A 60,948-nucleotide genomic window follows, 5' to 3' on the forward strand; every position below is an offset into this window, starting at 1 on the left:
CTGACATCTTGCAAAAATCTGACGAAAGAAGATTGATTTACAGCTAATTATTGTTCATCAAGCTAAAGGTAGACTAGTGTCCTAGCGTTTTAAACTGAGGTCTACTGTAATAAAATTGAGACTGGACATCATGAATGTGTCAAAGAGACAACAACTCGACCAAAGCAGAAAACAACAGAAAGCCACCAAAAGGTCTTCAACACAGAGGGAACTATAAAGTCAACTTATCTCCTTAATTCAAATTTAATGGTAAAAAAAAACCCACTTCCATAAAAAAATGAAATTTAAGTTTGATTCTAAGTGGCGTATTTTTCTACCGAACTTCCGATTTGAGCCATTTTCATTTTATAAATGAAAATTATGACACCAATTATATGGTTTGGAAGCCTTACAAGTTCAATAAGTGTTTTGATAATTGAAACACGTAATAGGAATCGACGATTTAGATACTATGTTATCCCAATAACTTTAGTAATATTAATGTTTACATACTAAGTGGGTTAACTGTTGATCAGACAGCTATTCAACTTTAGAAGCAAAACGAAAAATACAAAAAAAATGCAAGAGGATATGATAAATACATGTAAACTGTTCAAAATAAAACAATCTATAAAAAATATAAGAATAGATTTAAGAAGGGCATTGACATTTATAATTGTAAGCAAGTGTTTTATACAAATGTTGAAACTATATTTGAGATTTAAATCATCAACATGCATTCAAAATCCTGTGCAAAGTCAAAGTAAGGTGTGACAAAATGAATTGAACGAAGAAACGATTTACCTGTATTGTAAGCTTAACGTATGATAGTTGTTTTTTATTACAAAAAAATCAGTAAACATTGAAAACCACAACTACTCCGTTACTCTGAGCCAATTAGAAACTCTTGATATATTTCTATACATAATTGGTACATCGCTTTTTATGACTTCTGTTATGAAGAGTCGTACTTTGTGAATAATTCCTCATTTGTTGATGTTTTTAACACATACCAAGTATATTTGTCCCATACTTGTCAATAGACAAGACGATAATGTATTGCCAGATGCATATCATCTGGCATAGTCAAGAAATATTTATAACAACCATTAAGTCTTGGTATGATATCATGTGGAAACATCTGGTATCAAACTTGTTTTCGCCCCAAAAGTGGCAGTTTTCACAACAGCAATTTTCGTATAATGATATTGTGTATATTACATCAAATATCACACCGTACATTTGTGTGAAAACCATTGAGTAAACGAACGCATTATACTCGAATATTTCAACTATTACTAAGGATTTTAATATTATTACTCTTGGATGAAACTATCACAAAGTATCTTCCAAAATTATATTATTAAAGCCAACAGTAGTATACCGCTGTTCGAAATTCATAAATCGGTAGAGAAAAAACAAATCCAAGTTACAAACAAAAACTGAGGGAAACGTATCAAATATAAGAGAACTACAAAAACCGAAATGTAACACACATAGAAACGAATTATAATGTAACAATGGCCATTTTCCTGACTTGTTACAGGGCATTTTATGAAAAAAATGGTGGGTTGAACCTGGTTTTGTGGCATGCCATACCTCCCTCTGTAATGGCAATGTCAATTATATAATTAAAATGACAACAGTACACGACAGGGCTACAATAAATAAATGGGAGAAAATATAGGACAGAGAAAAAAAAAAACGAATAATAGCCATCAAAAGGTTACAGGTTAACAAAAATTATACGCCAGACGCGCGCTACGTCCACACAAAACTATGCTCAGATGAGAAAAGTTTGAAAACCTTAACAATTACAAAGTTGAAGATCGCCGAGGACCAAAAATTCCAACAAGTTGTGAGGCCAGGGTTATCCGCCTGGGACAAAAACATCATTATTATCAAGAATAATACATAGTTTTGCAAACAGTTAATTTTATAAAAAGACTATATAATAGATATAAGTGAATAAACTGAAGTGGTGACTAGCTATACAATAAAAACGAATACATTACAAAATCACAGCCGTGTTAGCCAGTCATTGCAGCCCCAAAAGTGACAAACCCAACAAATTAATTTGGGATGGAAAAGTACCGTGCCACGTCTTAAAATAATACGAATTCACACTCAGCAAAACAGTCACATTCGTGAATAAGTCACGTTCGGTAATAAAAAGATCAGACGACGTAATGACAAACCACAATCTAACACGTGGTAAATATATTACACAGACGTTACATAAGCAAAACACATTTCCATACAATGCTTTATAACATTGCAACGTGACAATGACATTTCGTGCGAGAACGATAACACGAATACATTTATGGAAAAAATGAATAAAAGAGCGAGTCATAAAAACTAAAGGCGTGAACTCAGCTTTGAACAATGGAAATTTTGACATAACATTTGATTTTATAGTTAAAATGTATGTCAGAAAGAAATGCATGTATTTAGATTATTTATGCTAAGTGGAATGTAGATATATAATTCTAAAATATAATAAAATTTCATTTTGATATAATATTTTTGTGTAAACATAACATGTTTTACAGTTTTGCAGACTTTCAAGGACAGATAGACTTCGAAGTGAAAAAATCTGATTAACTTAAATTACAATAAATTTGCATAAAAATGCTGATCAATTATTTTGAGCAAACAACACATGTCATTGGTTAGTTATTATGATATGGCGGGCAGTGTAGTGATCCACATTTAGCTAATTCTTCGTAAAATAATTTGCATTTGACATTCCAGGAGGATCCCTCAATAACATATTCTGGTTTAATATTCACACAGATATATGAACTGGCACCCCGATTATTATAAGCATTTGTTGAGAGATAACCATAATATTCCATGTTCCATCCTGTATATCACCTGTTCGTCCCTGGTATCATTATAACACTGGATGCCTGTTTCACTCCACAGACAGCACATGGTATGGTCTTAGTATAACTATTTGTGCCAAAAAAGTAACTGTTAAATAGTGCTCCGTATATACGGACGTTGTCAGCACCACTGGTCTTATTAAAGTCAGGATCTAATGGAAGACAAACAGGTTCCGGAGGCGCCCCGTAATCATTATCAGATCCACCACCGGTATAACCTGAAATTGAATTGAAATAGATAATATAGTTAGCCTGGTTTTATGATGCCGGTGGAGGACTGTTTAATATTATAATTTTTATTATTATTATAATTACAGACAGACAGATAGCAGTAATTACAAACAACACACATCGTTCAAAAGTAATATATCCTAATAGAATTATAAAGACATAGTAACATGATCCTTTACCAATTATTTCAAATTTACTTATTTTGTATATACTAGTAAGTAAACATTTTACCTGAATATACAAGCTTCGTATTAGTTATGTCTGGACACTGCTTTCTTGACCATCTAACGTAAGTAGTACCACGTGCTAGAAGATATTAAAAGGACATCAATGAATACTTAAATTACTTGTATGTTTCATAACAATGCGTTATTTTGATAGTCTAACAGCAATCTTGCGTCATTCTGAAATTAAAATTCATTTCAAAATGAAATTTAACATTCATGATAGCACGAGCTTTTTTTATAATCATAGCAAGTATTGAAAGCTCCTTTATTGGTTTAATGGGGTTGTAAAAACATTGACCGTGCGTACATTTTTAGAATGAAGCACTTCCACGCTTCATTCCAAATGTACTTAGGTGAACCCTTTTGCACCCCAAAAAATTTACAAAAAGAAACACTCAATTCTTAAAATAATATATCTAGCAAGCCTTTTACGGATTCACTTATTTAATTCACGAAAAGCGTAGCTTTGAGTAAGGCGTGTCTATAGATATATTACATCAATGAGCTATGACACATGTCAAAGGTTTAACCCTGATCAATAAAACTTTACGGCACTTTTCGATATGTCAATCAAATAGTGGCGTGAAACAATATATAATTTCCAGAAAATTAACACATGAAGCAGATATGAGTTGGATTTCTATGTCCGATAAAGGTACGTTTAAGATTAAAATATTGTTGCCATGGAATTCATACTTGATAGCCATTTGTTTTATTGAATATGTTTTTTTCTAAAAAATTCTTGAAAAAAGGTAGTGTGGTTTGGAGAGAAAAAAAGGGGTTGAGGCGGGTTAATGCAAACTTTTATTCTATATATATCATGTTTATTTGCCCTCAAATCCGAAATAATACTTGTAATTTCAAAGGATGTTGTGATAAAAAGGAAACCTTTTCTTTTGAAGGTAATTCAAAATAATCTTTTATTCCCCAAAAAATTGGAAAAAATCGGTTAATTGATTGCAATGGTTGTGTGTTGAATGCGTGTAAGGTCCAGGGACACATGTTTGAGACATGATCAATACACGGAGTTCTATATTTTGTTTTATATTATTGTGAATTTCGACACAATAAAAGAGGAATTTAAGCAAAATAACTGAATGGAAATGTATAGTCATTTCTATTTAAGATGGTTTTAATCTTTCATTAACGAAGTGATCGTTAAACTTCAAAATGGGAGGGGGTTGGGTGGGGTAAACAAAAATGTTTTGATCACCAATTAGATTTTGAAAAATATAATGGTCAAGCATATGAGAAAAAAGAAATATTTTAAATCCAGATTTTCTCCTATAAATGTACCTTATAGTGTTAAATATTGAGAGAAAACAAAATATTGATAGCGTTGAAAAACTAAATAAAATCGATAGCGCTATGCGCTAAGAAAAGTTTTCGACAGAGACAAAAACAGTCACATTCTGTGCAAATATGAAAGTAAAATCAAGTGACAAGTTTTAGTGGGACTCGTTGCATGCTAGAAAAAACATATAAAACAACTCTCTGAGTAGTCCGTATGTTGATTATTGCATGAACAATTTACTGTTCATATGAAACTTATTTTTGCCTTGCAGTCACCCCTCCCCCCATCGACATAACATGCAGAAACTGCCGGATCGTATCGCATTAATTGTAATCGTGTTCTCCTCCGCAGCGTACATGCACAATTTGCCATGGGACATTAAGCAGCAATCAATCAAACTAAATATTTACTTAGTGTTACCGGTATATATTTAAAAATATTTTCAAATGAAAGCTGATGTTTTATCAGCTATAGTCAGAGGAGCGAATAAGGCGTCTGTGCAATGCTAAATGGTGTTGTAATAGAAGTTAGGAGTTGGCAGTACAGGTAAAGGAAATAAAAAAAAAATCCGATCTATTGTAACATTGTTACATTGTAGGTTGATTACATAGGCAATTTATAAATATTATAACACATAGTATTTTTGAATCATAAGAAAATCATCTTAATCATTCAAGGTATAATTCACAGTTGTCCCTACATAAAGCAGATATATGCATTATAAATTCTTAGTGATTATAATTATGCTTCTTAAGACAGAATAACTCCATGTAATTATAGTGAAGCGACGAGTACATGATCAATCCTATACACTTAAAAATCCTTTGTGTATTGAGTAAGATGTTCCTTACTAACACCTACAAGATGGTAACATCTCCAGAAACGAAAGCTGATATTTTATCATCTATGATTAGAGGAGGGGATAAGACATTGCACAGTGTTCGATGGTATTTTATCAGTTAGAAGCAAAAATTAAAGGTTCCAGCCCCACTCGGGAGTACAGAATGCGATATACTCGCACATTGTCAGGTTGAGTTTCTATATTTGCAATAAAACCTGTTGACAGAGAATGTTAATCATAACGGAAAAATACTTCTCCGATTTTCAAAGCCAGGGCCGTGAAATTTTAATGATAGAATGTTCAGGTTCTCAAACATTCATTTGAATTGACTGGTAATACTACTATATTCCAAAACCCAAACCCCCTCCCTACACACTTACGATTATTCTACTAATGTGAAGGTAGTCGTCGATTACAACTATCATTAATGCTCGAAAGCAAGATTAGATAATGTATACTATTGAAGTCCAGATATATGCATATTAACACCGGCTAGCTTCACATAAACAATGAATCTGTATTATACGAACCGTTACTTTCGTCATCGACTTGTCGTCAAATAACGTGTATTTCGTCATTTAGCATTTTCTTTATCTGGCTGTTGCTTTGAGTCACTGTTAGGTTAGAAAGTTAAAAATCTGTGTACATGTTAACAATAAAGCTTGTATAACAAGTGATGTTTTATATAAGAAACGTTAGAATAAAGCTACTTGTAATCATATTAGTCGTATCTAATAAATATTGGCTCGAATGGTATGAGTTAGAAGCTTCAATTGAGATCCAATGTGAAGTTTGCGGTGGCCATTAACATTAAACATTGAAAAAATGGAAACACAGAGAAGCAAACCCATATCGCTGATGCCTCCAATTATTTTCTGAAGGCCGGCATGGTAGATGCTCTAAAAGTAGAGGTGGGGAATTGCCAAAAAGACCTAAAAGTGTAAGCCCTGGAAAAGAGCATCTTACCTCTGTTCGGAGGATAACAGTTAAAGGCAAACATTGGAATTGTATTTCAAATTTTATTATATTTGATTAATATTTAATTTCCAGGGAAGCGCTCTCAACCAGCATATTTTAGTTGAAGCTAAAGAAAGCAATATTTTAACAGGAATCCGTTAAGTCGAGTATCATTTTGGTAATCGGTACTCGGTACTACCGAGCGATATTTGAGTGTTCGAGTATTCGTGTACATACCTTTTTTTATAGATATACATCATTATGTTAAATGACTGCGAACCTACAAAGAAAGAATCGAAACCACTGATTTATCCTTGTGTTCTCTTTTTAACGATGTCCGCGTATGCAATAATTGTTAACATGAACAACGCTCAGCCTTAAGTATTATAATCTGTGGTGCTTAAAATAGTATGAAGTGTATGTAAATGGTAATATCCCGCTATCTTTTTTTTCTTACATTTGTAATAAATTATAAGTGCAATTATTATCAAAATCTTACCGTTGTCTGCTATTTGCTGATTAAAACATGCATCGTCCTATTCATGTTGCTAATCAACTGATGGGAAGTTTTATTCTCCGAAAAATACAAATTATTATATATGTCGGTCATCAGATTTAAATAAGATGTATTAAAGAAACTAGTAGTGTCTCAAAGATCACATCTAGTGCACGCAAATTGACTGACGTTTTGCAAAATTGATTTTTGACTTCTTTACCTTTTAAATTCGTGAGACATACAACTAACCGTTCTTATGAATTCGCCAAAACGTGTAAAAATGTATAAAAAGGTTTTGTTGTATTTCTAATCAAGAACACTTTGACTGGTACATACCAACACACCAAAGTATGTGATCCTCTTACTTTCTTATTCGTGTATCAACAACCAACAATTTTGAAGCGAAATCTTTTAATTTGTTTTTTGATATTTCGTGATTTTAAGACAAATTTCAGAAAGATTTTTTTCCACATGTTATATGTATCTACTTTACAGATTATCATTTTATTTGAAAAGATTCATTCAATAGTATTTTGGAGAAAAAATAAATAAATGCATTTCTTAAGATTAGTTTTCAGATATAGTTAACATGTCACAATAGACGCAAATTTTGTCTGTGACATTACCCCATTAAACATTCATCACCTAACTTGGAGAAACTGGAACAAAGTTCAATATTTTGGGGTTCCCAATAGGTTCACTTTGTGCTTGTTTGGCTCTATAAATATTTTGATCTGAGCGTCACTGATGAGTCTTATGTAGACAAAACGCGCATCTGGCGTACTAAATTATAATCATGGTACCTTTGATAACTGTTTAGTCATAGAAGAAGGTTTATACTTAGTAATATATGTTTTATATTTTATAGTGCTATATGTTAATAACCGTTATTGTATACGATATCCATTGTATCTTTATATCAAGATTTTTTTTTGACAATTTAAGAATAAATTACTTACCGTTTTGAAGTTATTTACTCTATAACTTTCTGTTTACATCATTGTCATCGTATACATTCTTATGTTGACAATATATCGTTTTTACATTGTCAACATTGTATAGATGTTGTGAACCAGGTCTTAACCTTTGTGTTTACATCGTTCACATCGTATACATCGTAATGTTGACAATATCGTGTCAACATCGTGTTTATTTTGAATATAGAGTCCATACCTTTCTGTTTACATCGTTCACATCGTATACATCGTGATGTTGACAATATCGTTTTTACATCGTCAGCATCGTATAGATGTTAGGAACCAAGTCTTTACCTTCGTGTTTACATTGTTCACATCGTATACATCGCAATGTTGACAATATCGTGTCAACATCGTGTTTTTGTTGTGTTTCGATTCTATTGCAACTTTCTGTTTACATCGTTAACATCGTTTACATCGTGAAGTTGACAATATCGTTTATACATCATTTACATCGTGAACATCGTATAAATAATGTGTACCACGTCTATACCTTTGTATTTACATCGTTTACATTGTGATGTTGACAATATTCAAAAAAATGTTTTTTTATTCATTGATATTCAACAAAATTTGTGGATAACATGTATACATTTTGGATTTTTATGTTTTTTTTAACAACAAATCTTTTAAAAAAATGTGATGTTATAGCTCTAATTTGACACAAAATAGTGTCAACATAGTTTACTGATGAGTCTTATGTAGACGAAATGCGCGTCTGGCGTACTAAATTATAATCCTGGTACTTTTGATAACTATTATATGGCGAAGTAAACATTGTTAACATAAAATCTTTTTAACATTGTATACATCACGATGTTTACGATGTCAACGAGGTGTAAACCATATATCAGAGTTCAGACAATGTAAATGATGTTGACACAACATCGTCTTAACATTGTATACATCACGATATTAACGATGTCAACGATGTAAACAATATTTAAGGGTTCAAACAAAGTATACGATGTTGACACAACATCATGTTAACATTGTATACATCGCGATGTTAGCGATATCAACGATGTAAACAATATATAAGGGTTCAAACAATGTATACGATGTCACAACATTGTATTAACATTGTATGCATCACGATGTTAACGATGTAAACGATGTAAACAATATATAAGGGTTCAAACAAATTATACGATGTTGACACAACATCGTGTTAACATTGTATACATCGCGATGTTAACGATGTCAACGATGTAAACAATATATAAGGGTTTAAACAATGTAAACAATGTTGACACAATATCGTGTTAACATTGTAGATATTGCGATGTCTACAATATTGATTAATCATCGTGCACTGGACATGAATGAAACCGTTTAATCCCACTGCATATGTTTGCACCGGTCCTAATTAGGTCCGGAATCTGATATGTAGTGGTTATCATCTGTTTATGTGGTTCATAAGTGTTTCTCCTTGCTCGTTTTTATATAGATTATACCGTCGGTTTTCTATTTCCATACCACATTTTAGTATATTTATCAGAGAGGATATCTAGAGAGTCTATATTTTTGTCTGAGCAATATGCTTTTGTTTGATAATATGAAATAAATGAAACATTGCTTTAGTTGTACGGTTGTAACAATGTTGTCACGTCATTGACTTATATGTTTATTATACAAGTATTCCAGACAATTAAATAATAAGAAAATATACATATTACCAAAAACAAGGTATAGTAACAAACCAAATAGATTTGTAACATCTTCTTATTTATAACTATATAATGGACAATTACTAAAAACAGTTACGATTCATAGAAAACAATACAGTAGGGGTACCAAAGTAATTCTAGTACTTTTGTGGTATGCCCTACCTAGTTCTTTGGTTTGCCCCTTCCTACCTTTTATAGTCCTATATAAGGCACCTTATATGTATCACAAATCTCTATTTTACAGAGCATTTGTCCTCACACAGAATTGAAGACATAACCTCCAGAAAAATATAGATACAAGTTAACCATATGTTCATACTTTCTCGCTTGTGTATTAAAAATATAACATGTATAATGCAAAAACAATAGTAGACCCATTTATATGACTGATCTTGCTATGTCTGCATTTTTTTTTAAAATCGGACAGCATATAAAGACAAACAGAAATAGACGAAAGATATACCACAATACAAATAACAGTACACATTAATTAATTATAAACATTAAACAGGAATAAAAGCAGGAAAGCATGCTTTTGTCATAAGTAATATATTTGAAATAATAAATTTATACTTAAGAGACTGATCGTGTAGTTTTATTCCTGAACAGTGTTATATATTCATATTTATTTGACAAATGGATGGATATCATATTTCCAACTGGACCTACATATGCAACATTTCTATACATTAAGCGTTTGAGCTACTTTTTACCTCAAATTCAAAGAGCATACGAGTGTATATTATTACAAGAACGTTGCATTTAGCATGTTTAATTAAATCAAATTTGAAAATGTCTTGTTTTTATCATGACTTAAAAAAAGCACTGTTAATCTGTTGTGTTTTGAATTGAAGAAGTTAAACGTTGCATATACGATTAGTTAAATAAAGACGATTGTATACATCTGCATGTTAATGTTTAATGTTTAATGATTTTAACTTATGTACATGTGATAGCCAAAAAGTGTCCGAACTAATGAATTTATGCTAGAAATATTTTGCCCTAGTGTCCATATGACATAAAAGAGGGACAAAAGATACCAGAGGGACAGTCAAACTCATAAATCGAAAATAAACTGACAACGCCATGGCTACAATTGAAAAAGTGATCTCCGAAAGGGTAGGCAGATCCTGCTCCACATATGGCACCCGTCGTGTTGCTCATGATATAGCAAATTCGGTAAATAGTCTAATTCGGGAGGTCACATTCAATAAAGGGATAGTGCTCTAAGTACATAAGATATAGGTCACAGCAAGCAAACTAATGTTAAGACTTTAATTCTATTTTATTTGTTAGTTTCGATATTGTTGATAGAAGAGGGACGAAAGATACCAAAGTGACAGTCAAACTCATAAATCTAAAACAAACTGACAACGCCATGGCTAAAAATGAAAAAGACAAACAGAAAAACAATAGTACACATGACACAACATAGAAAACTAAAGAATAAACAACAAGAACCCACCAAAAACTAGGGGTGATTTCAGGTGCTCCGGAAGGGTAAGCAGATCCTGCTCCACATGAGGCACCCGTCGTGTTGCTTATGTGATTACAAATCTGGTAAATAGTCGGTAGGTCACATTCATGAAAGGGATAGATGTTCTTTGTGTTTTCTTGTTAAATATTTATTTGTTTTGAGATTGTGACACAATAATGGCGGATATACCCATATCATGACTATTTTGTTTATTATGTCTGTTTTATTCGCACATCGTTGTAAAAATTATGAAATTTGATCCGACTAACATACAAGTGAAAGGTTTAGCGCTACAAAACCAGGTTCATCCACCATTTTCTACATTTGTAAATGCCAGTACCAAGTCATGGATTATGACAGTTGTTGTCCATTCGTTTGATGTGTTGTATCGTTTGATAACAAATCGCCTTCTATCATATCCTGCAATAATTGGAGAAAAATTCGTAAATTTTACGGACGCCATCACGATTTGGTTAACCGTTTCACAAATGATATCGGATATGTTCCTTATGTCGTAACTACAATTCCTCCCCTTCTTGAATGTGACCTACCGAATTAGACTATTTACCGGATTTGTTATTACATAAGCAACACGACGGGTGCCACATGTGGAGCAAGATCGGCTTACCCTTTCGGAGAACCTTAGATTACCCCTAGTTTTTACGTGGGGTTCGTGTTGCTTATTCTTTAGTTTTCTATTTTGTGTCGTGTGTACTATCATTTGTCTGTTTGTCTTTTTAATTTTTTGCCATGTCGTTGTCAGTATATTTTCGATTTATGAGTTTGATTGTCCCTCTGGTATCTTTCGTTCCTCTTATATAGTCATTTATTGTTTATCAAACTTAGTTAAAGTAAACTATTGTTATAACTTTTTTTAACGGGCTCTACTGTGAGCTTTTGTCAAAGGATATCAAGTTCGTTCGCCCTGATTACATTTTCGCCCTGGGGCCGTTCCCCATGAGCTCGTTCGCCTATAGCGTCTGTTCGAACTGGATTTGTTCTACTTCAAAAAAAAAATATATATTACTGTTATTCAAGTTTAATAATTTTTTTCAGATATTTATACGGTTTAAATTCTTGACATTAATGAACATACATTGAAAGTATTTGAAACATTCGTTCTTTATAATAATAATTCTCACTGATTGTTGTAATAATTATAATAATTGTATTTAATCATGTTAATTGTTTGTGAATATTTTGATAAACTGGTCAGCTTGGAATTGAAGCAGCTGTCTTGCACATTTAAGCAACACCTATCATTGATGAAACTTCGATAAATTTGCGGGTTTTTTTTTTTTTTGCTCCCTTTTTTGACTATCTTGTTAAGACATAACTATGCATTTATACAAAAAATACAGCTTCTCAAAACCTAACTCACATATTAAAACTGATCATTCATTTAGTTTCTGGCGCCCTTCATAAAAAACACAACAATTAGTAGTTCGCCTTGGAAATATTGGTTAAGATATAAACACTTTAAAAATCCACACAAAAAGCTTTAAGTTCATTTCCAAAACTGAAAAACCAAGTATTCAGAAGATTGAATAGACACATGCCACTTTATTACTTTTAAAACTATGACATCTAAAGTTCAAGATGGATGTCACCGATTAACACAGATCAACTCAATATCCTATTTGAAAGACATTTGAAAGCTCAAACAACATCACGCAGGAGTACCATAATGCATAAATATATGGTCATACATACTAACACTATAAAATCCATTACTATCCATACAGGTTGTTCACATTTGATTCACTTACACAAACCTCCCAAAAAAACAAAAACAAAAATAAAATAGCATGAACCCTTACATTATGTATCGATCAATTAATCAAAGTTTTTAGAATCGAATACATATTAACGACTAAGGTTTTGACTGTTACTGTAAATAATTGGAACCATAATGATATGGTTTTTGGACGATTTTTATTTATCCTTTGATACATGTCATTTTGTTTCTCTTTTTTAAGGATCTTGATAGCTGAGCTTCTTTTATCATTAACAATTGCTTATATAAGACAAGGCTTCCACACTTTCGCAGTTTAGTATTTATCATTAAGCGGTCCATAACATTATTAACATTATTTAATGTGTTTTGTTTTATCCTATACAAATGAATAGTGGCGTGAATGACAATGAACAAACTGTTAACCAGATATCAAATGACATATAGTGAACATCTATGGATAACTGTACGGCCTTCAACAATGAACAAATTTCATAATTCGTAGTCACTTATAAAAGGCAACGACATTGGAACTGTAAAAAAAATAAAAAAAAAATAACAGCCTGATGTATGAACAAAAAGATCAGATAACTTTGTGTATTTTTGTGATTTTACTTTTGAATGTCTATCTATTATAATTGAAAGGTTTAAATGATTGATAGTCATATGCTAGATTTAGTCATGCATATGAAATAGTTTTCTTTCAATTTATACAAATATCAATAGTTGTTCGTTTGAAGGTCATTCCTTAATTATATAAATTGCTGAAATTTTGATACATAGATTAAGTTCAAAAGGGAAAAATCAGATAAACTAACACTACACATAATTTTAAATAATTGTTCTGTTCAATTATTTTGAGCAAACAACACATGTCATTGGATAGTTATCATGATAAGGTGGACAGTGTAGTGATCCACATTTAGCTAACACTTCGTAAAACTGCTGGCCATCGTAATTCACTGATGATCCTCCAGTAACATATTCTGGTTTTATATCCACACAAATATATGAGCTAGCACCATTATTACCACGAGAAGATGATGAAAGATAACCATAATATTCCATGTTCCATCCTTTATAACACCTGTTCTTCCCTGGTATCATTATAACACTGGATGCCTTTTTGGCTCTACATACCGAACACGGTACATCTTGATTCAAACTATTTGAAGCAAAGAAATTGGTCAGGAATTCTGCTCCGTGCATACGACCGTAGTCTTCTCCGCTGATTTTGCCAAAGTTAGGATCTAAAGGAAGACATACTGGTTCTGGAGGCGCCCCTACATCCCCTGCATATCCACCACCGGTATAACCTGAAATAAAATTAGATTCTTATATGACGTTCCCAAAATGTTTTTTTGGAAACACCCGTGGTAAAATACGAATATCCGCCATAATTATCCATTTCTTAATTTGTAAAATGCAATAGTCCATTTTCATATACATTTCCCTTTCCGTAGTCGGTTCCGTCTTTTATTATCTTAAGTCACGTGATACCCGACATCAGCACCAAGACAACTAAGTAAACAATATGGATTGCGCGTCAATGAAAGTTACCGATTTGAAAGAATATTTGAGATTAAGGGGGATAGGTGTAACCAACATGAAAAGGAATGAATTAGTGAGGTTGTGCACTGCTGTTGAAGGGCTAAATCTACCACTTGACCCAGATATGTGTACGGACCGGGTCACAAACACTGTAGCAGAATTGCTGAAAAGCAACGGGATTGACAACATGTCTTCTCTACAAGGATTCACCAAGGACCTTTCCAATATTCCGAATGTGTCACTGTATGATGTTTTTAACTATCTGCTGTATAACACTTCAAACTATGATCGTAGAAAGTTGAAGGCCTACAAATCTTCTGAAGATTACCGTTTGTATTTCGATGGTTATGTAGAGAGTCTTGAAATGACCGAGTTGAACAGTTTATTTATATTTTTGGCTGCCATCAAACCTACACAGAAAGACAAAACATATCTTAATACCTCCACATATGATGCCTGGATCGTAATGGACAATGCTGGTGATGTGAAGGCAGCATATTGTACATGCATAGGAGGGTAAGTACATGTAACAAGCATCCAATTTTTTCACCTATAAATCACTGAATTAAAAAGGTGCATTAAACTTTCTTGATAGCCGTTATAAATCAATTTTGTCACGGATACACATATATTAAATCACTTGAGGAAAATAGCTTAAGAAGTGTTACATTGAATGAAAATTTAGACTGCATTGTATCTGTTTGAATATGTGGTCCATACCAATATTGGCTTTAATACAACTGTTTGTACTTTTTAAATACATGTATGTACATGTACACCATAGTCCATCTTTATGATGATTTTCAAGGCTGTCCATGCATCAAAAATAAAATAAAAACACTGCTGAAAATATAATTACATGTATTATAAAGTTCTGTTTTCTTTTAATTACATAATATCAGCTTCTATTAAATAACTTATGTGAAAGTTATTTATGTTAGTTGTTTAGAGATACATACATGTAGAATACTAGATCACCCGTACTTCATGTAGCGTTGTAGCAATACACCAATATACATGTATGATTAATGTGTGTGCGTGTTGATTGAAACAGTTTCTTATAATTTTGAGAAAATTTACAACAAAATCAACCAGTCATGTTTAAGTTGCAGACTAACAAAAATTTCTATATACATGTAGAAATGTATTGCATGAATCCTACATGTACATTTTGTATGAAATATATTTTCCTTCTTTCATGTGTAGTCTAACTAATTTTGTATTTGTGTTTTTCAGTGCTGATGGTGGTTGTCGACACATAGGTGCAACACTGTATGAAATTGAAGGATTTGAGGCAAAATCAGTTACTGATGGTGACAATTTATGGTTGAAAAGAGCAAGGCAGCATGATTGTCCAGTTCCAATTAAAAAGTTGAAAATTATGAAAGCAAGGTATACTAGCTACATGTAAATATAATTAACAGTATAAATTTATTAACATTTCATATTTTTAAAAAAGATTTTGTTCATTACAACAGTAAATGTTTTATTACATGTAATTATAATAAAGAAGATGTGGTATAATAGCCATTGAGACATATCTCCACTGTGGCACAAGCAACCAACTAACACAGACATTTACAAAATATAGTCAGATTCGAGAAAAGTATATAAAAAAGTATTATTGTAGAAATCCTTCTACATTCAAACTGAGCCAGTTGTTATCTGTCAGAAATATTAAAGAATTGAATAACTTGGGTATATTTCTAAAATCTGCAGAAAAACTTAGAATTTAATTGGAGTAAATAATATTTTTGTTCTCACTTTATTTAAGTATTATATCCTTCTCCGCTCGTATTTTGTATTATGTATTATATGTTCTTTCATGCACACCTTATATTTATATATATTATATATCTCTTGTGAAATTCTTATATTGGTGTAAAATTATGTATATGTATCCTATAAGCTGTGTTGCTTTCGGAATAAAGTATTATTGACAACTATAGGTCACTGAACCACCTTCAAAAATGAACAAAGCTAATTCCTAACAGTCAGCTATCACAGGCCCAGAAAATTGCCTGATTGATGACAAAATAACGATCAATTTCATTTGAGTGAAAGCAACACCACTTGCATTGAGAAACTCTTATACGACCTTACAAGAATATATATTCATATTAAACTAAAATTGAGAAATAAAAAAAATAAATTAGTTTACTTTGACATCATTAGAAACAACTGATGGCTTGGAATAGGCACACAACAGAATTTGTGTGTCACAAGATTTTATCTTTCTGTAAATTTGAGCTAAAAGCATGAAATATAAACAAAGCATTTTAAGTATTGTCTTTTTTTCAGGTATTCAACTGCTGATCAAGCTGACAATGGAATGCAAGATGGTGCCCATGATTTTGACCCGCGGTCTTCAGACAACAGAGATGATTATGGAGCTGAACAAATGTTAAACATTGCTAGGCAGTTAAAAGCAGTAAGTTTGAATTAGATTTTCTAAACTGTAATATATTTACCATATTTCACATGGTATTGGGAGCATCTTAATTTAACTGCTCATAAGATAGAAACAAACAATTTCATTTATATAATATTTGATAACTTTACAATTTTTCAGTGATTATTTGATTACTTTAATTCAAACATAACACATATTTCATAGATGTTTAATTATCTTAGAATATTTTTCTGATTAATAATTGATTACCCAATTTATTTCAGTAATTATTATAATACTACATGTACATGTATGTGATTAAATTTACATAAAAATTTTCATAATGTAAATAATAGATTACCTAGACCCTAATGAGATGTCTCCTGTAATAAGTTAGAGAGTAAAAAAGTGAGAATGGAAATGGGGAATGTGTCAAAAAGAAAACAACCTGATCAAAAAGCAAATAACAACCAAAGGACACCAATGGGTCTTCAATGCATTGAGAAAATGCTGTACTCACAGACGTCCTTCAGCAGGCCCCTAAACAATAATATATACATTTACTAGTTTAGTGATATTGGATGTCATACTTATCTCCAAAATTTATTAAAAAACAATACAAGACGAGTAAAGGGCAGAGGATCCTGATTTGGACAGGCACAAACATATTTCAGTATAAATTTTTAAAAAAATATTGCAATAATTTCTATAAAGCTGGAAAAATTATATAAACAGTATCTGTGTTACAGACAATACTTTTATGACCATGCAATTTTTAAAATAGGTAAGTCTACACCAACTAAACTTAGTATATATGTATATATAGTGAATTGCCATGGTGCATTTGCAGTTGCATAATTAATATTTTCATCTTTTCTTTTTCAAGATATCACCAGAACTGCAGGCTTTAGATTTGTTAGAGGACTCATCAGAATTGGATGAAGAGGCGGATTTCGTAGCATGTGATAGATGTGAAAGTTGGTCGATGATGTCAGCAGCTGTTAATGCTAATGCTACTCCAGAAACCCTGTCAACTATTCTGATAGAACGAGATGAAGTGTTGCACGTTGAACGTTGTACTGTTTATCAGTCAGATAACGCTACTTGGTTTAAGTTGAGGAAAGGTAGAATAACTGCGTCAAATTTTTTTAAAGTCTGTAGAGCTGTTGACAATTTGAAATGCCCTCCTTCGTTAATGAAAAGTCTACTAGGGGAATATGATTTATCTCATTCTGAAGTACCATCTCTTGAATGGGGGAAGAGGAAAGAGAAAGCTGCATTAGACCTTTACATACGTGTAAACAGACATAAACACAAAGGCTGTATGTTAGAGAAAAAGGGACTTCGTATCTACACAAGGTTGCCTTATGTTGGATGTTCTGTCGATGGTCTGTTCTCATGTAAGTGTCATGGTGAGAATCTAGTGGAAGTTAAATGTCCGTTTGCTGACAAGAACTTGAATCCTAAGGAAGTTGCCATTAAAAAGGGATGTGTGCTAGATTCAAGTGGTGAACTTCAAGTAACTGACAAATGCGAATATTACCATCAAATTCAAGGACAAATGGGTATATATGGAATCCACAAATCAGACTTGGTTGTATTCACAAAGAAAGGAATTGCTGTTGCTAGTGCTACATTTGATCCTCTGTTTTTTGAAAGAATGTGTAATAAGTTTCAGCTTTTCTTCCTAAATCATTTGGCTAATGCAATTATATCTTGTCAATGAATTTTGTCATAAAATGTACATGTTACTTATTAATAATTAACATCATATCAATTTGATGAGTAAATCTTTTTTAAACAGGTTTTACAGTGTGTCTCTTTCATTTTGTATTCCAGTTTATTATTTGTTTTACACTGGTTATCTTTTGGGCCCTTTATAGATTGTTAATAAAGGTGAGCCTAAGCTCTGTGTTGAAGGTTGTACTGTCTCCTATAATTGCTTAGTACTTTAACTACAATAAAATGTCTCTTGTATGGATACTTGTCTGAATGTTGTGATTCAATGGCAGTCATACCACATCTTCTATTTTATATTCAATTTTGAATGGACTTAACTTTAACATAAATAGGGTTTTAGTTTTCTCATTTGATTTTTTACATTGTCATTTCAGAATCTTTTATAGCCGACTATGCGGTTAAGACTTTGCTCAATGTTAAAGTCTGTTATGTGACATATAGTTGTTATTTTCTGTGTCATTTTGGTCTCTTGTGGAGAGTTCATTGGTATTCATCATACCATATCATCTTTGTTTTTAAACTTGACCTAACAAAATTTTTTGGTCAACATCTTATTTATCATGTCTATGTATGTACATGTATTTGTTTATACATGTAATTTAAAGAAATGGAATAAAAAGTCAACAATAAGTTATATATTATTTAACCAACTGACTGTCCAGATTGCACAAAATGGCACACACTTTTACAACTTGATTAAATGTATGTTTCATTCTCAGTGGAATAGTTCTCTGTAAAAGTGTAAAGTTCTTCAGTCTTCCTATTGCCCTTTCCACATGAATTCTTGCACGTGCAATTCTGCGTGTCTTTGTAGTTGCATTTGCACACATCTGCTTTCCCATTGAGAAAGGGGGGATATTTAAAGTTGCCCCTTTAAGCGCTAAGTCACCTCGAATAAGGAAGCCTCTATCTGCCATTATATCATCACCATACTCAACTTTCTGTAGGAAGCCAGAATCTTGTACAATTTTACGATCAGATATGCTACCAGTAAATAAGTCGGATATAAAACTAAATGAACCTCTGGGTGTGATTCCAACAAGACACTTAAAAGTGTTGTGATGTTTGTAACTAGAATATGTAATTCGCTGAGCTGATGGCAGACTAGGTTTTTGTACAAAAAATTCTGTGCAATCAATAATACATTTTGTTTTCTTAAAGTGTTTGAAACATTTTGGCATTTTTTTAAGAACTTGTTCTCTTGAAGGCCATCTGACCAAAAACTTCAAATCATGATACATTAGATTTAGCCAAGTAGTAAATATTCTACACACAGAGCTTTCTGATATATCAAACATGTCCCCAAGAGTTTTGGTATCGAATCCTCTTCTTAGTCTTAACAAAGTGAGTGCTAATTCCTCCTTTATGTCTAATATTCTTCTCGGTCCTTTGCGAGGTGTCTGAAATAAATAAATGATGATGCATATATTCTTCATATAATCTGAAACCTATATTGATTCTAGAGTCATGTTTTCAGTTACCATCAATTGTTATTGAGACTTGTGCTGTTTTCAATGTTAAATAGGTGGAACACGAAATCCGGGTCAAAACATCAATTTGGCAAACAATTCAATATTGAACAAACATACGCACAGACTGAAAAACATTACACATTGTACCTGCACCTCGAGTCATGCAAAAATTGGTTCATTGACTTAGAAGTTTTTCCATGGTGAAAATTTAAAAACTCAAATGACATTACAACAAATGTAGCTAGATGCTCCAGAATATCAAGCAGAAACTGTCCTAATACTTTCACCATTTACACTGTTCTTATATTAATTTTGTTTAATGTATTTGGATAACAGATTTAAGGTACTGACATTACATTATAAATACATGTACATGTACACAAGTGTACAAAAATTTTGTCGTCTGCTTTTTCTGGTATACTAAACATGCTAAAGGACACAATAAAAAGTATAAACCTCTTAATATATCTTTTACCTCAGAATTTTCCCTTTCGGATGTATCTGCACTGTTCCAGTACACCATGGATGAAGCCTTTTTCCTCAGGAAATTTAGGATGAAACAAAATACTGCCTGTGATACACCTTGAATGAAGAAAACAAAATGTATATACTTATTTCTCATGGTAAAGCGTCTAAATATCGACACAACAATTTAAAAAAGGCAAATTTGAGCAATCAAATTATATTTTTTGTCTCCAGATAGGATTTAATCTCAAACTTTAAAGAAATTGAAACAATACCACCTGCATGTACTGTGACAAGCACACTTAGTCTAGACAATTTGACCCATAGGCAAAATGAATTCAGCCTTTTGTGGTCGGGTGATAATTTATTTTCATGGTTAATATACAGAATAAATGTCATTTGTAATTTATTACCCATTTATAAATGTGCATAAAATACCATCAAGCTTCCATACATTTTTAAATCTTTAAAAATTTAAGTTACATGTACCTGTATAGAATTTGCAGGATTTGTTGTCTTTCATAATGTCATTCATGAGATTCTTTCTCTTCATGCTACCAGTGTCCATCATATTATCGGTCAGAGAATCCATTTCTGCCATGGTAATGTCTGTTTGTGTAGATATACTTGTAGTTTGTACATTAAATCCCCTCTTTACAGCATAGTAAGTATGGTCTGCATCCACTGAAACATCAAGATTCAATATATATTGCATGACTTGGTTGATAATTATTTGTAAACCAACTAATATTGAGCAAAAGACTTAGAATGTACTGATGACATATATTTTGTAGAAAAATATGGACATATACTATATAGGTGGATATATGCACATAAAACATTAGATGATTACTGATAGGGTAGTCCAATGCAGCATCTGTAAGGCACAGCAGGTATACAACATTGATTAAATGATTCACAGACATAATCATTAAGAAACAGAGCAAGTGGACAGCATACACATACATCAATTTAGAGGCGCATGATACTTGGAATTCACCCCCCCCTTTTTTCGGAGTTTGATTACTTATTATCGGTCAATGCCTTGTCATTTCATATATATATATTATACCAGTCATTACCTTTAAGTTCTTCACAGAAATGTGGTGTTGCCTGAAGAGGTTGGTCTTTTGATGTGTTGGATCCATTTAAAGTTACATACGCCCCAACATCCATCCATACTTGATCGACAATTTTACTGGTAGTGGGCGTGGTTATGCTGGCTTTGATATGTACAGTGGCTCTGTCAAACGGAAGTTTCCTGGATTTGTGCACAGTTTGCTTTAAAGGGGTAGCCATGATTGGGTATGGATGTTGGGTGGTAGGTCTCTCATCAACAAAGTGCTTGCTGCACACATAGGCATGTTTGTTTACATTGGATACGGCGTAATCTTTCCTGCCACAAGCTTTTACCCACTGTAAAGTTTCTTCCAATCTTGTTTTAGGCTTAGGTATAGGAAAGAATTCCACTCCTGACATATGAGGTTTATGCTTATATCTGTCATCGCTGTTGCAGGTTCCCCAAACACAACGTTTTACCATTCTTTTTTACTTTGTTTATATTTTCGCGGAAAAAAACTTGTCGGGTATCACGTGACGTAGGCCGCTTACGTTACGCATAACCGCTTACATCAAATATAATATGAAAGTCGACTATTTGAATAATTTCTTTATTTGTAAATTTTAAATTCTTAATTTGTAACATGCAAATTTTTATTTATATCCATTACAGTGGCGGCTGCCAGATAAGGGTGTTCAAACCACCTGTTTGTTTGACAAATTATAAATTTGAATGGAGATATATGATAGAAAACCCTCCTTTTTGTATAAAAATTGCTGGATCCGAGTCTAATTAGTCATGTGAGTAGATAATAGGCTCGGACCTACACAAATAGAATAGGGTTGTTTAAATGAAAATAAACGATAAAGAGTTTATGAAAACCAAGATTTTGAAAAAAAATGCATTCAAAGTGTTCAAGAAGATATATTTCTTGTTAATTTATATATGAAGGCCTTTCAAATCTTTTTATAGCGATAAATCAAACACAGAAATTGAACATAGTCCAGCAGATATAGATAAGATCGTCTGGTAGGTTTAAATTATTTTAAATTACGTCAGTTAGATTCGTTTCAACAAAAATACAGATATCGTGTTCCAAGCAAAATATCAATGACATCAGGAGAGAGAAGTCTTTTCGTCAGGCTACAAAATTTTAAGAAACACTTTAAACTTTAAACTAAGAGTGAGGATTTTTTATGCAGAGAATGGTACACTCTGTTCTATAATTGTATAATTGTATTTCTGATTTGAAAACAAATTGTATCAGATTACCAATCATTAAGTTGTACAGCCCTTGGATGGTGTAAACTTCCCAAAAAAACGTGTATGGTGTAATGGTGTATGGCATATGGTGCAATGGTGTAAGGTGTATGGTGCTATGGTGTATGGTGCAAGAGGAATGGTGTAATGGTGTTTGAGGAATGGTGTGATTGTGTAACGTGTGATCGGGAAGGGTGTGAATGATGGTGTACGACATTTCATTGGTTGAAAACGATTTATTTTTATTTCATTTTTTCGAATTGTAAACATAAACAATAATAATAATGAAATTTAATTGCATTATGGGTAATTTCGGATCATATAGATAGAAAAGGGAATGGTGTATGGTGTAATGTGTAAGGTGTATGGTGAAAAGATGTAACGTGTATGGTGTAATGGTACAAGGTGTATGGTGTAATGGTGTAATGGTGTATGGTATAATCGGGAAATTAACACCATCCAAGGACTGTACTTGTTTGTATTTAATATGAAAATAAGAAGATGTGGTATGATTGCCAAGGATACATCTATTCACTTAAGTTTAAATGAAATGGTTGTAAGCAACTGTACGGTCTTCAACACTATACTATAGGCTCCCGGTACAGAAAAAAAAATCACGATTTAAACATGTGTATGCTTGGTTGATTGTATTATAAATAGAACAACATAAGAACGAACTATATAAAAAAAACACTACACTTGTTAGATCGATACAAAGCAGAAAACATAAAACATACAACATACAACCTCAGAGACCTGACGTGACACTGTTATATGTCAGTTTGGTATGGTCAAGTCTCAAGCGATCGTTATCTCTCTTTAAACAATATTTTCTTTTGTGTATTACGGCACAAGTCCGTATATGATTTATATAACACTTTTTAAGTGCTCATGTTTTACTGTGACTATCCATGCACATGCATTTAAGGAATAAAAATTATTGAAGTCACCAAATAACTATTCCCTACGTACGTCTAAACAAGTGATACCTTTACAAAATATCCATCCGTTGGATCCCCAGTGAAGGAGTTGCATAGTTATAACACATATCCTATTTATAAATATTTTAATATCAGCACAACAATGTTAAATCAAGCAATGTTTTTGCTTCCGCAAAAAGGACAAAATAAAAATTTGCCTCTAATAAATTATATTGCACCGATAGTAACTCTTATTGTGATACATTGGTTTAAAACACCAATCTCAAAGTAATTAGTTGTCCTCTTTTCAATCAAACACGTGCACATCTTTAATTGTAAAATATACAAAACACATGTATTTATATTCTTAAAGAGTCATAATGCTTTTTTTTTTGCAGAGTATATAAAAACTACCTGAATATACAAGCTCCGTATCGTTTTTCGTTGGACACTGCTTTCTTGACCAGATTATGTATGTAGTACCACGTGCTAAAAATAGAAATCACTGAAAGAATTAGAAATATGTACTTTGCTGTTAACAACGGAAACACAATCATGTTTAAGTTTCACTCATACGGTCCAAGTCAGAAACTTTGGGGATCACCTGAGAATATAAATATAGCTTCCAATGACTAACCATCCCACCGGAAAACCTTTGCTCACGTAGACTGTCCTTTTGGCGACTATCTGGTGTATAAATCCGTTTATTATGAACATGCTGAAGTCTCTTTAGAAATGTTAGAAAAAACCCAAATGGGAAGTCATATTCAGAGGCATTTATGCGCTCTTCGATCCGATTGATTGCATTAATTGTTATCTGGTCTTGAATATGCAAATACACTCATCATATACACCAAAATTGAAATTTTGTATTAAGATTTTTGCAGATTAGAAAGGAGGGGTGGTCCCGGGGGTTAGAACCCTTTATTTTGACGATCAATGCATCTGAATCGGGACATATAATTGGAACCACCCATTTAAGCCTAGGTTGAGAACCCTCTTTTAAAAAATAGCTGGAATCGCCCCTCTTTAAAATGCAGCAATTTATAAATACTTTTTTTTATATTATATGATATTAAGTAGAATTATACAAATGGATGAGTTTTATTATTTGACAACACTCATCGATATTGGAAATACAGTAAACGATACAGCCAATTGATTTATTTAATACATGGAATGCATGGTAAAATTGTCGACCAATCAACACGGAGAGCGAGATATATTTTCATTATCATACATCAATTTTAAATGCAATTCCAAATAAAATGGCTTTGAGAATCGTGTATTAAGCGCTTATCGTTCATTCGTCAATGAATCATTCGCCGTTCGTGTATAGTGCGTGTATCATTCCTCATTCATCGTGCGTGTATCGTGTGTGTTTTCATTCATCGTGCGTGTATCGTGAATCCATCATTCATTGTACATATTGCGTTTATCGTACGTTCATCATTCATTTTTCGTTGATCCTCCGCTTAATGCTCATCGCTCATCGTGCTTATATCGTGTATCGTTCATTCACCATGCATTCATCGTCCATTCACCGTGCGTGTATCGTGCATGCGTGTATCGTGCGTGTGGTCATTTTGAAATTTAAAAGATGGTCTGTATCTCCTTGTCTTACGCGGATGCCCTGTTTATTTGTTTCAAAAATCGATATTCATTAGTACGTATGTCAAAGAAAAACTCACGCTTCTGTTGATAGTGTCCATTCTTTATTAACCATAAGTACGTAAAAAAAGGCTATCCTTCATTAAAAAGTGACATTTAGATGATTTGTTGGATAAATGATTTTTGAAAATACAAGTTTCCGTAGAAAATTCTATTCCACATTTTTTCAAATTTGAATGTTATTCAATTTTTGTCTATCAATCAGGTTACCATGTCATTTATAATAGCTCGTGTTAATTATTATAATCATAAAGACTGGCAGGGATATATTGTTTATTTTAATGATTAATGTCAACTGAAAACAGAAAAATAAGAAATTGATAAATACAATGTCTACCAGGCTTTTGCACAACTATCTCAATAAGTTGACCGAATATACAATACGTTCTTTTTGCGCATACACACTCACACACACACAAACAAGCAAACACAAACTTGCACGCCATAATGTGTACTGTTTAGACGAACCATTGATTTCTTCGTTGACTTGTCGACTGATCGCGTGTATTTCGTCATGTAGCATCTTCTTTATTTGGCTGTTGCTTTGAGTCACTGATAAATAAAACAAAAAATATGTGAACAACATTGCTTGTAATTCCCGTCCTGCATACATGCATACTTGTTATATGTTTCTGTAAAATTGAGGAAATGTTATTTTGAAATATGAATAACAGTAAAACCTCATTTTTTCGAAATATTTTAGTCTAGTACAATACCAATTGACGTGAATAATTTTCCGAAGCAACAGTTGATGTCCAATGACAACTTTGTGGTTTTTCGAGACAATCAAAGTCATTACGAAACATTTTAGGCAGTAGCATAATTAACTCAATTATTTTTTAGCGAATTTTTTCAACATCGCTTAATAAATCTATGAACAAAAAGTATAAACCCTTTGTTTCAATTTTTAACATGTTTAACCCATTTAAACGTTTCAGTTAGCTAGACGAATTTAATTGGTTAGTTGTAAAAAGAAGAAAGTTAAATATTCTAATATAAACTCTTTTGTATTGAAATATCATTGATTTATCACTTTTATCTATGTATTACGATGTCTTTATAGAAAATAACTGTAAATATGAACAAAACCCGGTTATTTAAATCTTTGATACCTTCGATAGAAGGACGTGTAAGAAAGCTAGCAACCCACTTTTGGTGTTCAAACCTGTATGATGAATTATAAGTCCAATTATTATCAATATCTTACCATTGTTTGCTATTTGCTGATTAAAAACATGCATCGTCTTATTCATGTTGCTTATCAACTGATGAGAAGTTTCATTTTCTACAAAATAGAAATAGTAATTTAAATTATTACATATTTCAGAGAATGTATTTTCCAATTTTAAATTATAATTTGTCATCGAATACAAATAAAACAAACATCTAATATACACCTAAAGCTAGGTTCACACTGCCGATCAAATCAATTCGACGATTCCGATTGTCCACATTTCCACGACCAAGCTCAACCAAATTCTTAATCGGGCCTGTTTACGACTTCTTCCCGACCGCCATCCGACTTTACACGGACATTCACGACTCCTTAATGACTCCATCACGACTTCATCCCAACAACAAAATATATATTTATTCGATAATTCCGACCAATTCACGATCTTTACTCGACTATCTAGACCAAATCAACTATTCACGATCTCAGCCTGATCTCGACCAGACCAGATCGACCAGATCGTATATGGGTCGTAGGGATAATCGGGAATTGGTCGGGTATGCACAATTTTAGTATAAAAACGTCCGAAATTTTTATTCCCCTCCGCTTCGGAGTTGGCATTAAGTGTAACACTTGTTCGCACGTACGTCCCAACAATATTAATTTCCGTTCTCTAATTGTATTTTGACTCAACCAAATTTTATGAAACGCCGTATACACAATGTTTATTACCATAAAACACAGATCAAATGCGAATTTGGGTGACCGTTCTTGTGTAATGACCCTTTACAATGTTATATATGCTAGCTGGACACATTCTCCATTTATTTGGTTATAATCAGTAGAAGGTCGGAGTAAAATCATACAGTTAAAATATCTACATAGAAATAAAACAGTTGTACTTGTGGGCAAGGTGGTAAATGCTCAGAGAGACAGGTTAATAGTAATGACGGATATTGAAGAGTGTATAGAAGATGGTGTAGACAGCAACGGGCGCCGGGAAAACTAGGTGGGGCATTCATTGACACAATGACCACTGTGTGGGCAGTAAGCGAGACTTGCACTAACTCAATAAAGAGGAACCAAATGCTTTTAAAAGCTTCCTCATAGTGGACACTGATATGTAATGGTAGTTTTATTGCTTTTTTGGGGGAATGACACCACAAAATGAGATTTGTCTCTGGATTAGTACTTATGATAGACAGCAATATACATAAACTTTACCACTCCCTTGTCCTTGCTATCTTACAAATACCGTTTGTGTCATATATAGTGCATAAGTATGTAATAAGTATTTTTCATAGATTTGATATCCAGTTGTTAAAGGGTTAAAGATATTTACTAGTATTTTCGTTTTGCTGTATGGCTACAACCTGCATGTATTTGTTAAACAATATTGCAAAAGAGGGCAAAGATGTCACATATTTCCAAAAAATTTTACCAACAGTAGAATTTCAATCCCCTGGAGTGATACCTTTTCTGAAACTGTTAAAAACTTTACATATATCTATCAAGAGAGTTGTTATTTGAACTTATTACACGGGGAAAATAGCCTTCGTAGAAATAGACACAGAGGACATCGCTCCTCTATGCATATTTAAATTTATTTGCAGTTCTTCATCTTAATCAGATGACTGTATGAAGATAGTGACGATAAAGCATTCTTTTTTTAAAGAAAGGTATGTTTCCTGCATAAGTCAAAATATTGTCTAATATTGCTCAAATTTTCTTTCATATCTGTTATTTTAATGAAAGAAAGGAGGGTCATACCTAAATACCTAAATTTGAGTAATTTTTGACATTGTTTTGAATTATAACAAGCGAGATCAGATAATTGATTTAATGTTAAAATTAGAAGAAATGCATCGTATCAACTAACACTAACTAACCAACGACAAGCTGTAGAAGCATTTGCAGCGAGTGTATAGTTTGCTTTCGTCTCATTTTTGTGTGAAATTACGTCAAAAAGTTCAAATGAGAAAAAAAAAATTGACTGCAATCTGACCTATAGTTGTTATTAATAATTTCTGTGTTATTAAGTGTTCTGTGACGAGCTGTCTCATTGACAATTGTACCACACTATTCTCCTTTTTTTATACTACAACAATTTCTGGACACACGGAAAATACGGACAGACAAAACAGAAACTAGTCAATAAAACAGTAGAAAGTCAGATCGATAAAGAACAAGGTATACTATCCCGAGCATGCTTGTCGATTGAGTCAGACCAGTCTCCTGATCACGTAATTTGTCTGGATCGGGCTTGATCGAGTTGATCTGATCGGCAGTGTGAACCTAGCTTAAAAGACCGCTTTAGAGCAATGTCCTTTGGTTCGTCGGTTATGCGTGTCTTATTGACGTCATTCACCTGTATCCTTGTGCTAATAAAGTTGAACAAAAGTCATTGTGATCCTCATGCAGGATATTATATAAATAGTGTTTGTTTCGTAAATATCTAAGCACAATTCAATATTGACAACAGTGCTAATTATTAGGTTTAATACCGCAGTCACATTAGGCCACGATCGCACTACGATCTCTGGAAAAAAAAACCGAAATGTTAACAATCATAGTGCGATCGTGATCGCAGTAAGTTCGTGTTACGGTCGTTGAACGGTCGTGGTGAGGTCCTCATGATCGTGATGAGCGTGGCCAACTTTGAGCATGTTCAAAAGAATCGTGGTGCGGTTCATTGCGACATCAGGTCGTAGTAGAAGTGTAGGCAGGGAGCAATGAGGTCGTGGTAAGATTGCAAAGGTCTCTGTATCATCGTAGCGAGAGCGTGAAAAAATTATTATAGTCACAGAGACTACGATAAGGTCTCATAGCGACGTTTCTACGACCTTACTACGAACATCACGTCGACATCGCGACTCAAAACAGCTTCTATTACGACTTTACCACGTTTGTAACACGCTGTTCCAGGACCAAAGTACGATTCTAGCACGTTTTATTCGTTCTCAGTCGTTCTCATCGTGCTCTTCTTACGACTTGATTAGTTTTTACTACGACCTTTTCGAGTTCTTGTAATTTTCATTGTCATTGGCACATAAAATATACACAAGCTCCGGGTTTGTTTGAACCATTTATTTCAATTGAACCATTGAAACACGAAACCATGTACATGTAGTATTGCTGCTACAATCATTAACACAGATACAAAATCGTAACGAAAAGGCCATACCATTGGTATTATGAGTGCGAAGAAGGGTGAAGAAGAAGAAGAAGAAGAAGAAGAAGAAGAAGAAGAAGAAGAAGAAGAAGAAGAAGAAGAAGAAGAGTTTAGACGTCGTAGGGTTCATCCTTAATAATCAACCGAAAGGAGACTTCAGTTTGGTCATCATTATGTATTGATGAACTAGCTACGAATTAATTTGATTTTGATGGAACAGCAATTGCAATATGTTAGATTGGTCGGTCCGACATCTCTACTGGCTTAGGATTCTTATCAGAGGGCCCTCTTTCCCTTCATCTATCCCTACCATCACGCTCAGGAGTTCTGGTAAATTTTAATAGCATGACAGTATTATTTTTGAGAAATCTATGTATTAATGAAACATAGATGGAATCTACCAGTATTAATATGGAACACTAGTTGACGTTATTGCTGAGAGCATAGTAAAATCGAGATATAAACGTCGTATGATCGTAGTATGATCGTGGTAAGAGCGTGCTATAATCGCGGTAGAAGCTTGGTAAGATTGAGTTGTAATCGAATATGGTCGTAGTAATAACTTGATGAGCGTAGTAAGATCGTGATAATCGGAGTGAGGTCGAAGATAAGCGTGGTTAGAACGTGTTACAAACTGTAGCTGGATCGTTGTAGAAGCGTAATGAGGACGTTATATCATCGTGAAAACAACGAAAAGTGACAATGTCATGCCGCTCATACCGCGACCTCACCACGATCTGAACTAATTTTTTAAAAGGCGTAGTGCGATCTTGGTCTAGTGTGACTGAGGCGTAAGACTTGTGCATTATTTACATACCGTTTTGAAGTTTTGAAAACATCAAGTCAATTGAATCATTTTGATGACTGGAAAGTTTTATAATATCACGTGCTGTGTCTGACCTAAATGCTAGAGTCTGATTGTAAAGGGCGAGAAAGTCTTGTCCTCGTGCAGCCTGGTTGGTAGTTAGTGTATGAACCTGATGTTTTAACGTTTCTGTGTCCGTTTGTAACGTGTTGATATCCTGCAGATGATTAATAGCTTTTAACTGCTTCAAAGCCGCAATTTCAGTTGCCATTTCTATTGACTTCTTTTCATATGCTGTAAGTTGACTTTTTACTGTATTGTAGTCTACCTGTAACATAGAATAATTCTGCAGAAGATTGGAATAACTGACATGGATAGCAACGTTTTCCATTTTTAGCTGATGAACACTTAGTTCCAACTTATTTGTTTGATCACGAAGATCTGTTATGTTTAATGTCTTTGAAACGAGTTCTGTGTGCAATTGTGTCACCGCAACTTCTATATTTTTTCAAGCTTTAATTTCCTCTGTAAGTAATTCCATAAGTGCAACATATTGGTGTCCTGAAATCCCAAGGTTTGTTGAAGTAGTCTTATCGAGTAAAAATCCGTTTAAATTTGGAGAAAACAATAGAAAACAAAAAAGAAACATAAACGTCTCCATAATATTGTTGGGGGCGTATATACAATATTATATCATAAACACGTTCTCTAATCAGTTCGATATATTTATTATCTAATTTTGTTTACTTTATCGAAACAGATTTTGATAAATGTATGAGATATTTGTTATTGATCTCGACCATTGAAAGTGTTGTTATGTAAGGAAAATTGTTGACTGTTGCTATCTTATGGTTTACTTTCAAGACAAAATGGTGCCATAACCTCGACATTTTTCTTTTGCTTAGCCTGATACATAAGGAATACATTTAAAGATTGAAGCATGTCCTACGCACTCTGCAATCGTCCACGAACACCCTTATCAGCCCAAGGCGCTAATCAAGGACTTAAATTGATCAATGAAGGATATCAGTGTCCATGGGAAACAGACATGCTATAATCCATAAATCCCATTTTTAACACAGGATTAAAATAATGGAAAGAGATTCATTATTCCTTCTGAAAAGATCAATTCTCCACTGACATAACAATATTATTACGACGCTACCCAAACAGTAAAAACCTATGGTTCTATGAATATTATAGGTTGCACTTCTGTTAATATAGACAATGCAATTTTCGATAGGAACACTTTTTACGGTTACAATTTTGCCACTTTTACTATGGAGTTTCGTTAAAACATATCTCGGAATGGAAATTGTTCATGCACTATCCTTTTTGCAAATATCAACATTTACATGCCTCGAACTTCGAACACTTTAAATTTATCCAAACATTCTTTACAACGCATTACTTCATTTTGGGTACTTCTGATAATTTGGGAGCTATCCGTGTGTTTCTACGTTTTATACTGCTTACATTACCAAATTGTGTCACAAAGAGATGAGGCATATAGATAATATCTGAAAACCAGTATGTTAACAAGATAAAATATCTATGAATATTTACTTAAATGTAATTACAAGTATGCATATATTATAAATATATAGAGGGCTTAAGGTACACTATACATATTGTTAACAAAGTATTTGATCTGAGTCATCATATTTCAGGTCCAGGATTTTCGCAATCTTCATAAAGTGATTATTTAACTTTATATTTAATTTTTATTTTTAATGAACAATAACATGAATAACAGGATACAGGTTCTAGCACAACATTTTTTTATGAAGCAAATCCTTTGCTCATGGAGCCGACCCTGTATATCTCCTAATGTTACAATATAAGACCTTTACTTAGATCACGATTCATTTATTGTAGGCCAACATTTTGTTAATCAATACATTTTAAAAATCTAATATAAATCCTTGAATGTCCTCTGTACAGTGATATAAGATAGGATTTGTTTACCAAAAGGTCTAGGTATACTGCTTATTTTGACAGCTAAATTCGGAATGTACCAAAGAGACACAAACAAGTATTACATGCTAAAATAAACAATACAGAAACTATATATTACACCAAAATAAAAATAAATCATGCAGTGAAAATCCCGTGCACAGCTAAATTATTGTTTTCCACTATTACAACACTGAACAAACAAATGCTTTGTTACCCCGATTTGGTTTTTGTCCATAGATTTACGAGTTTTGAACAGCGGTATACTACTGTTGCCTTTATTTACATCTATTGTTGGTATAACATATGATTATTCATTTTTAATACAAATAAAATAGAACCAGAAGTAAAATAATAATAATAAAAACTACTTCGCAACTCTGAACATCAAATAGAAACTGATAGTAATTTTCTAAACGTAGTTGGTATATAAAAGACATGACCGTAGACATGTAAATGTGGAATGTCGCTTTATTTTACAAATTATTTTATATAGAATCATACTTTCGCCAATCAATCCTTATTTGTTGATAAACGATTGTACTAAAATCTTTAGACTATTAATTTTTTTTAATGTGTTTGTATTTAAACCAGGATACCAGTTGATACCTATGAAATTGAGAATGGAAACAGGGAATGTTATAATCCACCAGCAGCAATTTCTACTAAATTCTTTTAAACAGAGATTTGTTTTTATTCTATACTGAATTATATTGTATTTTTATCTTTATCATTGAGAATTCAATGAAACAAACATTGTCTATCATCCTACCGATTAAAATTACACTTTGCATTTGACATAATTGATGCATTGATTTATAATTCTAAATTTGTCAAAAACAAAGAGTTTAATTTCTTTTTCTTGTCGACAAGTATAGATTATGAAATTCTCAATATAGTTTATATTTTAAAAGCGATGAATGTGTAGTTTTGTTAAAAGTTGACTGGATACAAATATCAAGAGGTTTGACTGTAGAATTCGTTGCCAATGAATCAGCAACTGTAAACTGAAATAAGAAAAATATATCTACAGTGAAATATTAATTTGACAAAATACTGGTGAAATTTTCAGTTTTTGTTGTGTATCTTAATTCAAGTTCTCACCACCATTTAGAAAAGTATGACAAATATCTATGTGGAACATATATACACACAGCTTCTTTACCAACATGTTTGAGTATATGTGTTGCACATTTAAACAACACATAAAAATGTGTATCACTAAAGATATTTGGATAAATTTGCTTTTTTTTACTGTCAAACATAGATAAAAAAAAAATACCATGTGGTTAAGACGTTACCATGAATTATAAATAAAGCTTCTCAAAACCTAACTCTCATATCAAAACCAGATCATGCACCTTGGATATTTGCCTTTACATTTAAGTTGTTGGTGCACTTCAGAGATAATTCTACTGCGGAACATTGGTTAACATATAAACACTTTGAAAATCCATATGAAAAGCTTCAAGTTCATGTCCAAAACTTGAAACTAAGTATTATTCAGTAGATTGAATAGACATTTTCCAATCTATAACTTTTAAAACTCATCTAAAATTCAGGAAGATTGTCACCTTTGAACACAGATTAACACACTATCCTATTTGAAATACATATACACGTTCAGATAGCATCACCTAGGAGTACCATCATACCTAAATATATAGTAATGCATACTAACACTATTACATCCATAACTATCCACACTGATCTGTTCTCATTTGTTTCATTTACATCCCCTCTCCCCGAAAAAAACCAATACACTCAACAAACAATCAGCATGAACCCTACAGAAAATATAATTAATAAAAAAAAAATAGAGAATCGAATACATATTAACGACTGAAGTTCGGACTGTTACTGTAAATAATTGTGACCATGTTATGTTTTTTGGGACGATTCTCATTTACCCTTTGATACATATAATTTTTCTCTGTTTTAAGGATCTTGATATCTGAGCTCCTTATATCATAAAACAATTGTTTATAAAACAAATCTGTTACATTTTCGCAGTTTTGTATTTATCATTAAACGGCCCAGAATGTTATATATATATAACAATTACAAGATGTGGTATGAATGTCAATGAGAATACTGTCTACCAGATATCACATGACATATAATTTATCATCTATGGATAACCGTACGGACTTCAAAAACTAACAAAATCCATGGAAAATGGGAAACATAAAACAAACCAAAAGAGAAAAAGTAACTGCCTGATGTATGTACACAAAATTTAATTCGAATTAATGTAAATGTCTATCTAATAAAATATTCAAACGTTCATATGCCTCATTTAGTCATCAGAAAGAAATAGTTTGCTTTCAATGTATACAAATACCAATAATTGATCTTTGAAAGTTAATTTTTTTGTTTATTGCTAAAGTTTGATAATATAGATTGTATTCAAAAGTTGAAAATCAGACAGACACAACAAATAATTTTGAATAAACACTCTGTTCACTCATTTTGAGCAAACAACACATGTCATTGGATAGTCATTATGGTATGGGGGACAGTGAAGTGATCCACATTTAGCTACCACTTCGTAGAATAATTTGCCATCGTGTTTCCATGAGGATCCTCCAGTAACATATTCAGGTTGTATATCTATACATATATATGAGCTGGCGCCGTGCTCATTATAAGCATTTGTTGCTAGATATCCGTTGTACTCCAGGTTCCACCCTGTATAGCACATGTTCTTCCCTGGTATCATTATAACACTGGATGCTTGCTTCACTCTACATACAGCACATGGTATGTCCTGATGAGCACTATTCGATGCGAAGAAGTTGCTGTCAAATTCTGCACCATGTATACTGGCGTAGTCACCACCACCACCACTGGTTTTGTTAAAGTCAGGATCAAATGGAAGACATACTGGTTCCGGAGCAGCCCCGTAATCATTATAAGACCCACCTCCTGTATACCCTGAATAAAGATTAAAATTGACTTAGTTCAGTAAGTCATGTTTTGTTATATTTATTAGGTCTTTCCACTTTTCTGTGGAAAGACCTATTGTTTTCTTCTGATTATTAGGTCTTTCCACTTTTCTGTGGAAAGACCTATTGTTTTTCTTCTGATTATTTTTTTTTTCTTCCGCCTAATTTTGTTCTTGCGATAAACATTTGTTTCGCAATATGTCGCTTAGATATTTGGTATATGATATCGAACAGTTTATGGGCTTTTGAAATTTACCCTGCGTAAACGAATACTTTTCTTTGTAGGAGTTATCTCCCCAAACACTGTTTTCCTTGTTAGCGCATCTCCTTCGCAACCGTAAAATATTATGACAAATTTATTTTACAAAATTGCTCGTTATATCCTTCGCATGATTTATCCTATTTTGACCGAAGCAATATGAACGCTCCATATGAGAGTTATTTCCCCTTATGCATTTGTTATAAGTGATATGCATTTCTATCTTGTAAACCATAAGTGCTAGAGACCTAGAATCTTTAGATTTAAGGTCCTTGGTCCAAAAAAATGAAAATTAGGTCAAGGTCAAAGGTCAAGGTCAAATTCTAAATTTTGATTTTGGCTTATTTTCACTCTTTTTTATTATTTTTATAAGATTTCGACAAATTATTTTTACTAAATTGTTAGTTGCGACATGTCGTAACTTATAAATTTTGATTGGAAGGGTGCGTAGACAATAAATGGGAGTTTTTGCCCCTTTTATATTTAGAATTATGCGTAAAGGGATATTACTCATGAACCATACATAATACAGACCTCTGGTCTTTTGATATGGAATCCTTGGTTTATGACCTTAAAATTGAGGTCAAGGTCATAGGTTAATTGGACGTTCTAGATTTTGACCTTTGCTTGAAATTCATATTTATACATCATTAAGCCGAACTGACATTTTCAACTGAATTTTAATATTTTCATATCAAAAAAGATACTTATTGGTGGAAAGACCCTCAATTGTTCTTTGAACAATTGGTTTTTAGGTCTTTCCACTTTTCTGTGGAAAGACCTATTGTTTTTCTTCTGATTATTAGGTCTTTCCACTTTTCTGTGGAAAGACCTATTGTTTTTCTTCTGATTATTTTTTTTTTTCTTCCGCCTAATTTAGTTCTTGCGATAAACATTTGTTTCGCAATATGTCGCTTAGATATTTTGTATATGATATCGAACAGTTTATGCGCTTTTGAAATTTACCCTGCGTAAACGAATACTTTTCTTTGTAGGAGTTATCTCCCCAAACACTGTTTTCCTTGTTATGGCATCTCCTTCGCAACCGTTAAAGATTATGACAAATTTATTTTACAAAATTGTTCGTTACATCCTCAGTAATTTTTGGCGTATTTGGATCGAAGCGATTCGAAGAAATTTTATAGGAGTTATCTATCTTTTCGGAATAAATTTGTCGGTATGTTTTTTTAACTCATAAACCGTTAACCGTATAACCCTGGAATGTTTTTATTTGAGTCCCCTGATTCCTAACTTAGAAAATTAGGTCAAGGTCAAAGGTCAAGGTCATATTTTAGATTTTCATATGTCTTTGATTTCCCTATAACTCTTGAACGGTTATAGATACAAAAAAATTAAGCAGTGAAAAATGCTTGGTACTTCAAGGGGCAACTTTTTTTTACATTATGACTATATTGATTTTACCATCATGTAAGGGACATAACTCCCATCGATGGTTTTTAAAAGGCCATTTTTAGGCAAAACTCTTAAACAAAAGGTCCTTGACCCATAGGGTCTTTTGCAATGACCTTGTGGAGCAATGACCTTGACGAAGGTTACAAGGTCAAAGGTCAAGGTCATCAAATTATGTGGTTTTGGCACTATTTAAACAGTTTTATGTGTGTTTGAATTTCAACCAACCAACCAACATACCAACCAACCAATCAATCAATCAATCAATCATGATCAATCAACCAATAATCATCATGATCAATCAATCAATCATGTTTCCGTCTCATGTGTTTCTTATAGGGTTCAACCAACCAATCAACCAATCAATCAATCAATCAATCATGATCATGATCAACCAATCATGTTTCCGTCTCATGTGTTTAATATAGGGTCCAAGATCTTCTTTGTGTCTTTTTCCGTGTTTCAATTGACCCTATCCAATGTGTTTAACCAACCAACCAACCAACCAATCAAGCAATCAATCAATCAATCAATCAATCAATCAATCATGATCATGATCAATCAATCATGTTTCCGTCTCATGTGTTTAATATAGGGTCTAAGATCTTCTTTGTTTCTTTTTCCGTGTTTCAATTGACCCTATCCAACGTGTTTAACCAACCAACCAACCAACCAACCAACCAACCAATCAATCAATCATGATCATGATCAATCAATCATGTTTCCGTCTCATGTGTTTAATATAGGGTCCAAGATCTTCTTTGTTTCTTTTTCCGTGTTTCAATTGACCCTATCCAACGTGTTTAACCAATCAACCAACCAACTAACCAACTTATCAATCAATCAATCAATCAATCAATCAATCTGTATGACTGTTTAATCATGACAGTTTATTGAAGGAACAAACTCTCAATTATTCAAGAAAAAATGAAATTTAATATTGTTCTTACGTCACTTCTGAAAAAAAAAATCCACATGTTCTCTGAAACTACAAGTACAATCGACCTCAAAATTTGCAGTCAGCAGGGCATACATGTACTAAACGTTTATAAAAAAACTTGGTGCAGATATCTCTCAAAGCTTTTCCTAGAGAAAAGAAATCGCAATGCCGTAAAAATAGCTTGCTAGGTCCGTAAATCTCAGTAAAAACCTACAATAAAATGTCCGCTCCGAGTTTGAAATACTAATCTGTGTTACAAACAGGTGCTGAAAAATGTACATTATCAGAAAATAATCAATAAATGTGTTTTAAAGTTACACCGGATCAATTAAATCCAAAACATGCACTACTTGTGAACTGTCATCAAAATGTCAATTTCCTACAATGACAAAAGAAATTACATTTTTGTACATTCCATCTCTATAGATGTTGTCTGTTTAACGTCCCCACCTAAAAAGAAATAAAAAAGACTATCTTTTCGTTATTATAAACCCGTGTCACGTGATGTGGCGCGCGCGCTGTACCTAAAATAAAAGAAAAACTTTCCAAACTAAACATGAAACTTCTCCGGTAACAATAATATAGACCCCATACAGAAACAAACAAACAAACAAACACCCCCCAATTCAATTAATTTTACAGGGGGAAAGACCCCCTACAATTGCTTTTTTAAAGCAATTGATTTATATTTTTTTTTTTTTTCTTCCGCCTAATTTTGTTCTTGCGATAAACATTTGTTTCGCAAGATGTCGCTTAGATATTTTGTATATGATATCGAACAGTTTATGCGCTTTTGAAATTTACCCTGCGTAAACAAATACTTTTCTTTGTAGGAGTTATCTCCCCAAACACTGTTTTCCTTGTTAGCGCATCTCCTTCGCAACCGTAAAAGATTATGACAAATTTATTTTACAAAATTGCTCGTTATATCCTTCGCATGATTTGTCCTATTTTGACCGGAGCGATATGACCGCTCCATATGAGAGTTATTTCCCCTTATGCATCTGATATAAGTGATATGAATTTCTATCTTATAAATCATAAGTGATAGAGACCTAGGATCTTTTGATTTGAGGTCCTTGGTCCCAAAAAATGAAAATTAGGTCAAGGTCAAAGGTCAAGGTCATATTTTAATATTTGAATTTGGCTTATTTTCACTTATATCCAAAGACTGTATAAGATATCAACAAATTATTTTTACTAAATTGTTAGTTGCGACATGTCGTAAGATGTAAATTTTGATTGCAAGCGTACGTTGAATGTGAAATGGAGTTTTCTCCCCTCTTGTATTAAAAAATACGCGTTTGGTGATATAACTCATTAACTAAATATAATTAAGACCTATGGTCTTTTGATTTGAGGTCCTTGGTTTATGACCTTGAAATTGATCTCAAGGTCATAGCTTAATTTGACGTTCTATATTTTGACCTTTGCTTTTATTCTATATGTATACATGATAAAGATATACAACTTTTAGAAAAAGGTATCAAGCCATTTAACCTTGAAAAAAAACAACCGGAAGTGACCTTTTGTAAACCGGAAGTAGCTATTTTTTGTACTTTATTAATATAAAAGTATATAGAACCAGATATTTTTGGAATCGGTTTCAAGTAAATATTTAAATATAATCGGAAGTAACATTTTTCAAACCGGAAGTAACAAATTATCTCCCTTATTTAAAAAAAAATGTATGGAAACAATATATTTTTGGAATCAGCTTACTAGGAGCTATCATTTGACAATTGAAATGACATTTTAAACTTAGTTTCACAACTTTTCATATCAAAAAGGATGGAAAGACCTTCAATTGTTCTCTGAATTTTTTTTTTTTTTTTTCTTCCGCCTAATTTTGTTTTTGCGATAAATATTTGTTTTGCAATATGTCGCTTAGATATTTGGTATATGATATCGAACAATTGATGCGCTTTTGAAATTTACCCTGCGTAACCGAAAACTTTTCTTTGTAGGAGTAATCTCCCCAAACACTGTTTTCCTTGTGAGCGCAACTCCTTCGCAAACGTAAAATATTATGACAAATTTATTTTACAAAATTGCTCGTTATATCCTTTGCATGATTTGTCCTATTTTGACCGAAGTGATATGAATGCTCCATACGAGAGTTATTTCCCCTTATTCATTTGATATAAGTGAATTGCATTTCTAACTGGTAAACCATAATTGATAGAGACCTAGGATCTTTTGATTTGAGGTCCTTGGTCCAAAAAAATGAAAATTAGGTCAAGGTCAAAGGTCAAGGTCATATTCTAATTTTTGAATATGGCTCATTTCCACTCATTTCCAAAAAACGTTTAAGATATCGACAAATTATTTTTTCTAAATCGTTTGTTGTGACATGTCGTAACACGTAAATTTTGATTGCAAGGGTACGTTGAATGTGAAAGGGAGTTTTCTCCCCTTTGGTATTTAAAAATACGCGTATGGTGATATAACTCATTAACTAAACATAATTAAGACCTATGGTCTTTTGATTTGAGGTTCTTGGTTAATGACCTTGAAATTGATCAAAAGGTCATAGCTTAATTTGACGTTCTAGATTTTGACCTTTGCTTTTACCCCATCTGTATACATAATAAAGTCATGAGACTTTTTGACAAACGGTATCAAACCATTTAAACTTAAAAAAACAACCGGAAGTGACCTTGTGTAAACCGGAAGTAGCTATTTATTGTACTTTATTACATAAAAGTATAAAAAACAAGATATTTTTGGAATCAGTGTCAAGTAAATAGTCAAATATTATCGGAAATAGAGTTTTTCAAACCGGAAGTAAGAAATTATCTCCCTTATCTAAAAAAATATTGTTTAGAAACCATATATTTTTGGAATCAGCGTACAATAAGCTATCATTTGACGATTGAAATGACATTTTAAACCTATTTTTACACCTTTCATATTAAAATACATTGTTTTGGTGGAAAGACCTTCAATTGTTCTCTGAACAATTGGTTTTTAATTCTTTTTTTTTTTCTTCCGCCTAATTTTGTTCTTGCGATAAACATTTGTTTCGCAATATGTTGCTTTGATATTTGGTATATGATATCGAACAGTTTATGCGCTTTTGAAATTTACCCTGCGTAACCGAATACTTTTCTTTGTAGGAGTTATCTCACCAAACACTGTTTTCCTTGTGATCACAACTCCTTCGCAACCGTAAAAGATAACGACAAATTTATTTTACAAAATTGCTCGTTATATCCTTTGCATGATTTGTCCTATATTGACCGAAGCAATATGACCGCTCCATATGAGAGTTATTTCCCCTTATGCATCTGATATAAGTGATATGCATTTCTATCTTATAAACCATAAGTGATAGAGACTTAGGATCTTTTGATTTGAGGTCCTTGGTCCAAAAAAATGAAAATTAGGTCAAGGTCAAAGGTCAAGGTCATATTCTAATATTTAAATTTGGCTTATTTTCACTTATATCCAAAGACCGTATAAGATATCAACAAATTGTTTTTACTAAACTGTTAGTTGCGACATGTCGTAACACATCAATTTTTATTGCAAGGGCACGTTGAACGTAAAAGGTAGTTTTCTCCCCTCTTGTATTTAAAAATACGTGTTTGGTGATATAAGTCATTAACCAAATATAATTAAGACCTATGGTCTTTTGATTTGAGGTCCTTAGTTCATGACCTTGAAATTGATCTCAAGGTCATAGCTTAATTTGACGTTCTAGATTTTGACCTTTGCTTTTATTTTATATGTATACATGATAAAGCTATGAAACTTTTGGAAAAAGGTATCAAACCATTTAACCTTGAAAGAAACAACCGGAAGTGACCCTTTGTAAACCGGAAGTAGCTATTTTTTGTTCTTTATTAATATAAAAGTATATAGAACCAGATATTTTTGGAATCAGTGTCAAGTAAATATTCAAATACAAAGTATAATCGTAAGTAACATTTTTCAAACCGGAAGTAACAATTTATCTCCCTTATTTAAAAAAGATGTATGGAAACCAAATATTTTTGGAATCAGCGTACTAGAAGCTATCATTTGACGATTGAAATGACATTTTAAACTTAGTTTCACAACTTTCATATCAAAATACATTGTTTTGATGGAAAGACCTTCAATTGTTCTCTGAACAATTGGTTTTTAATTACTATTATTATTATTAGGTCTTTCCACTTTTCTGTGGAAAGACCTATTGTTTTTCTTCTGATTATTTTTTATTCTTCCGCCAAATTTTGTTCTTGCGATAAACATTTGTTTCGCAATATGTCGCTTAGATATTTGGTATATGATATCGAACAGTTTATGCGCTTTTGAAATTTACCCTGCGAAACCGAATACTTTTCTTTGTAGGAGTTATCTCCCCAAACACTGTTTTCCTTGTGATCACAACTCCTTCGCAAGCGTAAAAGATTACAAACAAATTTATTTTATAAAATTGCTCGTTATATCCTTTGCATGATTTGTCCAATTTCGACCGAAGCAATATGAACACTCCATATGAGAGTTATTTCCCTTTTTGTATTTGAAATTTTGAAATGTATTTTAAACTGGAACACCATAAGTGAAAAAGACCTAGGATCTTTTGATTTGAGGTCCTTGGTCCAAAAAAATGAAAATTAGGTCAAGGTCAAAGGTCAAGGTCATATTCTAATTTTTGAATTTGTCTTATTTTCACTCATTTTCATTAACCTTATAAGATATCGACAAATTATTTTGTATAAATTGTTAGTTGCGACATGTGGTAACTAAATAATTTTAGTTGAAAGGGTGCGTAAACAATGAATAGGAGTTTTAGCCCCTATCATATCTAGAATTATGTGTAAAGTGATATAACTTATTAACCATACATTATAGAGACCTAGGGTCTTTTGATTTGAGCTCCTCAGTTTGTGACCTTCAAATTGAGGTCAAGGTCAAGGTCATAGGTCAATATGACGTTCTAGATTTTGACCTTTGCTTTAAATTCACATCTATACATCATAAAGCCATATGAACTGACATTTTTGACTGATTTTTAATATTTCAATATCAAAATAGATATTAACTGGTGGAAAGACCTTCAATTGTTCTCTGAACAATTGGTTTTTAATTATTATTATTATTATTATTATTATTATTATTATTATTTTTTTTTTCCCCCCCACATATTGCATTTAGTATTATTTTTGCCGTACATGTTATGAATAACGACACATTGCATGTTCTACTAGTATTATAGATATAAATAATATATTTACAAAATAAAACAGGTATAAACTATAAATGAGAGAACTAGATTTAAAATGAAGTTGATTGACGTAATTGTAGGCCACATAACGACCTTCAACAATGTGAAAATATACTGATTGTAGTCGGATACAAAGGGCATTCAATGACAAATGTTAAACAAATATTTATCGTTGATCGTATGACATTTAAAATTACAATCAATTAGTTTCGATAAAACATTAGTGCTCATGATAGATTACTAAGAATTATCAATTTTGTCGAAATTACATTACTTATATACCTAAAAATGTTACCTGAATATACAAGTTCCGTATTATTTTCATCTGGACACTGCTTTCTTGACCATCTTACATATGTAGTACCATGTGCTAGAAGAAACAAAGCAAATTACTGAATGAATAAGAAATATTTACAATAGGCTTCTGGAAAAATATATTGCTAGAAACAATGAAAACACGATAATGTTTTTGTTTTACTCGTACGGTCTACATCGGAAACTCTTCGTGATCAGGGGGATATGTGAATATAGAACCACTATACTTTTCCCGTGCGGCAGTAAATACCTTGTTTTAACGGATTGTCATTTCAGCTATAAGCGGTGTTGAAATTTGAACATTAAATCCGATGTGAGGCTCGCTGCACGTTAGAAAGCAAAGCAATAACCTCGTAGAGGTCCGTATGTGGTTGGTCCATGAAATATTGGTCTTGATATCCAACATGTTTCTATTTTTCAGTTGCAGTCCCCTGTCTATCATCCCGAGTAACCTATAAGAAACTATCCATATCATTACACGTATTAATATGCGTTCATGGCCTGAATATGCACATACTCTTGAGCATATAGCAAGCACCACTCAACCCACTGATCTAAATCGGACGTTTGTTAGAATACAAAGTTTTAAGGATTCACTTTTATTACTTGAACAAATTCTCAACATATGTTTATAAGATCCACTTTCTTTATATTGCTGTTTTTTGGTTTACAGATCTTTGCAAATTTAACATGTTTTACGTATATATAACAATAAATGACTATCTGTTTAAAAGAGGGACGAAAGATACCAAAGGGACAGTCAAACTCATAAATCTAAAACAAACTGACAACGCCATGGCTAAAAATGAAAAAGACAAACAAAAAAACAATAGTACACATGACACAACAAAGAAAACTAAAGAATAAACAACACGAACCCCACCAAAAACTAGGGGTGATCTCAGGTACTCCGGAAGGGTAAGCAGATCCTGCTCCACATGTGACACCCGTCGTGTTGCTTATGTGATTACAAATCCGGTAAATAGTCTAATTCGGTAGGTCATATTCATGAAAGGGAAGGGGATTGTAGTTACGACATAAGGAACAGATCCGATATCATTTGTGAAATTTAAATGTTGAACGGTGTCCAAAATTTGTCATATTTAATGACCTGACATCAGTATTGTTATTATATAAACCCAACATAGAAATGAAAACTAATCTTTCTCTTTTGTCATAAACTTGGGTATTAATTTTCCCATTAAGGATTCAGGAAATGGCAATGTAAATTGTAAGTATTAGCTTGGTTTCAGTTCAGACGGATATATTTTTAGTGTTCATAAAATTGAGGGTCAATACATCATCTGATATCAGGATTTACTTGTTTTACACAGGTTTACTTGTTTTACACCGGATTTATTTTTTTACACAGTTTGATTCGGAAAAGAGTCTGAGATAGTTAATTTTTTGAAATACTAAGGCTTTTCTACCTCAGGCATAGATTACCATAGCTGTATTTGGCAAAACTTTTAGAAGTTTTGGTCCTCTATGGTCTTCAACTTCGTACTTTATTTGGCCTTTTAAACTTTTTTGGATTCTAACGTCACTGATGAGTCTTTTGTAGACGAAACTCGCGTCTGGCGTATATACTAAATTTAGTCCTGGTATCTATGATGAGTTTATTTGCACAATTTCTTACCCAATTCTAATCTAATATTTTGAAAGTTGTAATAGAATAAATAAATAAAAAACATACAGAAAAAAAACCTGTTTTGATTAATATCTAATTTTTACAAATTTACCTGTGACGTTACTTTTTGTTGCGTTGATACATTCGTGTGACAGACACACAGTTATTCTATTCAGCGGTTTTGTGTACTGTCTAACATTAGTTTTATAGTTGTATGTTTTTTATGTGGTAAACATGACATTAAACGTAATATAATTTTATTTATTTGTGTATTTTTCATGGTGTTCTGGCATTTCATTCGTACTGGATTCCCTTCATGTTATGTTGTCATTTTTTGCGGTATATTTAACATTACCATACACCGCAAGTCTTGACAAGCCACAAAACCACGTTCAACCTTACTTTTTGTCTTAAGACGTCTTGTAACATGTTGGAAATATGGCTGTTGTGTTCGTTTCTATGTATGTTACAGTGTCGTTTATTATATTTGTTGCACTTCGGTGTTTTGTTGTTGTGTTGTTTTCTTCTTATAATTTATGTGTTTCACTCTGTTTCGTTTGTAATCCGGATTTGTTTTCTCTAAATCGATCTATTACTTTTAAACAGCGGTATACTACTAATGCCTTTATTCAGTTTGAACATATCTATTTATAGAGGATTGGGAAACAAGTTTTGCAACTTATATTAATCCCTTTTCACATTGCGGTTGCGAGTGCTGCCCTGTAGCGGCATTAACTTACTCTTTTCTGAAATCTGCAAGGGTGTCTTTAACGTGCAAAAGATATGACTCTCTCTAAACACGGGTCAGCCATTTATCATCTCCTTCCGACGGACTATCATTGTTTCCTCAAGACCATACTCGCAAATGTTGTCAAGTAAATGCCTTTATTTATTTACTTACCGTTTTGAAGGTGATTAAAATGCTCATCAATTGAATCATTATAATGGCTGGACAGATTTATAATATCACGTGCAATGTCTGATCTAAATTCGAGAGTCTGGTTGTAAAGCGCGAGAAAGTCTTGTCCTCGTGCAGATTGCTTTGTAGTAAGTGTATGAACTTGATGTTTTAACGTTTGTATGTCCGTTTTTAATGCAGTAATTTCCATTGTCGTTTCTGCTGACTTGTTCTCATGTGTTATAAGTTTATTTTTTAAATCATCATGCTCTACTTGTAACGTAGAATAATTTTGTAGAAGCATAGTATAGTTCTGCTGAATGAATGAATAATTTTGCTGAATGATCGAGTTGACCTTCTGAAGGCTGGAAACACTTTGAAGAAGAGCAGCATTTTCCATTTTTTGTTGTTGAACACTCTGTTCTAGCTTGATTTCCATGTTTTGTAGCTTGGTTTGTAAATCAGCTATTATCAAGTTGGCTTGACCTAAGTTGTTGGTTATGTTTAAAGTCTTTGAAATGACTTCTGTGTTTAATTGCGTCACCACCTCTTCTAGATGTTTTCGAGCTTTCATTTCGTCTGTAAGTAATCCCATTAGTGTACTGTATTGGTGGGCTGCTACCACATTCTGTGATGGAGTAGTCTTATCATCGAGTAGAAATGCGTTCACATTTTGAGTTAACAATAAAAAACAACATACAAATATAAAAGTCGCCATTATGTTAAAGGGGCGTTATAAATAAACACATATATTTCCTAATCAGGTTGATATCTAATCACATTTTGTATACTTAAACTAAATAAGATTTGATAAAAGTAAAAGGTGTTTGTTGATGTAGTTTTTGGACATATTTGAACTAACACAAGGTTCAATTTTTATAGAAGCAAGTGCTGAATACTGTATTCATTAAACTGCAATTAGTGAGTCGAATGCAAACATATAATGTTTAAACAAATTCATGTGTTAAAATAAAACCAAATTGTAGTAGAAATCCAAAATAATTATTTTGGGTGATGCAGGAAATATCATATCAATAAGCAGTTGATCTTCACGATTTGAAATATATTGTTCAGCACCAAACATTCATTTGTTTAGAAAATATATAAATATGCACATTATGAACCTTGATCATAGCTTGTTATGATTTTGTCCTTATTTTTTTTTCATTTTATATGAAATCAATTTTTTTAAATCTTAATAAATTCAAAATATATTTCACCACTTTTCTCAAAATTGACGATTTGATGCTTCGTATGGAGAAAGATATACCCTATTTTTGATGACATTGCAGTGCTTCTTCACTTATGTCTTTTAATTTCATCTGTGTTCTTGTTATTGAATTGGCGGAATTGTTATTTTTAAAGATGTTTGTATTATATCTAATACTTCTTTTTGCTCACATCCATATTTATGACATTAGGCAATTGTGAATTGACATTCGGTACGCTGAACAAGTCTAAATGATTAACAGTTGATATTTCATGGTTAATGCTCAAGCCTACCTACTCGATGTCAATATTTTGCCAGGACAAGTCTGATACATAATGAATATGTATATACAATGATATATACAGAAGAAATATCCAAAACATATACAAACTTGTGATTAAAAAACCTACTACATGGGTACATTAAACTTTATTTTATTAAAAATTTTATTTAAATTTTTAGTTGTTGTTCTGTTTGTTTAATTTTGTGATTTGACAATTTTATATATGTTAAAAATAACATGTGTTCTCTCGAATATGAATTCGAGAAAGTAAGACAAGTGTAAGCAAAGAGTTACACATCTCATACCAGTTCTAATCTATTTGAGGTTTTGATTTTGCCATTTGATATGGGACTACCGGTTTGAATTTTCCTCGGAGTTCAGTATCTTCATGATTGTTCTTTTTATTATTTATAATCAAAATACAAACAGGCACATTATATACAAAAGAAGCGCATTTCAGATAATATATCAGCAATAATATCATGATAGTTTGTAATTTTGTCTGAACTGAATGTTTTTGTTTGATAACATGAAATATATGAAATAAAATGAATCGTAAGTATAACTAAGTTTGATACATTGACAAGGGTGGACATGAAAGCGTGCCCTGACTGTACTGTGACAATTCGTAATTGCTAAATATTGAATATTAGGTTTTGCACATTATACAGAACGTATCAAAATGTAAAATAATAGTAAAATATATACATTGTCGAAAACAAAGTATCGTCACAATCCAAATAGTTTTATACCATAAACAATTACTGATAATTGTAACGGTTATTAGCACTAAATACGGCAGATTGGCCAAAGTAATTTTAGGACACTTTTGGTATGAAGCGATACTCTAAATTTTTATTCCAACCTTGCCTCCATCTTATAGTCAAACAATATTACGATTATTTTTTAACAGTCCATTTGTCCCTACACAGATTTGATAAACTATCTTTAAGAAAAGACCTCTGTCGAAATATATAGATACAAGTTAACTATATACATGATATATCTATCATATGAAAATCCGAAACGAACATTCTATACTCAATTTGGTATTGAAATTTACAAAGACAACAAGAGACCTGACGAAATAACATTACACCTTAAGATATGTCTGGTGTAGATTTGTTATCAATTAAACTACATCAAAGCTGTTATTTTATATATGATATTTCTAGAAACATAGAACAATTATCACTCTAGTAACATTTAAAAATGTAAATATAAATAATTATGGAAAGTCAAAATAAAAAGAACATAGAGTGAAAACATACAGGAGAACGCTTAACTGACGTTGAGATCTCTATGAACTCTTAATCCATTAGGTAGTTAGCTTATACGTTTATATAAAGATAAAAACGAGACCAAAAGGAATTTGGATACACTTCTTGTCTTCTATACTTACAGAGGGCTTAAAGTGTCAGTTTTATATATAAAATATAAAGTGAAAACCTACCAGAGACCACATACATGACGGTGTGACCCCTGGTCATTCAATGTCCATAAAAGTCAATGAACTTTTAGACAATGAATTTTTATGTCGTGTGTAAGTTGCGATTTTGTACAGGTTTTAACATGTACAAAAATGTTGTACATGTTATAACTTGTATAATGCAAAAAATACAGGTTATAACATGTACAAAAGTACCTCAGGTTATAACATGAACATTATATTGCTTAAATGGTTTTAACTTATACAAAATTTGAAAATAAAGTTATGTGTTTATTGATATAACAATTTTCATTATTCTCAATAAAATCGTCTTGTACAAATTTGTATTTTTTTTTAATTATAGCAGAAAACATAAAATTTTTACTGATTAATAAAGAAGAGTAGAAGTTAAGATGTTTTTTTCTTATGAGCACTGGGATCACAAAGTTTCAAAAATGTTCTTATTGCTTCACGGCTTATATGTTGGCATTATTGCATTTTCAGGTCATTGTTTGTGTTTTACGATACATTATAGATTATATCATGTTGAAAACTGGTACATCTGATTTTTTTCTGAATAATGTCTTAATGTTTTGAAGTATACCTCCTCCTTAATTTTAACATGCAAGAAATAAAGCAAGGTCTTTAATGCACACTATATTAAAGCCAGAGACACACAGTGGTTTTCATTGGAATACTCTTAATCAAAAATAATTTAGGAATTACTGAATCTACTATTCAACAGATTTGTTCCTTATGCATCAAATTATTATTTTTTTATGATTAATCAGATCATTGTATGAGTAGGAGGTCATCTTGATGTTTTAAATCTCTATCCTCTCTTTTGAAAACTAGGTATTGTTTTTAGGGGAATTTTCCCTCTACATATTAAGGTATATATTCACTTGTAACATAATACGGCATTTTTGAAGTTTTTACGTGATAATCTGCTTAATAGTTCTGTTTCTGAAAAACAATGATTTAATCTGATAATTTTCATGTTAAACCATGATTGAGACCTCGCCTCTTTGTTACGACTCCATGTAAATGACAGTTAAGTAAATGCTGTTGTTGTTGTTATTGGTTTTGGTAGGCGACTTACTTATGTAGTAATTGCGCCTTAAATTCATATAACATAAGTATTATGTATATATACTTTCAGTCCTTAATTTATTTTTAGTATTACGTTTTGGAGAGTTTTATGTCAAACTTTGGCGAACATGGTTGACTGAATTACTCAGAAATATAATATATATATGTTGAGAGACAAAAAACAAAACAAAAAAACACATAACAGAAGATACATGTAATAGGAAAATGAAAAAAAAAGCAAAAGCAAATGATAGTCCCTTATGAAATGCATTATTTATTGATAGGTATCATAAAATTGTTTAGAAATGTAATCTGGTTATTCACCTTTGTGTCGTCTGTAATATACTTATATAAAAAAAAAGGATATTTAGAAACATGTAACAAGACATGTGCTAGTTAAATGCAACCAATGTTAGGACGTCTCCCTCAATTGTTGTAGCAAATAATGAATCCTTAAAGTAAGGATTGGTTGAATTTATTCCTTTTCCATAACGGCAAGTGGCGTCAATTTATTCCAAATAAATTTCCAAAGACATACTGGTATTTAGTGATTCCTCATTCCCTGACGAGAAAAAAAACCAACACTTCCGTCATTGAACGAGGAATCACCCCTACCTACACCCTTAATCGCCTATTTAGATATATATATATATATATATATATATATATATATATATATATAATATATAAATGGAGCAAAAATAGAAAAATATGAAGAAAAAAATTATACCAGTATATTATTAAAACAATGACATTGTTTGATTTTGTTGTAAGTACAGAGAATGTCAGCGAAACAGAAGTGCTGGGATGTGCATATATATAATTATACAATAATCTGTGTGTGTTTGTCTAACTGACATCCTCTAGTACAAATTTTAGATTTTATCATTTTATTGTTATAGAAAAGGATTTAACTCTTGTTACTATTCTAATAATGTATGAGCGTAGTGATTGTGTTTGTGTTTATTTATTTTTCTTATTTTCTATCAATATGAATATGACTATAGTTGTCAGTTTATGAAAATCGGAGAAGACATATTGTATTTTCCGTTAATCTTTAAACATATAACATTAAATAATTAAGATAAATGTTAGTGGCACTTTCATAAAAAGAAAAGCCGGTAGCAAATGTTTCTATTGTGAAATATCTGAGCATAGTGTGTTGTGTTTGTTGTCTTAAAAGATATGACTGCAATTTTTCATTGTAGAGAATTTTAAAGTGATGTTGTATTATCCCTCAATATGCACTGTTAACTTATCTAGTATACTAATCTTCAAATTACAATAGATCAGTGTTAAAATTGAATGTTGATACTTGTTAAAATTAAATGCGTGCATTTCATGGTCAATTAGTACTGGTGTTTGAAAGGTGAATGATTTACTGATGTATGACACAGGTAGAAAAAGTCTGTTTGATTACGCTCAATGGACTGACACAAAGGTGAAGTGTGCATTGCACTTGTGACTTGCTTATGATTTCTCTAAGTATATTTAAAAAGGAAATTATTTCATATTCGGGTGAGTTTTTCATTTATCTTTAATCTTGCTGGTTGTATACTGACTTTATGAAATAATTTAACTGAGGGACCGTCTGAGAAATAATTCATATACACTAGTTCCAAATACATAATTATTTGTTTTATAATCATAAACTAAAGCTAAATGACACTTATACATGTAGTTGAGAGTCTTCCTATTTTCTTATAAGTATATTAGTTTCCCGTAGATAGTTATGCACGGGACTAAAGGTGTGTGTGTAACCGGATAGCAGGTGTTTTAATGAGAGATCGACGACTCCATTATTTTTAAGCTGATCAAACATCTGTTTACGTTGCGCATCATATTTTGAGCAGACTAATAGAAAGTGTACAACATCGTCTGTGACTTTGCAGTTTTCACAAATTTCACTCGGGCTTTTCCCTATTTTGTGAAGATATTTATTTACATTAATAGAGCCAGATCTTAATCTGTAAATTATTCGTTCATTTTCTCTATTCATTGGTGGAATAGTAATCTTAAATGATACATTATTTTGGAAGGAGTGTAGTAATCTTCCCTTTGGGTTATCTAACCACTGTTTTTGCCAAATTTGTTTTAAAATGTTTTTTGTTAAACATTTGATGTCTTCCTTATAAAGGGGAATATGACAATCTACTGTATCTTTATTAAGAGCCACTTTGGCAGTCTGGTCTGCAATTTCGTTTCCTAAAATTCCGACGTGGCTTGGGATCCACTCAAATATTACGTTACTACCTAGTTTGACTAACTAGTTGTATAAAAATATAATGTCGTACAATAAATAATTTTTTACCTTAAATAAATTACTCTTTAAGGCTTGGAGAGCTGATAAAGAGTCGACAAACACAATAACATTATTTGGTTTAAATTCTTCTAACCATATAAGAGACAGAAATATTGCCATAAGCTCACAAGTGAAAATTGACATATTCTTAGGCAGTTTGAAACCTTTTTTTATTCCCATTTCAGGTATTGCAAATGCACATGAGGTTTTATTAGAATTTGGATCTTTAGATCCGTCCGTATATATTTTTAAAAACTGGCGGTACTGCGTATCAATCATGAAGTTACTATCACTTCGAATTAAGTGTGGGTTATCCTTTTTCGAGATGAGATTCGAGAGCTGTGCACATACACGGGGTTTAGTCAAATGCCAAGGGGGTGTTGGGAATTGTTTGTATTTGTATATTTGGTTAATATCTACATCATGTTGATTAATCATATCTTTTGAAACAATAAAATATGGTTTTTTATTCTGTTTTATTTCCCTGGAGTAGCAAAGAAATGTTGCTTTTTTGGCCAAACTTTCCTTAGTTGGATGGTTGTCTTCATGACTAGATATATTTAAAAATGATTTTGTGATAAGGCACTGCCTACGTTCTTCGTAGGGTGTGTCACCCATTTCTACTTGTAGTCCACTTGTGGCTACATTTTTATATGCACCAGTACAAATTCGAAGTGCTTGACTTTGCACCCGGTCCAGTATTTTCTTTACGGAATGTGAGGCGGAATTATATACTTCACATCCGTAGTCTATTTTAGATCTTATAAGTGCAATATATGTTTCTAAGAGAATGGCTGTTTGCTCCCCACTTAGACAATAGCTACAGTTTTAGAGGGGGAAATAAAGTGAATGCACGACACAAGCATTTCTGAATGAACCGGCTGATTTTCGAAAAAAATGACTGGATCGATTTTCTCGTGCTAAGCAGGGGGCTAGAACGACATTCTAAATGTGATTTTTTATTGGATAAAAAATCACCAGGCCACTTTTGAAAGATGTTACAAAACATATACACCACGCGTTACTCACTAACATATTTAAACGAACTCATCCTGCGGATTCGTCGTTTACATATGTTAACTCGTAAGTAAATAGTGTGTTATATATAATATTTATATCTCAAATCTCAACTTTTATGTCATTATTTTCTATTGCTTTCCTCAGTGTAGAAATTCACATTTATAATTCATCAGTTGACGTATTGAATAGTGTTTGTTGACTTCGTGTGTGTTTTAAAAGTATTCAAAAATTAAAGTATAATTATTTAAACTATTAATCTGGTAATGAACTTTATTAAAAAGGATCAAAACAGGTACACTAACATGAATAAACAATAACAAAACTTATGAAAATATTATTGAGATTTATGACATGTGTTATAATAATGTTCTTCTTTATATAAAAATTGTGTACCGTTAAAACCATTTTTAAGCAGTATTTTGTACATGTTATTACCTGTACGGGGTTCTTTTGTACACGTTATAACTTGTATTTTTGCGTTGTACACAATAAAACATGTACACTTTTTTCTCTACATGTTTTAACCTGTACAAGACATATATACAGATGGTTTCAAAAGGATTTCCAAAAATTAATGTCATCTTGAAGTTTGTATTTGAGGGGCCATACACGATTCCCTACACATCGTGCACTTCATTTAACTATGAGTAGTCGGTTGGATATTGAATATTGAATATCGAATAACAAACCTGCTGCTAATTCACATTTATTTAAAACTAGACGATATTAACAAGTGCTATGTTAAGGTAGCACTACAGTCTAACAATGATTTTTTGAAGATATTTTTTTTATCACATAATTTTAAAGTAAGTATTATTCTGCACAGTTTGTAAAAATCCCAAAGTCATTATCATATCACAACAGGGAGTAAATTGATAATGAACTTATGTAAATCAAAGCACATGGTAATTAAGCTAAATATATAGGCATTTGGGAGGGGCAAATATGTCAATCATCTGTTGATACCAGTGTCCAGCTGTTAAATCTCTGACCACAAGATAAATATTGAGTCTTATCTCATTGTTTTGCAACATAAATAATTTATATATGGAAGTGGACAAAGAAAAAGAAAAAAACTAAAGGGAAAAATCTACCAAAAATGAAAAAAATACTATGGAAAAGAGTGGGAAACTATTTTTGAAAGCCTCTGACTGCCTGTATAAATTTCTTCTCTTTTGTCTTCTACATTTAAATACAGTTTTATGCATTTTAAATAATTTTCAGTTTATGTGTAATTTTTCAGTTCCATTAAATTAAAAAAGCAAGTGGCAAAGTGTATTTTAAAGAAAAGGGTGGTCTTGATCTTTTTATGAACATGTTTTTTGATGCACACTTTAAAAGTTCTAGCTAATTTCAGGCATAGTTTATTTCTTTTTTAAAATTAAAATGAAAAACTATTCTTTATATATAGAGAACAATGCTGTTAAACATTGATTATGCAGCTGGTCGATCATGTTATTCTCTTATCTAAGACTGTCTGGAAAGAGGCGGAGCTTTGTCTAACATCAGAGATGTTGGTCATATCTGTGACGTCAAACTCCCGCCAAATGCCTAGTAAGTGTTGGACAGTTCACATATAATGCAAAATTTACAGCATTAAAGTGTGTGGCTCTATTGATATGGTAATGGTATCAGAACACTCCTGGGGTGTTCCCAGTGGAATGTTTGTATTTATATTGACTTTATAAGGGTTCTAATGGGGAAATTCAGTTTTTAGGTCATTTCTCAGAACAATTTTTGATGAAAATTGTAAGGAAAAAATGAAATTAAAACTTTAGGGTACCCCCTTTGGCTTAACCTTGATATATGAGATTAAAGGGTGTATTTTCTACAATACCGTGTCCCAGTTTTTGGATAATTTGTTTCTAAATGAATTTATAGGTCTCCAAAGATGAAAGGTGAAATGAGGTTTGATACCCAGCAGTTAAATCAATATATCTTCTTACTGGAGGCATATATCAAAAATCTAAAACACGGTTTTGGAGATTGTATATGGTTGATTAAAGGGATGAAAACAAATTTTTACTACCATTTGCCATGAATGTGCCATTTTCATCCAAGTTGGAATACCACTTTTTTGGCAATAAATGGGCTATATTTTGAGATTAATCAAACAAAAAATAAATTTATATATTGATTAAGAGAGAGTTATATTTCAGCTTTAAAATGAGTTAAAGATTTTAAAAATCCATTGAGTAGTTTTGGAGAAATTAATCTTTAAAGACTGTTGATTGGAGTCAGAAAGTTCTGACTGTAGTGGTACCTTAATGTTCAATGTCGAAAGAATTAAATTTATTCAATAGCCATAAATTGTCTGAACTAATGAATGTGTAATAGAAGTAGATAGCTGTAGAGTTTAGTAGTACTCTGAATGGAACTTAGATCACTATTCGTGTTGTTATCATTATATTGGTCAAGGCAAACAAACTAATAAATAAGACTTTGACTGAGAACGTTAACAACGCTAAAAGGACACACTTAAATTACTTATTGATCGATGATGAAATACATGAATTGTTTCATGTACATGTAAATATCTCTTGAATAATGATCATCTAACATATATACTTTGGTTTAGCACCTTTTTTTCTTACTTTGCGAAAATGTTGAGTATAGACTACCGTAGTAGCCATTCGTGTGGCTCAATGTTTTACTCATTTCAAACAGTAGTCTATATATATATACTGAGTGCCAATGAAAACGGAACACTTGGTTTTTCAAAAATAAAATTTATATTAGAAATGATAATCTTTCAAAATAAATTGTTCTTGAAAATAATCAATTTTAACAATAGATCGATATCAAATAAAAATGCTTCATTGTCATCTTTCGGACGCAATAGGTAAACGAAACATCCAATGTCGAATCATCAACTCACAGTCCTAACAAAAATGTTACAACCCCGTGGTGCAGCGTAATCTGGACAGCGCCGTGGAATTGATCATCCCGGACCTTTAATGTGATCCACAGAAATGTTATTATACTTGTCCCGCAAAGCAAACTCAAGCTGACTTTATGATATTATTGATGGTTTTCATCGTCTAAACCATGTCAAATCTGATGCAAAATTTGCTCGATCGGACCAAAATCCAGCGAAAAGCATCACTTTTGGCCAAGGCGGATGACAAATGTCTATGTAACCACCACTGACGGTTTTTGGTACATAATGAATGATTTATGGTCTACAAAATTCGATGTTTACTCCAGACGGCCGTTTAGATGTCACCAAGGAAAGACTGTGGTGCTCTTTAACAATTTCTGCGCAAATGGTACTTTACGGAAATTGCTCCAAAGATTTTACCGTGACCACCATTGAACTCTCGTGACCTTTGGACCTTTGGACAGCCACAAGGTCAATATTGGAAATGTTAAAGACTTAATGTATCGGTCTTGCTGAGCTGTTTGTACCCCGGGAAGTGGCTTATCATTAAATGATTAATTTTTGTTTAATTTGTGGATGACTTGGGTTATTGTAGAGGCTACAACTTCAGTCTTCTCGTAATTGTACGCTATGAAAGACTTCATTGGATCAAAACTGCATGTCGCTGGTTGTCAGAAAGTCCTGGCATTTACTCAGATGTTTATTGCAGTTTCTTAACAATACGGGCGGGAAAATTTATGACATTAGCCAAGCTTTAAATGGCAAAATCGTGAAAATGGTGCGCATGTTGAAAATCGGTGAACTCGGTTTATGCCCGTTCAAAGTAACCCTTACATTTCACTTCCAAAGACAATCAATTGCATATCTTATTCCAATTTAAATATCCTTTTTACAGTAGAATGATTGAAAGCTTGAATGTATTTTCTTCCTTATTTAATTTTTCATAAAACAAGGGGAACCGAGTACTCGCAAGCGACTTTAAAAAAAAACGGGGAAGGGTAAGTCCTCAGTTTAAAAAGATGTACTTTCTTCAAGTAATAAGAACAACGGCTGTCAAAACTTTACAATATTTAGAGAAAATAATGAACAAGAACGTATTTAAGGAATGACTGTAATATTATTTTCTGCCTATGAAGAAATAACATAAACAAATGTGGTGCACACTGTATAACCCAAGTAGCGGATTATTTACAAGTGTGCACCATATTTTTTTTATATTATTTCGAATAGACAGAAAAAAATAATACAGTCATTATTTTTAAAATTCTAAATTCCATTTTTAACAGGAGTAGATTATGAAAAAACGTTGATGACGTCACGTCCACATGACAAAATTGTGTCTATGAGCTGATACGCTATTCAGAATACGCGTTTTTGTGTTTTTACTTTTTATCCAAATTAAAGTTTTTGTTGATATATCCATCTAGTATCCCTCAATGAAGCGGGACTCTAATTAAGGTTTTGCCATGTCATATAAAAACGATGATGTGGTATGATTACCAATGAGATAACTGTCCACAAGAGACCAAAAAGAGACCAAAATGACACAGACATTAACAACTATAGGTCACTGTACGGCCTTCAACAATGAGCAAATCCCATACCGCATAGTCAGCTATAAAAGGCCCCGATATGACAATGTAAAACAATTCAAACGAAAAAACTAAGGGTCTTATTCATATAAAAAATGAACAAAAACAAATATGTTACACATAAACAAACGACAACCACTGAATGACAGGCTCCTGACTTGAAACAGGCACAAACATAAATAATTTAGCGAGGTTAAACATGTTAGCGGGATCCTAATCCTCCCCTAACCTGGGACAGTGGTAAAACAGTACGACATAAGAACTAACTTGAAAATCAGTGAAAAGGGTTTTACTCATCACATGGACAAAAATACAATGACGATGTCTAAGAAATAAAATGTTTTAATAGGAGTGTAAAATAGACAATCAACTTTAAAAAGAATTTACTTTGACCTGTTTGCCAAACTAATGAACATTTCGAGAAATATTAGCCGAACAATTTACAGGAATAATTTGATTGGCTATATATAGTAGTTTGAGAAACATTTATTTTGATCGTTAAATAGCTTGATGTCTCCTTAATAATAGAATGTGATTAAAACGCTCAGCTAAATTTGAAGAGTTAACTCTCTTAGGTGTTCTGTGCCCCATTAAGATAATACACTATGTTGACTGCTGTACACTTTTTTTGCCATTTCTTTCTATTATGTCTGTTTCTTTTGTTCACACATTGTTACACTATACGTGGGTTTTAAGCTGGCTATAAAACTATGTTAAATCCACCATTTGTCTACATAAGAAAATGTCTGTACAAAGTCAAGAATATATGACATTAGATTTTATTTATATGTCATTAGTCAAGAGAGTTTCCGGATGAATTTCTTTGAATAACACGTTTGTGTTTCATTGCATTTAATTCTTTGTCACATATTTGTTTTCAGAATAACATAATATATAATATGTCCTTCTGGAAATATATGGGTTTTTGGTCAGAGAAGAGTAAACAGATTAAGAAAAGATTCAGTACACATAAAAATATAAATACAAAAGGTGTAATAGTATTTGGGAACCAGTGGTGATAGCTCAAGACAGTTTATCATTTAGTTATGCGATTAACTCCATGTATACATAAAAAAAGGTCAAATGATCATGGGATCGATACGTTTGAGGGAGTTGAAAAGTTAGATTCTTGACAAATTCTCAATGCATCTTCTGACAATTTATGAAAGGTATATAAAGTTATCAAATGTACCAGGATTATAATTTAGTACGCCAGACCCGTGATTTGTCTATCAAAGGTACCAGGATTATGAGTTAGTACGCCAGACGCGCGTTTCGTAGAGTATGTCAGGTTTCGTTGACCTTATTGAAAAAGTGATCTTGTAGCAGGATTCGTTTTGCAAAAGATTATTTATAAAGGGGAGTTTGTATAAGTTGTACATTTTGTATACTATTGCAGTTAACCGGTTTGGCGGTCAGTATAAAAGTAAATGGCACGGGTTTTTAGTTATCGAGGACTGGATAGTAACCACATACGCGCACGTCATATATATATATATATATATATATAGGTAGAAGTTTATTTTCATCATGTCCGGTATTGAGCCAGACAATTTATTGAATGATATTCAACCTGAAGTTGATTCACATGCTGCGGTTCCTGATGAGGAGATTTCCAATGCTGATTTGCTTTCTCTTATATAAATCTACTTTGGTAAGAAATTGTCTGGGATTGAAAGAAATTTCGCTGACACTTCTCAGAATTTAACCTGTAAAGTCAAGAAGACCAAGAATAATTTACGATACAAGGGAAATCAGGTGCAGTTTGATCAAAATTCAGATATTTTAGACAATGTTAGTGGCGCTTTAGACAACTTGCATCATACGAGATATTCCAAGGCGGTTTCGTTGTTGCAAAAGATTATGTAATTGTTCACAAATCAGATGGACTTAAAGTGATGATGGAGTTGTTAGATACGTAATAAAAAACTTTGTAGAGAAAATTTCATAGTTTAATTCATATTCATATGGTGTGAACAGGGAATAACAGTAAAGCAGACATTTTTTTTAGTTATCCCATTAGTTTATATTTGTAAAAAAAAAGATAAAATTGCCCATTAGTGTGTTGACGATAAACCTTGTTCGGTGTGTTGTTTTTGTCTTATGTTTACTAAATAATTACTTTAAATGACAATTCATATCGCAAACAAGCACGTTTCAAATCACACACATAATTTCAATCATGAAAAGATCGTATTTCAAATATAAATCCTGATACAACTTGCTTAATCTGTGAATTCAAAGAGGAAGACATCATATTTATCAACCGACTTACCATCTGAAAAAAAAATGGATTAGAAAAACATGAATTAAATATTTTGCGTGGCTTGGTACTTATAATCCTCCAATTGTTTAATTGTGCTATGGTCATACTATGTATTCTTGTCTTTAACTTTTACACATGTGTAAGGACAAGAGGTAAACCAAAGTATAGTACTATGTCCTTTTACTTGCTGAAATGTCCTTACACAATTAATGATTGAATAAAATGTTTAAACTTTTATTTTGTTCTGTGCAAGTAATAAGCACATACTATCAAATACAAATTATTAATGTCAGTAACTTATATAGTATACACATGGTTTTATTTCATGACGCCTTTAAAGACTTCTTGTGCGAAAAAAGAAAGCATGCTTGTTTACTATGCAGTGTATGTTGATAAGTATCTTTTTCTTTTAGGGCCCTTTATTGTCTTTTTATTTAAATCATGGTGTTTGACTACATCGTTTGTATTTTCATACACTTGTACTTCATAGCATAGTTTGAATATGTTATTTATTGGTTAAAAAACAATTCATGTAACGCTACGAAATAATGAGGGCAATAATTAACTTAGATTTAAAGCAATATCTTACTTTTTTTTTATTCATGTCTCGTTATGGCAATGCTGATTATAACATGAAACAAAAAATATGTATCGATTCAAAGCCTAATTACATGAATTTACGTGCGGTATGCGGAAGGTATTTGAAAGATTGCGCATCAATTTTATAAAGGGGAGTTTGTATAAGTTGTACATTTTGTATACTATTGCAGTTAACCGGTTTGGCGGTCAGTATAAAAGTAAATGGCACGGGTTTTTAGTTATCGAGGACTGGATAGCGACCACAT

The 60,948-nt window shown here is 32.3% G+C and overlaps 4 protein-coding genes and 1 long non-coding RNA gene across 5 annotated transcripts; all 5 read right to left on the reverse strand.

Annotated features, from left to right (window-relative positions):
• Positions 1-2,555: 2,555 nt before the first annotated feature.
• Positions 2,556-7,638, reverse strand: LOC143051292 (uncharacterized). Its single transcript, XR_012970688.1, has 4 exons — positions 6,920-7,638; positions 5,994-6,077; positions 3,333-3,407; positions 2,556-3,088 (listed from the first exon to the last, which is right to left on the reverse strand). It is a non-coding gene; the product is annotated as an uncharacterized LOC143051292 (long non-coding RNA).
• Positions 7,639-12,063: 4,425 nt separating this feature from the next.
• On the reverse strand, positions 12,064-31,132 carry LOC143052553 (uncharacterized). The gene is made up of 5 exons (XM_076225608.1): positions 30,470-31,132; positions 26,514-26,591; positions 25,775-25,858; positions 24,050-24,124; positions 12,064-14,091 (listed from the first exon to the last, which is right to left on the reverse strand). The coding sequence occupies exons 1-5, from the start codon at positions 30,846-30,848 to the stop codon at positions 13,628-13,630; spliced, it is 1,080 nt and encodes a 359-aa protein (XP_076081723.1). The 5' UTR covers positions 30,849-31,132; the 3' UTR covers positions 12,064-13,627.
• LOC143052551 (uncharacterized) lies at positions 18,138-20,492 on the reverse strand. The gene is made up of 2 exons (XM_076225606.1): positions 20,406-20,492; positions 18,138-19,858 (listed from the first exon to the last, which is right to left on the reverse strand). Exons 1-2 carry the CDS (start codon positions 20,451-20,453, stop codon positions 19,097-19,099), a joined length of 810 nt encoding a protein of 269 aa, XP_076081721.1. The 5' UTR covers positions 20,454-20,492; the 3' UTR covers positions 18,138-19,096.
• On the reverse strand, positions 20,653-22,052 carry LOC143052552 (uncharacterized). The gene is made up of 2 exons (XM_076225607.1): positions 21,478-22,052; positions 20,653-21,079 (listed from the first exon to the last, which is right to left on the reverse strand). Exons 1-2 carry the CDS (start codon positions 21,935-21,937, stop codon positions 20,862-20,864), a joined length of 678 nt encoding a protein of 225 aa, XP_076081722.1. The 5' UTR covers positions 21,938-22,052; the 3' UTR covers positions 20,653-20,861.
• Positions 31,133-34,636: 3,504 nt separating the features above from the next.
• LOC143052554 (uncharacterized) lies at positions 34,637-46,767 on the reverse strand. The gene is made up of 3 exons (XM_076225609.1): positions 46,032-46,767; positions 43,481-43,555; positions 34,637-35,350 (listed from the first exon to the last, which is right to left on the reverse strand). Exons 1-3 carry the CDS (start codon positions 46,744-46,746, stop codon positions 34,881-34,883), a joined length of 1,260 nt encoding a protein of 419 aa, XP_076081724.1. The 5' UTR covers positions 46,747-46,767; the 3' UTR covers positions 34,637-34,880.
• Between the last annotated feature and the right edge of the window lie 14,181 nt (positions 46,768-60,948).

The sequence above is a fragment of the Mytilus galloprovincialis genome, chromosome 11 (assembly GCF_965363235.1).
Source record: "Mytilus galloprovincialis chromosome 11, xbMytGall1.hap1.1, whole genome shotgun sequence".
Lineage (NCBI taxonomy): Eukaryota > Metazoa > Mollusca > Bivalvia > Mytilida > Mytilidae > Mytilus > Mytilus galloprovincialis.

Bases quoted from the DNA above. Each gene is read 5' to 3' on its own strand.
- LOC143052552 (XM_076225607.1), bottom strand. From the start codon at position 21,937: ATGGTAAAACGTTGTGTTTGGGGAACCTGCAACAGCGATGACAGATAT. The intron at 21,080-21,477 runs GTAATGACTGGT...TTGATGTTTCAG, and splicing joins TTTCTGTGAAGAACTTAAAG to TGGATGCAGACCATACTTAC.
- LOC143052551 (XM_076225606.1), bottom strand. From the start codon at position 20,453: ATGGTGTACTGGAACAGTGCAGATACATCCGAAAGGGAAAATTCTGAG. The intron at 19,859-20,405 runs GTAAAAGATATA...TATTTATTTCAG, and splicing joins CCGAAAGGGAAAATTCTGAG to ACACCTCGCAAAGGACCGAG.
- LOC143052554 (XM_076225609.1), bottom strand. From the start codon at position 46,746: ATGGCGACTTTTATATTTGTATGTTGTTTTTTATTGTTAACTCAAAAT. The intron at 43,556-46,031 runs GTAAGTAAATAA...TGTTTCTTCTAG, and splicing joins TTTTAATCACCTTCAAAACG to CACATGGTACTACATATGTA. The intron at 35,351-43,480 runs GTAACATTTTTA...ATCTTTATTCAG, and splicing joins TACGGAACTTGTATATTCAG to GGTATACAGGAGGTGGGTCT.
- LOC143052553 (XM_076225608.1), bottom strand. From the start codon at position 30,848: ATGGAAAACGTTGCTATCCATGTCAGTTATTCCAATCTTCTGCAGAAT. The intron at 25,859-26,513 runs GTAAGATATTGA...TTTATTTATCAG, and splicing joins TCAGCAAATAGCAAACAATG to TGACTCAAAGCAACAGCCAA. The intron at 24,125-25,774 runs GTTCGTCTAAAC...TTCTATTTTTAG, and splicing joins AGTCAACGAAGAAATCAATG to CACGTGGTACTACATACATA.